The sequence below is a fragment of the Semicossyphus pulcher genome, unplaced genomic scaffold (assembly GCF_022749685.1).
Source record: "Semicossyphus pulcher isolate SPU_LCO1_2020_fin unplaced genomic scaffold, fSemPul1.0.p SCAF_12, whole genome shotgun sequence".
In the NCBI taxonomy this organism is placed as follows: domain Eukaryota; kingdom Metazoa; phylum Chordata; class Actinopteri; order Labriformes; family Labridae; genus Semicossyphus; species Semicossyphus pulcher.
The window spans coordinates 24,112,429-24,182,810 of record NW_027211626.1 but is presented as its reverse complement, the minus strand read 5'-3'; the positions used below and the strand labels follow the sequence as shown (position 1 = coordinate 24,182,810).

At 39.9% G+C, this 70,382-nt stretch overlaps 5 protein-coding genes across 7 annotated transcripts in view; all 5 read left to right on the top strand.

Moving 5' to 3' along the window:
• Positions 1-15,012: 15,012 nt before the first annotated feature.
• On the top strand, positions 15,013-19,606 carry tlx1 (T cell leukemia homeobox 1). Its single transcript, XM_069659209.1, has 3 exons — positions 15,013-15,457; positions 17,666-17,903; positions 19,396-19,606. Exons 1-3 carry the CDS (start codon positions 15,013-15,015, stop codon positions 19,604-19,606), a joined length of 894 nt encoding a protein of 297 aa, XP_069515310.1.
• Positions 19,607-24,393: 4,787 nt separating this feature from the next.
• On the top strand, positions 24,394-27,120 carry sdhaf4 (succinate dehydrogenase complex assembly factor 4). The gene is made up of 3 exons (XM_069659184.1): positions 24,394-24,564; positions 24,886-24,999; positions 26,577-27,120. The coding sequence occupies exons 1-3, from the start codon at positions 24,486-24,488 to the stop codon at positions 26,684-26,686; spliced, it is 303 nt and encodes a 100-aa protein (XP_069515285.1). The 5' UTR covers positions 24,394-24,485; the 3' UTR covers positions 26,687-27,120.
• A 1,099-nt stretch (positions 27,121-28,219) lies between these two features.
• Positions 28,220-40,905, top strand: cep68 (centrosomal protein 68). 3 transcript variants are annotated; one of them, XM_069658863.1, is made up of 10 exons: positions 28,220-28,300; positions 31,982-32,044; positions 32,998-33,117; positions 33,216-33,509; positions 33,684-34,760; positions 37,245-37,446; positions 37,655-37,851; positions 38,045-38,167; positions 39,452-39,548; positions 39,650-40,905. In XM_069658863.1, exons 4-10 carry the CDS (start codon positions 33,249-33,251, stop codon positions 39,808-39,810), a joined length of 2,118 nt encoding a protein of 705 aa, XP_069514964.1. In that variant the 5' UTR covers positions 28,220-28,300; positions 31,982-32,044; positions 32,998-33,117; positions 33,216-33,248; the 3' UTR covers positions 39,811-40,905. The 3 variants fall into 3 exon arrangements, with proteins under 3 accessions (XP_069514964.1, XP_069514965.1, XP_069514963.1); XM_069658864.1 differs by lacking the exon at positions 31,982-32,044 and having other exon boundaries at positions 37,658-37,851; XM_069658862.1 differs by lacking the exon at positions 31,982-32,044.
• Positions 40,906-43,368: 2,463 nt separating this feature from the next.
• LOC138588261 (ras-related protein ORAB-1-like) lies at positions 43,369-55,151 on the top strand. Its single transcript, XM_069658257.1, has 6 exons — positions 43,369-43,789; positions 48,865-48,937; positions 49,223-49,318; positions 49,781-49,876; positions 50,370-50,501; positions 53,923-55,151. The coding sequence occupies exons 1-6, from the start codon at positions 43,776-43,778 to the stop codon at positions 54,121-54,123; spliced, it is 612 nt and encodes a 203-aa protein (XP_069514358.1). The 5' UTR covers positions 43,369-43,775; the 3' UTR covers positions 54,124-55,151.
• A 4,729-nt stretch (positions 55,152-59,880) lies between these two features.
• Positions 59,881-70,382, top strand: part of hells (helicase, lymphoid specific) — an 11,696-nt gene continuing 1,194 nt past the window's right edge. The window contains exons 1-22 of the mRNA XM_069658557.1: positions 59,881-60,149; positions 60,577-60,674; positions 61,001-61,119; positions 61,492-61,614; positions 61,715-61,756; positions 61,842-61,875; positions 62,005-62,063; positions 62,152-62,193; positions 62,321-62,548; positions 63,305-63,487; positions 63,620-63,763; positions 64,222-64,418; positions 65,506-65,599; positions 65,828-65,989; positions 66,469-66,611; positions 66,743-66,887; positions 67,131-67,214; positions 67,837-67,956; positions 68,241-68,357; positions 68,484-68,643; positions 69,177-69,273; positions 69,387-69,463. Of these exons, the coding sequence (XP_069514658.1) occupies positions 60,142-60,149; positions 60,577-60,674; positions 61,001-61,119; positions 61,492-61,614; positions 61,715-61,756; positions 61,842-61,875; positions 62,005-62,063; positions 62,152-62,193; positions 62,321-62,548; positions 63,305-63,487; positions 63,620-63,763; positions 64,222-64,418; positions 65,506-65,599; positions 65,828-65,989; positions 66,469-66,611; positions 66,743-66,887; positions 67,131-67,214; positions 67,837-67,956; positions 68,241-68,357; positions 68,484-68,643; positions 69,177-69,273; positions 69,387-69,463 (2,476 nt within the window). The 5' untranslated portion in view covers positions 59,881-60,141. The remainder of the gene's footprint in view (positions 60,150-60,576; positions 60,675-61,000; positions 61,120-61,491; positions 61,615-61,714; positions 61,757-61,841; positions 61,876-62,004; positions 62,064-62,151; positions 62,194-62,320; positions 62,549-63,304; positions 63,488-63,619; positions 63,764-64,221; positions 64,419-65,505; positions 65,600-65,827; positions 65,990-66,468; positions 66,612-66,742; positions 66,888-67,130; positions 67,215-67,836; positions 67,957-68,240; positions 68,358-68,483; positions 68,644-69,176; positions 69,274-69,386; positions 69,464-70,382) is intronic.

Here is a 70,382-nt window from a genome sequence, read left to right as displayed (position 1 = left end):
AAATCGCCAAAGAATTTCTACATTTCATTCTTTCCAAACATGTAAATTAATAATTGTTCACTCATAATGAGGTCTGTCCTGATGCTTTAAAGCTCTACCTGTAACCATTCTGTAAAGGAAGGCTGCAGGACAATGTCTAAACCTGGGTTTTATAAAGAAGCTAATCGTTCCTTTTGTTTGTAAAGTATTAAATCAGAACTTTCGTACAAATAATGTTGGTTTGTGGTATTCAGTTGTAAAAAAAAAAATTCTTGTAAATGTAAAACTGTGTAGAACTTCTTTCTGTGTTGGACCAAGGACATGCGTCTTTACTTCAGAATACAATTGAAGCTACAGGCACCCTAATACCTGAAGCACATGACTTACACAAACAATCCTCCACGTCCATTATTTCTTTATCTTCATTTTGTGTGAAACATGTGAGTTTTAGTGAAATGGTTGTGCAGTTTTTGGATGTGTTGTTTGTTGAAGTTGGCAACTTTATTTTGATAAATGTGTGAGCAAGAGAAGAACATGATTTCATTTTGGGAAAGTTGTGTCGCTGGAACTATCTGTTGACGCACAACAGTATATTCATCCACTCGATACTTTTGATGATGAAGACCTTAGTCCACAGAGGGAGCGGCTCAGTAACTCTATCTGGCTGCTGGATGGCACTGTTGTGTCTAACGCTCGTCTGTTTACTGGTTTGTTGCTCCTCTCGTGTCCTCCGTGGCCTCTGATCCTGCCTGACCTCGGATCTGTTGTTTTAGTTCAGGACAGTCCATTAAGCCAATTAGAGCTGACCTTTGACATCTGGAGAATGAGAGAGTGGGACAGAGGGAAAAAATATATTCATACACGCCACACACACACACACACACGCACATGCACTTTCAACTCTCACCTTCTAATCTGTTTGTGTGTTTCTTCTTCTGTCTCTGCTTTGAAACACTCACCACTTTACTTGTTGAGACTTCATTTTGCTGTCTAAATCACTGACACACACACACACACACACACACACACACACACAAACGCAGAGAGAGAGAGAGAGAGAGAGAGAGAAATACGTACACACAAAGACTTTGGATGAAAACTTGCCAGTATGCATAAAGTTAAGCGTGGTTCATTGTCACATGCTGCTCACAAATACAACGGATGAACTATAACCACAGAAACCACAAACGTCCGCACACAGGACAATGGAAAACACATACACTGCTGCACTTGAGTTCGTCAGGTTGATTGCAACTTAGTGAAGTGAAAGAGTGGGTTTTGGCCAGACTCAGGCAGATCTGCAAAATTGTTTTAAAGAGGAGAGGAGAGGCAGAGAACGACAGAGGATATACATGGTGAAGAATGAACGTAAAAGAGAAGACGTGAAGGTGGAAAGCTAATAGTTGGATAATTAAGATGTAATTCAGCAATGCAACGAAGGTTAGAGGAGGAGATAAAGAGAGTGAGCAGGAGGAGGAGGAGAAGGAGCACCCCATGTGTCAGGAGCTGCAGCTCAGTCGTCCTCCCTGAGTGAGGCTGCAGAGACGCCACACCTCCATCTGATCCGAGCACGTCATTAAGGCAGCAGCACACACCCCTGGGGCTACACAGGCACCAGCCAGTCTGTTTTTCCAAGTGTGCGTATGAGTGTGTGTGCATCTGTGTAAGTGTGTGTATGTGTGTTTGTGCATTATTGTTGCCATTTCAACTTCAGTTTTCTTCATTTTCCCTGTTTAGATGTAATTGTTTAAAATAATTTGACCTTTAGATCATTGATTATCTGAATCATTTTTTCTTTTACTTTTTCTCACTTTTTGAATATTGCAACGAATATTGTAACATGTCTGTAAATTACAAGCATTCAAATACAAACATTACTACAAACACACGTTTTTGTTTACCAGCCTTGTCTTGGAAACTTTTGTTTTCCTCTGTTCTAATGTGCTCTCTACTTATATTTGGTGTTTGCAGAAAAAAAGGCCATTGTTAGATAAATATCAATCTCGGATCCCATCGGCTATAGTCTTACGACGATATAGCCTCTGGGCACAACGGTGAACATGCCGGGGCATGTAGCCGGCGGTTAGCGATAAACGACTTCCTTTTCCACGTGCTGCATCGTTTACAGAATGAATAAATTAAAAAAAGAAATGAACCCTTTTACTTGTGATTGACTTTAATTAACGGGTCTTGCCTTGGCTGAAATTTCAACCTCATGATGCAGATTAGTAAAAAGTAAAGATGAAGCCTTGTCAGGTCTGTCCTCAAGAGGAGAAGAAAACTACTTTTAAAATGCTCGCTTGTTGAACGGAGGTCGGATCGATAATTTCTGATGCGTTCGAGGAAGTCAGGAAATCTGAACGGCTTTCGTGACACCGCGTCATGGGAATTTATTTCAAGTTGAAGTTTAGATCTAGAACGGATTGTTAGCTGTTAGCATGCAGGTGTCTGTTTAAAGAGATTAATGAGAAGCTAAAACCTCGTCAGATAGCCGCTGATGGGAGCCGGGATGTCATTAAGGCGCATTACGTTCCGCTTGCTTTTGCTCTCAACACAAACTGTTTTTCCTGCATACGCCTGCTGATATGTGATCGGTCAATACGGAAACCAGAACACACGTCCCTGCCTACAGATTCTACTTTTCTATGTAGAATCTGTAAATAGAGATTAGATGCCGAGCAACAGTGTTTCCAAAATGTACAACACTAAAGACATCATTATGGATGTATTCTTGTGCCACTAATATGACTATTCAATTAACTTCAAATGAAGTTGTAGCACCATTTGAATGCACAAACTTATTAATGTCTTACTTGACTTTGATGGTCCATGTTGGCTATGATCTGCTAAATTCCTGCTGAGTCATGAATGTGACATCGTTTTGTCCACTGGAACATCAACAGGACGATCTGGGTGGGTGCGCTATTAAAAGGTACTGGCTCTGGTATCACATTTTATATATTATCTTGTTATTCCAAAAGTTCTATCACTAAACTGGCATTCTATTGGTGAAGGGATTTTGACAGATATGTTGCACAAAAAATAGTGCAGAAATCGATGAGCAGACGTTAGAAGAGCGTACGGCGGCAGCATGAGAAGGAGGAGACGGGCTGAAGCTGTAGTGCAGGAACTCAAGAACGTATCTAAAGAAAGCAAATGCAAGCAGGGAGCATTTAAGTTAAAGGGCAGGGTTTTGTGAGAAAGCATTCAAATCTTTACGTGAAACCAGTAAGTCATGCTCTTAAATTGAAAAATCACACTCTTAACTAAAGATAAGAATAGAGCCCAGTAGTTAATCATCAGTTTGGTGTATGTCACTTCACTGTCAGCAGGACTTGCAGCAGCTGAACATGTACGCCAGTGGAGACAAGGCTTGAGCAGTCAGAGGGAGAGCGACTCAAGTTCGAGTCCAGCAGGATGATCCCATCTGTCCTGCGGAGGCAACGTCTCCCAGCTGCCCGCGCAGAGTGAATGGATGAGAAGTGGAACCCGAAATAATCACCTCTCATCCCATCCAACCCGACACAGACGGCAGGAAGCACACACTCGACCCGGCAGAGCCTCAGAACAGGACGGAGACACCCACAATGCACTGGGAGGGTGGTGGGGCCTCAGGGTGCTGACAGGGGCTACCGTTCCACCGGACACAGTCCACCTGTTGGGCTTGTGTGTGTGAGTGTGTGTCTGCATGTGTGTAAGGTATAAATCCAAAGACTAGCTTTCTTGAGTGATTCCTGTTGCTTTAAGCGCACACACTTCCTAAACCAGTGAAACCAGTTTGTGTTTTTAAGACTACATTAAAAGATATTAAACTCAGCATCTTGTTGCTCATTATCTTTGTGTGAGCACCAAAGTGTAAAGTTACCTGTCCATGTCCTCATTTTAACAAATTATTTATTCATTTATTTAATTTTAAGATTTTTTTGTTTGCCTTTGGCTAATATTTGATTGGACAGCAGAAGATTGACAGAAAACATGGGGACAAGAGAGCAGCAGGGTAAACCTGCACCAAAGGGCCTTTGAAGCCTGGGGCCGGGGTGTCAAGACTTTGCCCCTTTACACGGGGCGCCTGCTCTACTGACTGAGCTAAACCACCTCTCCTCTAGCACGCATCAAATTGTAAATGTTTCAATACTAGGAAGATGTGACTGGAAGGATTCATATTATTATTTTTGGGTTCTGGCATATTTTAAATCTGCTCTAATATTAAGTTAATTCCAAATATTTTTGGAACCTATGACTGAAAAATGATAGGAAGATATTAAACATGTAGTCAGACGACTAGAGGTTGGAAACAATGCTCCATGATAGACAAACTTAATCAGAACTCATTTTAATATTTACAACCTTTTTTGGTTTTATTTGTCAAAAGTGTGACATAAAACATGAAAAGACAAGAAAAAACTTTTCATGCTTGGATAGCAGGCAGCTAACTTACTAACACTCCACAGCTTTATATTTTATAGCTGCTCATTTTGTGGCACCAGTATACTACAGTTTATTCATCAGGTGTGAAAGGATAAAGTCAGTGATTGTCTCTCATTTTCATCACATCCAGTTTGTTGACTTAAGTGAACGTATGTTAACAACAATTACGAAAATCCAACCGCTCGCTGAAGATGGTCCACAATAATGAGACATTTTCCTCCTGGAATTTTGCAAAAAAAAAAAAATGTCTACAGAGGCCAGCTGTGAGGATTTTTTATGTATTGATTTAATCTTTATTTTACCAGGAACATTTCTACTGAGTCCTGGCCAAGACAGCAGCATAAAAAAAAGTTAGTCAGTTAAAAAAGACGTAAAGAACAAACAAAAGATTACAAACAGAATTTACAGAAAACTATAAATTAGCAACAATCAGCAATAAGATGTATAATCCTTAATCTGTTTATATAATAATGAAATATTCTAGAATTAGAGTCTTTTATTAAAAACAGAATTTGTGGGATGATTTTTTTTCTGATTTCCCTTTTCAGTCAGAACCAATGGGATTGGAGATGAGGGCCACAGACATGGTGGGGAAGTCAAAAAGCATTGAGAGACACAGTAAGATAAGATTTCTGACAAGAAGAAAAGTATTAATTAACAGGAAAAAAATAGCTTTTTGGAGTAATGTGAGGGCTTAGCATGAAGGCTAAGGCCCAACATTTCCCTATCGAAGCATGTAAGCAGGAAAATGTGTTCAGTCTCTTTGAAAAAATCGAACTGAATTTCTGATTCAAGCAGTATGTAGATGTTGTAGGTCAGCAAACTGTAGGTAGAAAAAGTGTTTCTATTTTATATTTCTGTTATATTACTGTATAATAGTTTAGTAGGCCTATCATTTTCACATACATATTAAGTTTAGTATTATTTCCTTATGTGTAGTGCAATCTTGTTATAATTACTGTGGATTGGTGTGGTCTGTCTGTCTGTCTGTCTGTCTGTCTGTCTGTCTGTTGGCGGTGTTCTTGTAGCTCACCTGGCAGAGCGTGTCCCATTAATGCTGAGTCCTTATCCTTTGATTCTGACCTAGGTCCTTTGCTGCATGTCCTCCTCTCTCTCTCTCTCTCTCTCTCTCTCTCTCTCTCTCTCTCTCTCCCATCTTTCCTCATCCTCTTTCACTGCCACAAAATGGCAAAAAGTAATCTTTTAAAACGTCAGCACTGTAGATATGAATGATGAATCAATGAGACATGGTGACACATTAGAGAGATGATTAGCCATGCACTTTGCAGAACATTTTACATTGCACATGATTATACTTAAAAACACAACACGTGTAGTATTGTCCTGCGTCATCCTGGTGGCATCTGCACACAGTCACTTAAGACTGCTGGTTCCATCGTACGGCCGTGTGATAGATTGTGTTTGGTCTGAAGGGGGACGTTTCACACACACAGTGATGGACTGTAGTATCACAGCTCTGGTGTTGTGTCTATGACTTCAGCTCTCAGGACACATGTTGCCCTGATTTGTTGCCACAACTTGAACAGGGTTGACGGATTGAGAGCTGATAATAATGATGCCTGATTGAACCTGCCAGTTTTTACATTTTGGACCATTTCTAATGCATTTACACACTTTAAGTATTCACTGGAAGCCCTCCAACTGGAATGATTTTACAGTTTGGAGAGGCAGTATCAGTTATGGTGCCCTTCCCAGTGACTTGATACCCTAACACATTTTAAAGTGAATTAAATGTTTTATAATAAAAGAACAGAATCCAGTCTTCATCAGTGAAATCTGAGTGTTTGAAATAAATGCCCTTTTGAGAAACATGAAACTGTTCCCACCACTGATGCATTACATTGTGAGGACTGAGGTCATAATGTCATAGTCCTAATTTGACCAATCATTGTCACTGTAATAGAAAGGGTCACAGCAGAGTACAAATAGACACAAACAGCAACGAAAGATAAGTGAAATGTTTTGTGCTCCTATTTTTGAGTTGTGAAATGATTACGGTATTTATATAGAAACATCATACTCCTATTATGTGTACTTTGTTTTAATCGAGGGTGTGTGTATTGAAATAGTGTAAATTTTAATTAGAGCTGGTCATGGTGTACTAAGCTATAAGTTAATTATGAAGCTGTTCACCATCGTGTAACAAGTTAACTTTTCTTAAATGGCTGGCTTCCTGTGATACTTTTGAGTAAATCTCATCTGTATTGTCACCAATGACTGTATGTATAGATGGCCGACACGTCTCCATCTGCTCCCATTGTACGAAAGTGATGCGAGAATAGCCCCCGTGATAGGCGCTGTCATCTTGCGATGGTGACGTCATTTGGAGCCAGAGTTTGCACAGTAGAGATCGGCAGGTGGAGCAGCTGAGCCACTTCCACGTAACGAAAACACACACTTAACTTACCGGAAAAAACGCAAGGATCCCGCTCGCCGGCGTGTTTAACAGCAGAACAGCTTCTCTGTGTTGGTCTGAGGTTAACGTTCACAGGTATGCAAACTTCAATGACTGTAGTGATTGTTTTAGTTACGTCTCCTCTCACCGTTCGTCCTCCACTCTGCTAATCCAGAACAGGTCGACTGCAGGAGCTTTATTGGTCAACAGAGCTGTCAATCATCCTTTTTACAGCATCAAATAACTAATAAAAAATAAACTTGGACATAAACCAGCATGATAAGAACTAACTATAATGACAGAAACCATGTTTGAGAAAAATTGATCGGGCGTGTATTTTGATTTTATAGTTTGACTCATGTCCCACCTGTTGGAGGAGGCGGGCTTTATGACCTATACTGCAGCCAGTCAGCTCGAAATATTTTGGCTTCACTTTTAGGGAGCTGTCATGTCGTCCATGTTTTAATACAGTCTATGATTGTCACAGGCAACATTAAGTTGTAGGTACAACAGTGAAAAAATACTCTGAGTAGCTGACCGATGATCTGGGAAAACTGTAAAATTGAAAGGAGTGAAAATAATTGGCGAATGAAAACAGCATTCATGTCAGAGAAGAGAGTATGAAATGACCCCAATGTTAAACTGATGGAAATAGTGCTGTGGGGTTGTTCCCAATCAAGGTCAGAGCAGCATCATAACTCCCCTTTAAGGTCTCTATGAACTCTCTCAAAGCTTATTGTGGAGTATCCATATCAAGCTTTCAGTCAGTTTGACTGATCGATCCCAACATGGATCGTCCTCTGTGGAAATTCACACAGTAACCCACGTCAGAGATCAGAGAGAGAGAAGTTTCTTCATCATCATCTTAAAGTTTGAATTTCCGCTCTGAGAGCACAGGCCAAGAAGCGAGCATTCCCAGTTTCATCCTCATTCCTCCACAAAGAGCCAACAATTCCTCCCATCAGCCACTCGGCTCATTCTATTGAAGAGGTCAACAACACTGAACCTGAGTGACAGGAGGCCTTATATGGGAGAAGTATGGGAAGCTGTGGGTCAGTGGGTCTTTAACTGTGAGCCATGCGGATTCTGCATTTTCAAGAAATCAAAGTTTGAAAAATAAAACTTTAAAATGTGAAAAAATTAATTAAAAAATGTCCCCAAGACTGTAAAGAAATGTGACAGGATCGTTAAAGTCGAGCTGAAACGGCTTTTCGAGAGTATCTAGCTTCCGTATCGTGACGTATTTCCGAGTGAACAGGACGTGCAGGCGGGACATATCATTAGAGGGATTTGATTTGATCGTTGAGAAGTGGGCGTAGACAGACGTTCTCCACAGCGCAGTAGCTAGCTTAGTGACCGAGCGTTCTTGGTGCTCTGCGGCTAAATGTTGCAGATTGATTTGATGAAATTGTTTGGTGCTAACTTACGTGAGCACGCGTGAAATTTAGTTTTACCGGAATTAAAAACGATCGGAGTTTGATATAAGAATAAGACGAAATGGATTTTCTGTATTTTTTGGCCTATATTGTCAAATAGATGCACAATGTTACCGGGGATGTGATCTAAAAGGATTAAAATGACATTTTTCATTTCACCTCGACTTTAAGCTTTAAAACGTTTTTTACCAGGTCAGTGTTTATTGTGTAACACTTTCTTACTGGTGAGGCCTGCTTTCTCTTGGACTCACTCTTTTCCTTTCACTCTCTCTTCATGCTGACTGGCCTTCATCAATCACCTGAAAATGGGATTTTCTGGAAGTCCTTGACATTCAGATGATAAGTGCTCTGATAGGGAGCTGTCAATCACACCGCAGGAAGGAAAACAGCAGCCCTCTGCCTCAGCCGGGACTCACCAGTATTTTCCACATGAGATGGGGGACTAAATTATAAAATAAACAAAGTTTGTGGGTAAATTCAGGAGTTCCAAGTTAAAACACAAGTCCAGTTTGAGTAACAGATTATTGTCTTTATAAAAGATGAAGAGGCATTTCTAGACATATGACAAATTTATAGTGAAACAGAAGAGGCAGGCAGGACAAAACATTTGGAAGAATCTGATTTGAACGTTGAAAAGTTAGCACCCAAAGACAAAACAATATTTAGGGGCTTTTGTTTTTTTAACTCAGGTGTTTGAAAATCTTATTTTTAACATCCCATCATGGGCTGCTGGGCCTCATCTCAAAGTTGATTTGGTTTCATCAACAGGCTTCACTGAACTTAAGTTGTTAGAGTACTTTCAATGCATCAGTCAATTTATATCATAAAAGCAGATCAGTTTTTATAACATTAGCTACAAATGGAGTCATGTGAAACGTTACTGAAGCTCAAAAGCAAGAACAAACGTTTCTGAAAGTACACTAATTTCAACAAAGCTTTTACACACAACCACTATTAATTATATTTAAGCAAATATTGAGTTTTATTTCGTGTCAGTTGTGTATATAAAAAAACATCAGTCAGCGATACAAATGACTGGATTTGATAAAAGAATACAAAGAAATTGATGTTTTGTTTTTTGGCATACACTGTTAAACAGATGCACAGTACGACCGGGGATGTGATAAAAGCATTTTTCTTTTCTTTTCAACTTTAGAGGTTTATCAGAACCCAAAACATCGCATTTAATATTACTCTGACTTTAAAACTTTAGAAACGACTTCATCACTTGTCTTTATGGTCACTTAAACAGTGTGAATAGGGCTTCAACTAATATACATTACAGAGAATCTGCACTTGAGCATGTTTGAAGGGCCAATGCAGTGTTTGCATTATGTTGCATTGTGTTGGCAGCAAAAAAAAAGTATTGTTTTTTTACTGGAGCCCTTTGTCTTGGTACCCCTGCTTCATCAGTTGACTGGTTCCACTCAAAGAGTGAGAGGGCTGCATGTTTCATGCAGGACGACTGCACGTCTGAATCCAGCCTTGAAGATTGGCTGGATTATGACAGCACAGCCTGTTACTCAGAATCCTGAGCTGTTACAACGGGCAACAAACTTCACCAGGTGTTGGCAGACATGTTAATGTGTGAACCTACTGCCGTGCCCTTTACACTTGTTAATCTGTCGTATAGTCTTTTTCTTCTTCGATTTTCTGTTTGTTTCTGTTTCTGCTTATGTTATTCACCCAGGTATTGTTCTGTTAAACCACAAACATGACATGTAAAATGCATCACTTCCTGTTCACCAGGACAGACCAACAAATACAAACTGTGAACTGTTGTAGTTGTTCTGTTCTTCAAGCTTTAGAGGATATTCCTTTATCTGTTAAGGATACTTTCACTCATCGGTGACCAGGAAATGAATGGTAACCCCCCCAAGAGCATCTATTCCCACATGTTCAGAGCATTTGAAAGTGCTGGAGACAAAATATGGAGTCTTTTCCTTCTCACATTTCTCACTAATGTGACACCAAAGCAGGGGGAAGTTTGACGTATGCACACTGATGGCGTCCAACACACAACCAAAACAACCTGTTTCCCTGACTATATGTGTCTATATAAGTGTGCAACATGGCCAGGTATGTGTGTGTGTGCTTCATCCTGAGGGGAAGCAGGGATGCTGTGAGGCTCATGGAGTCGGCACTGTGTTACTAAGCAAACAGGATGATCACTCACTTATCTCTGCGTCTCAGAACCTCAAACTGTTATTTCAGACCCAACGGAGAGAGACTGTATCAACTTCTGTCAGTCTCAAAATCCAGCAGCATCCAACCCTCACACAGATACACATCAGTCAGGATTGTGATGCGTTCAGGTCAGTAGGAAAGATTGATGCCCTTAGCTGATGTTGTTAAGACTGGAAACTTTGCCATGCCACACCTAGCTTGGACAACACAGGAGGCTGGGTCTGCATCTACACGTGGGGCTGGGAGATGGTGGACATGGTGGTGTGGATAAGGACATGGTGCCATAACAGGAGGAGGGCTGAGTCTGCCACAGAAGGTGAGATGTGGTGTCATCAGTTTAGTCTTTATGATATTTAGAGGTTTAAATTAAATTAATTCAAGGATTCAGATTCTATAAAAACCACACAAGACATTTATTTCATACGTCAGTGACTTTGATTATTGTACTTTTCTGGACAGTGAAAGTTACCACATGCTATAATGGAAACAGCCCTCCTCACACATATTGTTTTTTTATGTCAAATAAAGTGAAAGTGACGACCGAGTCTCCTGACCCTAGTGTGGCCAGTAGTTTTGGAAAGCTCGTCTTGCATTGAGAGAAGAAGCTGATGGAGTCGGCGCCAGAAAAGTTAAGGTCAAGGGTCAAGGACTCTGCAGGTTCTTGACCCTTGACTGCAAGTTATTTTTGCTTTTAGTCATTTTAAACTGTTCTACATTATTTATGCATGCAATTCACCTTTTTAATGTTGAAGTGATATTTATCAAACCTTTCATTTTAGATGTCTAGATTGTTGGAAACTTGTCTGGTACCAACTTGAGTGTAGATGCTGTAATATGTTGACATAATTCCATCTTATCTACCTACCTACAGATATCACTGGCATCATGAGCATTTTCTATTGCTTTCCTACAAATAAGCAAACTTAAATGATAGCAGTGAAAGATCAGAAAATGATCCTATTAGACAGTTTTGTAACTGAGTGATTAGTAACCACCTCCGCATTAAATTGTTTCCGGGTCCAAGCCGCTACAACGTCTCCTATTTACAGTATACCTCAGTGCTGTTTTCCTCGTTGTTTTAAGCAAGGAAAACTAACTTGATTGTTGCTAACGTTTTGTCACGGACATGCACCGTCATGATCGCCATTGCAGCCACCACCCTCAAAACAATCAACGTTAGGCTGCCAACCGCTAGCTACAGCACCGGTAGCTAGCAGGATTACAAACTCATCATAGCAAAAACACATGGTAGGCTATAATTCGAGTGTGTTTTGAATGAGCTTTAAATGAAAATAAATTGAAATAGTGTTGGAATAACTTGTTTACACGTTTTATTAATAAATACAGAAAACCTTTTTCCCTCTGGAATTCCCCCAAACACAGACTGCGATTTATATTCTGGTGCGACTTACATTCCAGATTAAACGGTAAATGTGATGTAAAGTCAGTCTCTGTAAACATGTCCTGAATAGGGATCAGAGCAGTGCAGACCAAAGCTCTGCTTTGTACTTAAAACATGTTAATTTCTGCTGTAAAGTGATTTTTTAAATTTAATTGGAGTCTATGGGGATTGAGTTGCTTTAGGTGGGAACAGCCTCACATGGCCATTTGAGGAACTGCAGTTTTTTGCATTTTTGTTTTGGCTTCACCTGCAGCCGCAGAGGGTGGTCACACCAGAGCATGGGGTGTATGCCCAGACCGAGTCTGTGCTTAGGTTAGGCTTTGATTTGGGTGAGAGAAAGATTCAGACCTTGTTTAAATGTTCATTTACAAAACGTCTCAGGGCCCTGCTGACTTTTCCTGAAGCCTATTAAACTTAACCGCAAAAAAATGTATAGAAATCTGTCACTGCATAAGAACATAGTAAGACTGCCTTTCGCACAAAACAAATGAATCACTTGTTAGGTCAAATTTGTCCTCATTATGTTAATAGCTAATATTATTTGGTCAGCATTATGTTTCCCTCAAATATTTTGCTGTTAGTTATTAAAAAGATAATTTAAGGCTGACAGGGCTGCTCTACAGGGCCCTTGTTAAAGAGGGGTTTAGTAGGGGTTAAATAGGGGTTAAATTTAAAATATTTTTTACAGCACCTAAAAGCCTTCTAATGGTTGAGTTACTTTAACATAAACGTTGCCTGTGTGCTTCTTCAGATATTAGACCGACAGGTTAAAATACCATCACAACAGGGCTGCATGTCTGACAGGGGTCCTGTCATTTTTGATGGACGGTGCAGCCTCAGCGTCTGCATGATTCTGCACGCGGAGTTTATGCTTCTTAAAGGAGCGAGAAATCGATAAGTGTCTCCATCTGAAGTGAGGAGATAATTTTTCTCCTAATCCCCAACAGGACATTCGAGCTGCTGAAATGAAAATGGTCGCTCGATAATTGAGTTTGAAAAGACGCCACGACCAGTGTTAGTCAGGCGCGTTAGGCCTGTGTGACGCTCTCTGACTACAGCACATATTTATACTGCTTTAATTAATTACACACTCACACAGTCAGTTTCCTCACTCAGATTTCCTGGCGTGGAAATCAGAAACGGTCGTTACACGAAATGCTGCAGAAATGTTAATACAAAACAATTAAGCGTTAACTGTTTGGGAAATTATTTATCCCACTGCGGTTTGTTTTTAGAGAAATGTTTTCTGAATGTGTTTGCCATGTTAAAATAAATAAAACAGCATAATTTATTCTTCGTGCTGTTCATATTTAACCCACTTGGGTGGATTACCTGCTAATCAGGAGCTACCTGTCTTTAAACGCAGCCTGTATTCGCGGTCAGTGCTGCGCTGCCTTGCTCCACCACAATTCATCTCAGTAATTTGGCCGCCTCTCTCTGTCCCTTTAATGTTCATTATTGGTCCCCATTTAAACAAAGTGGTGCACCTAAACGAGCGGATAGGCTACCACATGCATTAAAACTTGACGTCGGTCAGTTGGCCAATGAGAGTCGTCCAAAGCAAATCAAATATTAATACTTTAATGACCCGAGTGCAGTAATTACGTCCCTGTGGCTTTAAGAGGAGAGAAAATCAATGAGCCACACGGTTTAGTTTTTCATTTAATTGTTTTGGAGTGTGTGTGTGTGTGTGTGTGTGTGTGTGTGTGTGTGTGTGTATGTTCAGCACGGGCAGAATATCATTAATAGAAAATGCGCTCGTTATTTATGATGTACGATTAAACTAAGTTACTTTCATTTGTTATGATACAATGAAAATCCCTCTAATTTAAACTCGCCGCATGTAAAGGCATCATTGCCTGCTTCATCCACGTTGTTAATGAATGTAGCCTAAAGCTGAATATTATTTGTATTATTAAAATTTTGCTTTTCACTCTGGGGTTTTGGTTTTCAGTCCTGAAAAGATGCGATGAAAAAATAATGTAGCTTAACTAAATATTCCAGCAGCACGCGCAGCTCGGTTGTGTTCCCACGGTAACAAATGAAAACGCATCAGTGTTTGCAGCACTGTCATCACTCTGAACATGAATTAGTAATGGCGCCAGCTTCATAAATGAGCGTCCTTCATTAAACATCAATCATTTTTCAGTGATTTATATTCAGTATCATTTGAACCCATTAAGCAATTTTATTAAGGTTCCAAAATTCTGCAGCATTTGACCAAAACAGGCGAAGTTGTATAAATCGCCTTATTGATTTGAAAGGATAAACTTTATGGAGCCGGAATAATTGAATCATTGGTATTTATTTGCCTGAGCTAAATGATATATTTTATCCTATATGTGTAACGTCTACTCGCCAAACTGTTGCCTTTTAGAAGCTTTACATGAGCTAAATTACGGGCTTTAAGACAACGGGCACTCGGATGTCTCACGGTCATTTTTTCATGGTTTCCGTGTTCCGCAATTAAACATAATCCCCATCCTTTTAAAATATTAACAAGTATTATACAGAAAAATTATAGTTTACTGTGGAAAAAACCGAGAAAGACAACGTGCAAATTCTTTTAGAGGTTTATGTTGCCACATTAGGGGAAAAATAGGCAAGGCTACTACAATAATAATTTAAAAAACATTTATCACGAGTTAGAATGATCATCAGCTGTATGGAAGACTAAAGAAGCATGAACGGTGACAAAAAAAATTACAATGTGTGTGAGAGAGGGAAAGAGACAGAGACAGGGAGAGAGAGGGGGGGGGGACAAAGAGAGAGAGAGAGAGCGAGAAGCAGAAGATCACCCTTGTATAGTTGTGTTATTGATCTTGTCCAGCTGTTAATCAGAGCGTTATGAAGTGTGCCATAAAGCCTCCGTAGAGCTCACACCGTCTTTAGCCAATCGAGTTTCGTGCCCTAAAATTGCTTCTTAATCTCGCGCTGTCTATTTGGCAGTTTGATTGATGTCCTCGTGCAGCATAGGGGGGTGGGAACAGGCCTACAGTCCAGCCTCGCTCTCCGGCACGCTCACACAGACTGACGCACACACGTGCGGCCGCACTAGATAACGACCGGAGCTCCAGCAGGAGAAGCCCAGACGGAAGAGTCCAGGGAGCGGCGCGTGGAGCAACCTGCGTTCCTCGCGCCGGAGCGCAGGGCTCGTGGAGGCCATGGATCACATAGGGATACTGGGGGCGCACTTGCAGCATCACACGCAGGTGGAACCCATCAGCTTCGGCATTGATCAGATCCTCAGCAATGTGGAGCAGAGCTGCATGCTGGGCGTGAGGATGCACGAGCCGGACTACGGGCACGCGGCCTATAACGGCAGCGGTATGAATGGCGGCGGCTTCACGTGCGGTAACACCGGATATAACGGCACCGGCAGCTCGTGCGGGGTGGCCTCCCTCGGCGGGGCTTATCACATGAACATGGGTTTGAATGCGAACGGGACTAACATAAATCCCGCCGGGGTCATCCGCGTGCCCGCACACAGACCTCTGAGCTGCGGGAACTCCTCCGGGCCGCCGGGCAGCGCGAGCATCAACAACCTGAACGCGCTCACGTTCCCCTGGATGGAGAGCAACCGCCGCTACACCAAAGACAGGTTCACAGGTAGGTAAAGTAGGCTACATAATATAAAATGTAGGCCGACTAAAATTGGATTTAATAACCATAACCTATATAATAGGCTATGTTTTAATATTATATCATAAGTATATATATTATTCAAACATATATATTCAAAAACTAAATGGTGACTGCAGCTTGTTGTTTTAAATCATATCGGCAGGTGCTCAACAAACGAAATAAAAATAGTGGATATTGCTTAAAGAAAACATCCGCTGACAAAATGTGAAACGATTATTCAGTCAGTAAAAATAAGAGGTACAAGGATGACTCATTGGATCATGCAGTAATGTTGTCAACTTTTTTGGGCTTTTTATCTTGATGTTTGTGCATGTGTGTATACGGGGAAAATACCGTGTTCAATGTCGAAATCAAACGGGGACTTAAAGCTATCGGCAGCCGAGTCACAGTGCAAAATTTGTTATATTTGAGAAGTTACGATGAAAAATTAAAAAGCAAAGTAAAAAACAACAACAAAATAATGTTCTAAGCTTTTTTATTGGTAACAGTTTTTAATATAAAGGAGAATTATAAACTTAAAGCATAAATAAACTCAAACTTGTCAGCTGTCAGATTCAGGGTTCATTTCTTTGTCGTTTTGGGTTGAACAAATCAAAGTAAGTTGCTGTATTTTAAGGCATAAACATTTTATATTAACACATATTAGAATAGAATTAACATTTAAATAAAACAACATATTGTTTCTTATGTAAGCCCATGTACTGAATAATAACACTACATACACATTTTGTACAGGTTGTGCAATATCAGCATAATACTTTTAGAAATACTTTAAATGATAGTACAAAAAGGAGAACTGTATGTGCTATTGAGGGAATCAGGGAGGAGTCCTCCAGCCTTAAGACGCTGCTCTGTGGTCTGGGAGTCACGCAGCCTCTGACACTTGTATCTAATATGAGCATCAGGGTGAACAGGCTAACTGTTCCTTTGGATGTCTGCTGATGATCAGTTATTGGTCTCCTGGGTGATTTAAATGAACTCCCTCAGAGCCCTCCTGTCCTGAGCTGTGTTCATCCCATGTTTGTTTACAGTCAGGATGCTTTCTATTGTTGCTGTGTAAAAATTAAAAAGAACTACTATAGTGGTATTAAAGCATTAAAGTGGGTCAATACTGTATCTATGTCGTAGTTCAAATTGATTAATAATGAAAAAAAGATTCAAGTTCAATTTGATTTGATGAGCTGCAGACCATAAAGACACCATGTGAGTGTAAAAGTTCTCTTTGTTCTCGTTCTGTGAGCAGTAATACACTTCTGTAATATGGTAATATATCAGGGACTGAAGGACTGCCTGTTGGGTGTTATCATCATCATTAATAATAATGTATTGCGTGTACAAGCAGTCTCACAAGTTGTAGTTCATTCCCGTCATTTGACCGACACGTGGAGTTTATTGTGTCTGCCAATAAAGTGATGTGTCTCCTCTGAAGCTGTTCCTGCTGCGGTCTTCCTCTCTGTCATTCTTTACCTGCTTTGCTCTGAGCCGTCAGTCACTGTAAACTCTTCAGGCAAAATGCCCTGCATTACATTCGCTATGATGTCAACTAAAGCCTTCATATTCAACATATCCCTGTCCACTGATATGCTCAATGTAAGCACAATAATAACTGAAGACTGGCTGACTTTTGTCACTATACTGTTGTGTGATTTCATCCACATTTAACATGTGAAAAAAGTTCTGAAAAAGTTTTTGACCGGCCGTTAAAATCTAAAATATAAATAATAAGGAAGACTCTAAATACACATATAAATATACAATTTCATAAATTGAACAACAAAGCAGATTAGTTCTCTTGAAGTATCCAAAAGGTGCTTTGGTTGTGACATTAGAATGGGCCTAATTAAAATTAAGTAGAAAACACACACACACACACACACACACACACACACACACTGATGCTTATTTGTCTGCTCTCATACACTGTTGTTTACATGACAAGCACAGGTATAAACAGTTATTCCCCATATATTAAAACAGTATTTATTTACGTTTGACTTAAATATAAGTGAGAGATGAAATATGCGCTCTCTCCTGCTCTGTCAGCACTGTCTCGCTTATTTCCTGTCCTGTTGCCTGGCTGCTTTGACTGTTCCTGTCCTGACTTTACTGTCCTTCCTTTCCTCTCTTCCTGTCCTCCTGCCCTCCTGTCCTCTTCCCTCCCGCCCTGTGCAGTGTCCCTCTCACCCCTCACTGTGACACGTCGCGTAGGTCATCCGTACCAGAACCGGACGCCTCCTAAGAAGAAGAAGCCTCGGACGTCGTTCACGCGGCTGCAGATCTGTGAGCTGGAGAAACGTTTCCACCGGCAGAAGTACCTCGCGTCCGCTGAGCGCGCCGCCCTCGCCAAAGCCCTGAAGATGACCGACGCCCAGGTCAAAACGTGGTTCCAGAACAGGCGCACCAAGTGGAGGTGAAATGATGATTAATATGGCAACTGGTTTCTCTGTTTCCCCCCTTTAACAGTGCAGCATTATCTCAACAGAGACGGTACATCTTTGGAGGGTTTTTTTTACTTTCAAAAGGTTACCGTGCTTTACGGAGGACTCTGGACCCATTTGATTCCTAGGGTCTGTCAGGGGGCCTCCGGTACTTTGTAAGAGGTTCCAAGAGATCTTCAGACATAAACTGAAAATAATTGGTCAATTTTTTATTAAATGATTATTAATGTTAATTAATATTAATATGTAATTATCTCCCTCCAACCTCTGTACTTATTTTCTCGTGTGCCGTTATCTGAGGTTAAATGCACTTTTTACACTATATCATAACAAAGTTGCCAGTTAAGTAACATCTTAAAAACACTGCAGACTGATTAAACTGTAAAAACTAAACACTGCATGTTCTTAACCCTTAAAATGGACCGTGTGGATTTGTCGACAGTATGAGAAGGATTCTAATCACCAACATGCAACATAAAAAGCTTCATTTAAACTGAACAATGTTGTTATAATATATGAAACTGGAGTGAAGTGTCATTTGGAGATTTACAGCCTCAAAAAGCTCCTTTTACATTTTTCTGTGAGATAGGAGTAAAACGCTGTGGCTGGTTTTAAAAGAAAAGGGGAGACTTCATCCTTTCTTTCTTTCTTTCTCTAAACAATTTTTAATATTATTTAATACATATTATTTAAAAAGAACCGTGGTTAAAAAGAAAAGGTAAAATGCCCCCATTTTTTTTCTGATGTGCGTAATACAAATACAAATCCCTTCAATAGGCATGTACTGTATATCCGGTTGTGATGTAAATCTGCCCTTCAATACTATATGGAAATATATTTTTGTAGATTAGAGGTACTAAACATATCGTCTTAAAGAGACTGCCTTTTAAATGTACTTTTAAAAATACTTTTTTGATTCCTTGTAGTTTTAAAATGATTAGGGCCTATTAAGAAATATAAACAAACCAGGGCAACGTGCGCAAAGTTCCGGAAACAAAATAAAAATGGGCTCGGCCTCTAATTTGCGCATTAAAACTGCATTTAGCGGGATTTTTATTATTTTGCCGGAAAATTTCCATATTTACAAACTACTAACGTGACAAACAGAAGGGCAGAAAATGTTTGGTTTTTTTCACGTTTTAAAAAACAAAGATATTATTGAGGTTTGCCACACTCCTCTATTGTCCCAATAATATCCATTCATAGAAGAATTCTGAAACAGGGCTTCGATTTTTGTGTTGACAGTATTTAAATAAAGATATCGATTTCGTAATTTAAAAAAGTGAAAAACGCTGAAATCGTTTTATTCTGTGCGATGAGGAAACGTAATGAAATGAAAAGTGGCCTAGTAAAATAGAAGTAGGCTTATATAAAGAGAATTTATATATTAATGATGTAGTGACTGTTGTAGGCCTGCAGCGTGCTACTACATGTGTAAGCGGTGTTTTGTTGCCGCTGTTACAGGCGGCAGACGGCGGAGGAGCGCGAGGCGGAGCGGCAGCAGGCCAACCGGATCCTCATGCAGCTGCAGCAGGAGGCCTTCCAGAAGACCATCAACCAGCCGGTCACTCCGGACCCGCTGTGTCTGCAGAACAGCTCCCTGTTCGCCCTGCAGAACCTGCAGCCCTGGACCGAGAACACCGCCAAGATCAGCAGCGTGTCGGCCTGCGAGTAGAGCCAAAACACGGCCTCCTGCTGGGTATCTGCACCGGTACCGACTGACCGCTGGAGGTCAGAGACAGAGACACGGACTTTACTCACCTGAGGAGCTCTGTGATGAGAAGACCCGGTGCAGGACACAGTTTTTTCGATCTTGGCCAGCAGGTCGTCTGCCTGTTCTTATTATCACCTAAACTCTGTCAGAGAGACGCTGGAGCTGCAGCTAACAGTAAACATGCTTCTGGGCTCCCTCAGCACTGCCCCCATGTAATGGGGGTCCACAGTCTTATCAGAGGTCTGGACTGAATCCCTGCTTCAGCCCTGCAGAGACCAGACTGACATGTTGGAAATATTTCTGGGGCATCATGATGAACATTGTGCTCTATAATAAGTAGCAGCACAGACTGATAGTGAGCTGTTGTATCATAGTTTGCCTGTAAAGGACTTAATGTTTCATAAACATATTTTCATATTTGATGTTGGACAAAAAAGATATGTGTGTACATTTCTGCATCAATGTCTGTCTGTGTTTATTTGTCCTATAAACAGACTTTTTACTCAACTAATAATGTAAAATATCAGCACTTGTTTTAGCACCTTTATATGAACTCAGACGTATAAACGGACACATTATACAAAATGTAAAAATGAATGGGACTCCATATGATGATTTACAGGAACACAATAAGATTATTTGACCACTAAAATAAAGATAATATTTTATTGCACTTTGCGGCTGCATTAAGCAATGACCACTTCTGACCACAGTTTATGACATTTCATATTTCTTGGACTCTTATTTTTGTAACGCCTTACAAACTGTATTTTCCTATTCCTCTGTGTGAAGTGTGTAAGCAGCTCAGACCCCTGAGATCCAACAAGCTGACCAATCACAAACAGCAGAAATTGCTCTATTTGTTGATACAACATTTATTATCTGTTCTTTCCTTGTCTGCCTGAATGTTTGTGTGTGTGAGAAAGAGAGAGAGAGCGAAAGAGAGAAGAGGAGGCTGATGCAGCAGATACACGTGGAAGGCTGTTTGATCACAAGCAGAGACAGAAAGAGGGAGATGTGCAGTGTGTGTGTGTGTGTGTGTGTGTGTGTGTGTGTGTGTGCTTCCAAACAGCCTCACCATCTTTTTCTATTCATACTGATGACAATAAAATATTTGGACACATGTTTATGTATCTCTCTCATATTTTAACTCAACTCACATGTTGTATGATGATGCAGGATGTTGAGGTCCTGTCTTTTAATGAGTCCTTGTACCTTTAATTATTATAATAAGAGTATTTACCCCCTGTTCCTGAATCTAATTTTGATGAGCACACAATCAACCTGGAGTAGTAAGTATTCCAGCAGAGAATTATTTGAAGAATACAAAGAGAAAGGGACGGTGTAATAAGAGCACAGCGGGTAATTATTTCGCTCTGGGACATATTTGCAGGTTAAAACAGGGGATTATATATATCTTCTATCTTGTTCCAGTCCAGCCATGAACAAAATCAGAATGTAAATGTGAATATATGAAGAAAAAATAGAAAACCCCAATTGTATAGAATATTTAATTTAACAATGTAAGAAAATAAAAAAAAATGAAGATATATTTTATTTCTTAAATACTGACCCATCCTAAAATCATGTATGCAACATTTTTGTGTTTCAAGTGGTCATCCCATTAATCAAAAAATGTTCTCCGGTGCACAGTGGTCTGAACAAGTACAAACAGATTATTAACAGATTATTCTAAGAGAGTTTGCTCTCACTATATAAATCCAGAAACCCTGCATGAAGCGTGCGCACGAAGTGTGGAGCCTCGAAGAAAATCAAAAGCCCTGAATCTCATTTAAGATTGTGACATTGTTCAGGTTTAATTTGGTTATATTTTTTACTGATTTTCAAATTAGTTTCAAAATAGTTGAAAACATGCAGACATGTTTAGTTTGATGCATAGGATCCAAAGGCTTTTGGATATGCATCAGAGGCTGCAGTGAATGCTGAGCCAGCTGTTTCACAGTGTGTGTGTGTGTGTGTGTCTGTGTGTGTGTGTGTGTGTGCGTGACGTGACATTCTCCAGGGCTGCCTTCTAAAAGGTTGAAGAGGAATGTAAAGGAGAATTTCATCATCCACTTGGAAATATCTGCACTGAGTCGCAGGAGTCGAGCTGCACTGAAGCCTCCTGGAATTCCTCTCACACATACGACAGGATTTTACCCCGGGGAGGAAAAGTCATGGCGGAAAAGTGGTCAACAGAGCTGACAAAGATAAAGCAGGTTAAGAAACATTGGCACTGTTCTTTGGGCCTTGGTGTATATTTAAATGACAATAAGGATGTGGGCACCCAAACATTGTGTAGAATATTTGTAGTGAGAATTGTGTAATAAAATAATTTTACCAGCTTTTTCCAAGCCTACAGCTGCATATTGCATTCCCTTGTATCACAGAAGAACTGGAGTTATATGCAGCTCTTGTATAACCCTGAAAAATCTAAGTGCTTCAGTATTTTAATTTGTCTCATAGACGCTAAGAACACAAGAAGTTACTCGGTCTCTGTATCGTGATAGCAGTGTGACGTGCCCTCTGCACTCAGCTACAAAAAGCAGGCTGTGAAAGATTCATTCAATGCATTTTTAAATGCATAAAGAATAAAGAATAAAATATGCCTTTCTCCACCACAGTACTGTACATGTCAGATCATTCCAGCCCCACTTAAATGCTGACGTTCACTCAGGGCTGCAGCTACCTCTGAGGTCAGTGAGGTCATGTCTTTTGGGGATATGAGGTTGTTGTAGCAACTGGTTACAAGGTAGGCTATAGCTTTCAGCTTCAGTGGAAATCAGGTGCATTGAACAGTCTTGCCACATTACATTTCTGTATTCTTACAAACTAATGAGATACTTGTTTATAAGATGGCTTGGGAGGAGTTGTTAGGTATTTTTTACATTTCCACCTCATTCCAGCATGTATGCTAAGCTAGGCTAACCACGTCTTGATTTCAGCTCAGTACTGACACATATAAGGGATTGATAACAATTTGAATATCTTATATATCAAGTTTTTTTTCACAAATTAAGATTTCCAGTCACTGCTAATGATAGCTGTTTGGAATGGTGAGAACCAAATAGTGCAATGGCAAAGCTTGTTGGTTTGTAACTTAACCAGGACACAAAATTAACTCTTTTATTATCCGTAAATTACTTAATTGTTTTTAAAGGAGAAAATGCCTTAATTTATCTATTGCAGTAGGGTCTGTTATTAAAAAAAAAAAAAGAAACCTCTTCTTACTGGTACAACATCAAGTATTTAAGATCAACAGCCGGGACATGCCACTTTTCTTCATTATAAGCTATTTAAAGGTGCTATGTAACTTTCAGAAAATCCTCACTCCTAGTGACACGGTCAGCCGCTGAGGGAACTGCAGTCAACCTTTCTTGTACGCGCTAGCGTGGACACTCGCACGCATGAACGAGCATCTGGGGGTTTTGCCGAAGACACACGAAACTGAGCATGCTCAGTCTCGTAATTCACCGCCTCAGTTTACTTTTCACTGACGAGACGGGTTTGTTGACCGGCATCATGTTGTCAAATTCAACACTGTTTGTCATAATACCTAAGTTAGTATCATATGAGCTGGTAAAGTTACTTGTCAAGCTAAACTGACAACACTGACGTACACACTCGGATAGTGTTTTGGTTGTCACAACGTTAGCGAGCATGCTAAGGATAGCCAACTAGCTCTAAAATAACTACACTGCATGACTCCAGCATTGTGATTCGTAACCAAACGGCAAATTACGCCGGCGAACCAGCAAATCATCACAAGCATCAGCCAACATGAGCCAGGCAGGGCAGGGTGGCTGGAGAGAGCTGGGATGAAACACTTGTGCTGTGAGAGAAAAGACTCTGCACCCAGTGTTGCCAACTCCTCAGTAAGGAAGCTATTGGCTGTCGTAAAAGTTGCTAGAAGTCACTAAATGACGTCATCGCCTAATTTGCATAATTGGACATTAGCATGTAATTGTAATGGACGCTGTAGGAGAGAGGAATAATGTAGTGAGAGAGACAGAAAGTGAGTAAATAAACGTCCTAAATATGTTAAGAACTATACATGAACTTTCATGAACGCTGCACGCAGGCTTTGTTTCTTTGACAACAATAAGTTGTGGGTCTGTTTTGATCCCCAAAAGAAATCGAAGGTATCCATGATTCGCATGCCCTGCCGATGTTGACTAGTTTTGGTGACCCTGTTTGGTCAGAAGATCTTCAATAGATAAAACTTATTTTTGTTTTTTATTCTTGTTTATACTTTGTGTTGGTGTTGTTGTGGTTGCCAGCCGTTTATTGGCATTATCCATCTCCATTTCACAGCCTGCGTTGTCTGGTGTTGCACACTGTTGACTGTAGTGGCGGTCTGGCAGAGAATGAGCTCTCGGCAGAGGTACTCACGAACGCGCAGAAACGTCACATCCTCTTGTTTCGCAGGAAAACTGTCCCAAGTGCTTAACATAAAAATCAGCCCACAGGTTGTTAGGGGCAATAGAGGAAGTTGGGGAAGGTCTCAATTTATCCGTTCCTCTACCATCCCTTTACACTTTGGCAATAAAAAAGTATATTTGATTGATGAATACATGTAAGATCTTACACATAGCCCCTTTAATGAAATGGTCACAACAATGTAGTAAAACGCCTCAAATTAGATTTCCAGTACTTTGTCTCCCCCTACTGGCGTCAAATAAACATTGCATTGGCATTGACAGTTTCCGTCGCTCGATGATGATGACAATGACGTAAGTAAAGCTCGACAAACAATAACATGATTGTGTAAGTGTCCAAGAGTACGAGCACAGTTGAAAGAATTTTGTTGACTTTCTTTGTTCTCTTATCGACTCCAGAAATGTTCCTTCTGCAGTTTTGCGCTTCAACCAGCCGACTTGTACTTTTTAATAGTCGAGCTCTGGAACCTGCAATAACAGGTCAGTTTGAGTGCCTCGGTATTAGCTTTCCTCGTGAACTCCCTTTGGGTTTCTTATCACCCAACACTATTCAATAACCCGGTGTCTTTATGGTTTAGTGACAGCACTTTACTGTCAGTAAATGTCCTGTTTTAGTACATCTTAGATTATGATAAAGCACGAATTTAAAGATTTGTTATAAACTTTGTCAGTCATCTTAGTAAGACAAGGTTAAATCAGCGCAGGAGGACCAACATGTTAGCTGACCTCGGACAGCTGAAATGCCTCCGTTTTTATTCTGACGTCCTCATTGTCTCGTGGTTTCCGGTGTGTCTTGTGCAGGCTGTTCACGAGCAGCCAGCGGAGCGGTGAAGGACAAGGAGCCGCTGAAGAAAGCTAAAACCCCGCAGGGTCGGTTCGACAGCCCCGAGGAGAAGCAAAAAGATGTTCTGCAAAGTGAGTATGAGCCAGCTGGCATTTTCACAAGCTGCAATAATTGTCAAACAGGAAAATTTGCAAAGGGGGACAAATGTGTAATCTGCTTGTTTCACAATCACCTGGAAAACTTCTGCTTGAGTTAAGCGAGAATTAAATTCTGCCATACAATGGCAAATATTGAGGCTGGAAAAGTCTTTGAAGCAGCCTTCAGAAGGTAATTAAACACTGACACTAAGAATAACTATTAGGGTAGCACATTATATCTGTGGTAGAATAGCTGAAAAAAAATCCGTTCTTATTGCTCCATTACTTTAGCTTCATTAATGATATTCCTGAGCATTATTTGCAGTTTTTTGACTGTGAGTTAATACTTAAACAATCTCGGAAACCATCGGCTTTCATCTGATGACGATAAAGCCACTGGGAGTGATGGCCAACTTTTTGGGGCTTGCGATGAGACCAGTGCTTAGCGAGGACTCCTGGCTCAGACTTTACTTTCTGTCCACTGCGTCGTTTACAGTCCAACTAACAGGTTTAGAAGTGAGAATGGATTTGGAGTTGAGGGACGGCCCCTTTTGCCCCGCACACTAACTGTTTTTCGTGCATGCAACCAAAACCTGCAGATACGTGGTTGGTCAACACTCCTGAAACTACAAACGCACTACAAACATAATTCAGAACACTTCCGATAACAAAATCTGATCCTGCTCCTACAGATTCTACCTTTTATGCATTTTTATGCAGAATGTGTTAATAAAGATGAAGACTATAATCATGACCCTTTTAGCAATATATGAAACAAAAAGGAGACCAGAAAATAAATGTAATGTAATATCAGTGCCCCGTGATAAAAATGTAGTCATGTGTATTTGCTTACCTATGTTTATCAATAATCTAGTCAGATGTATTTATTTATATTGTATTTAAGCTCCAATAAATGAATCTATTGCTTGAACAAGCTGTTTGTCTTCTGACATCACCTCTGGTCAATTTCAGTGCCAAAATGCCAACGTGTAAAAACTGAATGACACCAAAGTCAATAGCCAAGAAATGCTAATTTCTCACTCCATGTGCACATTCAGTGCTATCCATGAGCGCAAGAGAAAATCTATACATTATTTAATATGTATACGCTGTTCTACTTGTTATTTTGGCTGCTGTAGCAGTATAAAACTATTGATAAGAGACAGTGGGATTACTATCTCACTGGGCAAGGACTTTTTAAAATCAGCGATGACACAAACATCAGCAAGTCATATAGTAAAAGATGCTCAGATGTTTATACAACATTGCAGACCTCAGAGGGATCAATATTTGGAATATCAAACGAGAGCTTGGTGACGTTTATCACTTCACACGTGTGGGGAAATAGGACGATTTGTCAAATCTGCAGAAAAGTTGCAATAATTGGCCAAAATTTTAAGGTTCAGAAAAAGTTGCAGCAATTGGTTGAATTTGTGCAAATTTGCAGGAACGCAATTTTGTAACTTCCTGGAGGGACTGACTGTGTATACTATCAACTGTTTGTTTTGGAAGATATCGTCCTGTCTAAAGCACTGTCCCTCGAACTGAACAGTTTTCTTGTTGTCTTCCAGGGTTCCCTGATGATGTAAACCCTGTCACCAAAGAGAAGGGGGGTCCTCGGGGTCCAGAGCCCACTCGCTATGGAGACTGGGAGAGAAAGGGCCGCTGTGTCGACTTCTAGTTCATTATCATTATTATATAAGTAGAATTATTTAAACATTGACTGTTTTTGCTGTTCACTCAAGTTCAGGGTTTGTGATCAGAAGGAGAGAATAAGGCAAAGAAACAAGCTGTGTTTCTGACAGTGACCGTGTTAATACCTAAGGGAACAAAATCAGTTATAAGTATATATTTTGGCAGAAGTAGCTAGTTTTACACAATCGACCTAAAGTGTATCCTGGCTGTTATTAGTGTGCTTTTTGTTGTGGTAAAAAAAAGAAAAGTAATCAGTATCACTGAAATATGTGAAGCTCCAAGACATGTTTTGCACATTGATTGTGTTTGGTCGCATGTGAGAGTGAGACATGGTTGTGAGTGCTGGTCCTGCCCTGTAAATTCGCTGTGTTCTGTCAACAAGTATGAATGCTAAGATCATTAAAAGGAGAGATCATTCTATGTACACCCTCTCTGTGTTGATCAATTAATTTTTTTGTCATTTTAGTAACTTTTTAATAGTAGGCCATCTTTTCTAGGTGTCCTGCAAAAAGGAGATTTTCAATTCAACAGACCTCTTATTTATATAAAGAAATAAATAACTATATAAATCTTTCAGACTGAAGGAAAAGTGTACCTTCATCAATCTTACTATCCCAGATAAGTTACAACCAGTAGTTGTACAACAGCAGTCATTGAAGTAAGTGAAGAATGACCAAAATATCTTCGTACCAATCTTTGCATTTATGCAGCATTTGATTTTTGATCATAGATAATGCTTCAATGTGTGTCTAGTCATTATAAATGATAAATTATAAATATGTCAGTGCAATTTAGCTGGTTGTTCACATGTTTAAATGTTTATCTTGTTTGGTCTATAAAAAAGAAACATATCCTTTATTGATAGATAACACTTAAGTGATTTGTTATAATATATATATATATATATATATATTTGTGAATTCTGTTATTCTATGATCATTATTATTGTAGTAGCAGCGGCAGTGTTGGTAGTGCTAGCATATGTACAAGTTCTCACTACGAGATGCATTATTTTTGTTTAGGGAATTTATATGATCTAGTATATGCAGTTCGTATTTTGTCCGCTAATGGGGAGTATAGAGCCACATCAGCCTGCTCCAAATTGAACTCAGTTGTTATGTTACCTTCACTTGCTGTTAGCAAAATTGTAATCTTGAATTTTTTATCTCAAAAAAAGTCTAAATATGGGTGGCGCGCATTTATTTCTGAAATTGTCAACTGTTTGAATTTGTGAAGTATAACGTCTGTATCCTTGAAATCTAGTGGGTCACGCTGTACATGTTTACATACATCCTATTTATAACTAACTTTTATTTTGTTATACAATGACGAGAAGGCGTTAACAAAGCGGCAAGCAAGTAGGAGAATATAAATCGACGGGTTCAAAAGTCTGTGCATTTGTGACAGGGACCTTTTGTGCATAAGCAATGTTCCTCTAAGAGTTTTCCTTATTGAGTTCGCACAGGACAGCGGCATAACAAGATTTGAGTAGTAGCACGTGAAGGCACCACCGTTGGAGGAAGGATCCTACTGCAACAAAGCTACTGAAGAGCGCTTCAACAACTGGAAGCTCCTAGCTTAAATTATCCTAACAAATCTGGTAAGAATCTTTAATTTGCAATGTGTTGACACTGACAGGGTTGTAGAACCTGTTGAGGAGTGTGTCAGTAAGACGGCATTGATAGATCTTCGAAAAGTGAAAACTGGTCTGACTTCCGCTGGGAAAAAAACACAATAGTGGGCGGAGGAAGAAGTGTCGAATACTTTAAAATATGATTTTCAGAAAAGGAAGCACTTCTGGGTTGATCATAAAGATGCCGAATATGCGAGAAGATCCCGGGGAATTGGGAGAGATGCGAAGTTGTCCTCTATTATGCTTATCATTTTATCGATAAGCAATGCCATCCAATTGCAGGATTTCAAAATGAGTTTCATATATGTTGCACATTTTCGATATAAATGTTATTACAAGCCAGCAATAACTCATCACCTTGGCTTGTACAATTACCTAGTTAGCTGTGGATTTAAGTTTTATTCAGTGTCTTGCATGTTATCTTTATTTGTAGATTTTGTTTTTCAAGTGAGCACTTTAAAAGACTTAAATAAAAAGGGGTGTTAGCACGTGTAGTCAGAGAACCTTACAAGGCCAGCTTTGTAGACTACTATGGCCCCTGGCTTTGTATAGGTCAATTGTGTTTGGTGTCAGTGCTTGTTGCCATGGTTTCCCCAACAGTCCCACTCTGAGCACTGACCCCTGTGTTTGACATACTGTACATTCAAGTTTCACCAAATGAGCAAAGGCTAAAAGTTACTTCAGCTGAGACACTGCAGCATCACTTCTGTTTTTCAAAATGAAATGAGTCCTCTATGAATCTAATGGGGCTCTTACTTCATAGTTAACACTAAACGTCACTGTATATACCAAAGCCTATATGCCAAACTATAAATGCATTACACTCTAAAGATAATTCTGTTACACATTTTCTCATCTGACAACACCTGCAACCTTTAATCTGTGTGTAAGCAATGAAACATGAGCTTCCACTGTGCTTTTACATAATTGAGCCACGATGGAAAATGTTATTTTCTGCTGAGGGAGCAGGTTGGCTGTGTTTGTAACACACTGATGGATAGGTCTGCTGTTGCAAGGATAGCCTGTCATAGCTCTGACTCAGGCCTTCAGCCACCATTCAGCACAATAAGTTTGTTTCCTCTTTTAATTTTCTGGGAAATCAAACCTCAGGAGTTGAATTATTCAGTAAAAGGAATAGAAGAACAGCAAAGGACCCTTCTGCTGGGAAATTAGACTAACACTTTTTTTTGGAGGCCTGCAATTATCTAAGAAGTCCAAGTTTTTCCTAAGTAGTTTGGTATTTTAAGCTAACCATGAACAGACCATATGAAGAGGAGTAAAAATGAATGAAACTTAAGTTCAAGCAAAGGTTTTTCACAGCAAATATTTAACACGTACCAGTACAGGTGTAACTAATAACATCCAGTGTGTTTCCTGCTGTGATAAGTCAAATGTCTGCTTTGGAAAAGGCCTGTGAATCTGAGACAGCAGTGTTCAGAAGGGAGGGACGAGAGAGGAAAGTATCTGAACCTCTGGCTGTATGTCAACAAGTGTCGAGCTGAAAATTTGATAAAACAATAATCAGAAGTGCACTGGTTACCATGATAATCAAAATACAATTAGGCTAGTTGATTAAGTTTTAAAATTCATTTAAGCTATAAGGGTTAAGTTAAGTTGCAATTTGCTAGATGTACTAAGGTTGCAATTCCTTAGTACATCTAGTAAATGTTCAACACATTTAGCCTGTGAAATGCAAAAGGGGAATATGACTAGGTACTATATTTTTGTTGGATGGATAATCACATTCCTTAAAGAAAGAGCTAAATATCTTACATACTAATGCTGCTGAGGTCACTTCTTCTTCTTTAGAGACATACACTGCAGCCATTGTTGTAGTTGTGCACGTGGGTTTGTAAGAGCAAATGGTTTCACTGTGTACAAAATTTATGTCAGCGGGCATTCCAGTTCAACCGGGAAGCAAGTTTAGTCCTGGGACTTTGCATTAGACTGTAAACAAGAAGCAGACGACACCACCATTTTGTCACCCACTGGTTTGTGGACTGCAGCTTTTAAAGCATTTTGGATGACACCATCTTGCTTTTCGGAACCAGCAGTGATATGGATGAGAGTGGAGCTGTAGAGGTGGTTGGCTACAGCTAATTAATTAAAGCTATACAGTCATTTCCCAAGGCTAATTCATTAGCTGGCTAAACTAATCTAAACTATAGCGCCCTATGTAGTGAGATTCTATTTGTGCTTGTAGCTGACGGGAGTAAGCAGCAATTTAGCAAACCGGGTCCCTAAAAGCAACAGCAAGCCATGTGTCCAATATGTGCATGAAAAAAATCCCGAAAAGGCACCAACACTACAAAGATAGACCCGAGGTTAAATTCACAAGACCCCCTGCAGTTGTCATGAATATATAAATAAGCTAAAGAGACCAAAACAATTCTTTGTACCAACATATAAATATTATTGATTCTGCACTAAAGTTAGGCATTTTAATATGGCCTTAATCTCTATTTATGATATGTGGATGTCCGGGACAGCAAGTGTTCTGGTTTCCGTTTGTAGTACACATGTAGTCTGAGTAATATTCACCAATCACGTATCAGCAGGCTGCGGCGTATGCAGGAAAAACAGTCCGTGTGGAGAGCAACAGCAGGTGGAACGTAACATGCCTTTATGACATCCCGGCTCCCATCAGCAGCTATCTGACGATGATTTAGCTTCTTATTAATCTCTATAAACAGACATCTGCATGCTAACAGCTAACAACATATTCTAGAACTAAAATTCAACTCGAGATAAATTTCCCTTCGCTGTCACGAAAGCCGTTCAGTATTCAGATTTCCCGACTTCCTCGAACGATCAGAAATGATCGCTCTGACCTCCGTTCAACAAACGAGCATTAAGTAGTTTTCTTCTCCTCTTGAGGACAGACCTGACAAATCTGCATCATGATGTTAAAATTTTGGCAAAGGTAAGACCCGTTAGTTAAAGTCAATCACAAGAAAAACAGGTTATTTTTCTGTAAACAATGCAGCACGCGAGAAAAGGAAGTTGTTTATTGCTAACCGTCAGCTCCATGCCCTGGCATGTTCACACGTGTCCCCAGAGGCTATATCGTCGTCAGGCGATAGTCGATGGGATCCGAGATTGATATGGACCTAATGGGGGATTGACTTGCTAGTCAATCTTGCTAGTTTTTTTGGCCCTTTGGCGTTGACCTCGTTTTTCAGCCTTGGAGGTTGCACCAGGGATCTTTGTGCTGTTGTAGTCTTTGATTGACATTTCCCACATTAGTCTAGCATCACCACCCCTCAAGGTTGTCTCCATGGAAACCAGACACACCATCAGAATTGAGGACAGTGTGAGAGGTTCACTCATCAACCCGCATCCTGAAACAAGAGAAAAGGAAAATAATGTAGTGATCTAACACACTAGTGTAATTTTTAAACCAACAAAATGTAACATGTTTGAATGGATCAGTGGGTCTTATTCTTAGTTTTTTTAAAACACATTTTATAGATGCAACAGGAAAGATATATTTTGTGATACAACGCTCTTGTCTGATCTTGTCTGGAGGTAGCAACCTCAGAGACATATTCCTAACTTAAAGAAATGAAACTATAGGTATCATAAGCCTCCTGTTGGCTGCCTCTCGATGTCTCTCTCCTAAATCTCTGTGTCTTTGTGTGTCTTCAGTGCCGGCTGGAGGCTGGTAGAACAAGGCCGGTGCTAGGGCCAGAGTGAACTGAAGGAGTCACGGTAGGGAGAGAGAAAGGACTTAGTTTGAATGTTTCTTTGGTGTGTAGCAGACCATCCAGTCATTGCTGTGAAAAGTGACTTTCTTATGTTAGTAACTTATATTTATGATAGTTGTCGACGTTGTGTGTCCACAGCTCAGACTGAACTGCTGCTGTGTTAGCCAACCCATTGGAATGAAAGTTTTCTTCCTGGTTGGTCCGCTGAGCACAAGCAGGTCTGAGCATGCAGTCTTAATGAGATCGGTCAGGTGAGGAGTGAGCATATCGTTTCACTGGACCCAAGTGGATGCTTATCAGGCCTATGCTTAGTGATCCCACAACAATAGGTAGAGACAGTCCACTCGCTAAGCAACTGAAAGTGTGTATGTGCTTTTAAGATCTGTCTGTTTATTTGGAACATGTTTACTAGGCATTATTAATTGCATTATTAATTTAAAGCTTTTATCTCTAGTTTGTCTGTTGTCATCGGTGTCCCTGGGATATTTTTACTGAGTCAGATATTTTCACAGAAGTTGATATAGACCAAAATCAGAGTAAAAAGACTGAATCTTGGTCTTGCATCCATCCTGTGAAGTCCAAATGAAGTGCCTGCAGTAGAGGTCGAAATATCAGGTTGTTGGGTCTGGTTTGGGATGTTTTTGTTGTTTAAAATCCCAAATGTTTTTAATGATTGTTTAGCGTATATAATCCCACACATTTGTCCAGAAAAAAATGTCCAGGACTATTAGTGACATCCTCAAGAAGGCTTGTTTTTTTAACCAACAAATCAAAAGATGATTTATAATACATCTCATTAGATTTTTTTAGAGAGAAATATGAGTGAAATCATATGTGCCGTGTCGTGTTGTTTAAGGTCAGATATGTTCAGCATTTTCTGCTTCTTTTATTCCTAAGTTTACTGCAAATGTGTTACTGTGTGTTCATATACTGTACTTGTTTCCTGTGTCTTTACAGAGGTTCGATGTGCCGCATCTCAGCAACAGGATGACTGTTGTCGAGAAGACACTGGACGAATACCCTGCAAGAACCCAGCTGCTCTTTCAAGGAGCATAAATGAAACTGAAAACATAACAAGTAATTATAGATAACATTTGAATTACAGAATAAACAACACATAAGCCCTGTTTCATAAACTGGAAATTACAATATTTTTACGTCTCTTTATTTGACAGGACCTTGTTGACCCTCCTATATTTCATTGTCCAATGGAATGCAGCCAGCAGTGGAAGATGCACCTCCCAGAGTTTAAACACAGCATAGGATGCCCGAGTCCAACTACAAAAGAACATGAAAGTGGCAATACAGAGAGAGAAAAGGACAGATTAGGTCAACACAAAAGTGTTACTATGGCACCCACCTCCAGGTACCTGACAGACAGACAGTATGTGACGAGAAAGCCTCTGTTTGTGGCAGAGCAACATACATCCATCTTAAAGAAGACTCATCCACAGAAGCACAGAGAGAAGGTGAGGAGGGTCCCTCGCACTCTAATAACACTCTTCTGTCATGTTCTAAATGGCTATTACAAAACTTGAATATGACAGAAAAGTACAGTATACACAGACAGAAAACACCAGCAGTGTGTCCTGATTTAAATATTGAATATCCTGATTTAATTCTGTTCTTTTCCTCCCTTGCAGGAGAAACAGTTCAGTGTTAGCAGAGGAGAAGAACATCAGCAACACACCGACATGAACTTCTTGACGAGAACAAAAGAGAAGCTGACCTCTGAGAGCTTCAGAGTTTCTCACAGTGACATTTTAACTCCCTCAGTTTCCAGAGAAGACATCAGTTCTCCCCCCATGGGTGTCTCGGAGCTCAGATCCAGGCTGTTCCATGAAGAGCCCACTTTTGGATCGTCTTTCCCTGGCAGCAGGTCGACACAGCAGAGCCTCTCAAGCTCCTTTCTGGAGGTCCAGAGACTGAACCCTCCTCTCAGGCCACAACTGACCTCCACTGTCCTGCATCCTACCTACACCCCTCTCTCATGGAAATCCAGGCGAGACCAGGCTCAGCTCAGGCTGGGGGGGAGGGAGGCTGGAAGGGGCAGAGAGACTAAACGACCCTCATCTAGAGAAAATTCAACAGAACAACCAATGTCTCCCTATCAGGAGAACTACTGGTCCTGTGCCATCCCTAAAGCTTTGCCTCCCTCTCCAGACAGGCACTCTGCAGGCTGGGACCCAAACAGGGAGTACCAGGCCCTGCTGGACTACACTTATCCTCTGAGACCCGGACAAGTGGTCAGTGAGTGGGATACCTCCGAGCTTCATGGAGACTCTCTCCTCCAAACAGACTCCAACCTTCAGGACTCAGGGATTGAGCTGGACCGCCTTTGTAGCTCCTCCACCCTGTCAGGGCTAGGCACAAGGCAGACAAGAGGAAGAGGTAGTGTGGGTCATATGTCACCTGACCTTCAGCGGTACACCAAATCCTCAGATGATCTGCGCTCCGGTACCCTTCTCCCTCTAAGAGACCCGGTGGGTTTGTCTTTGGAAAGTCTGGACTCGAGTAAGAACACAGGTGGAACGAATTGTTACAAGAGGGATGTTCACCGTCATCAACAGCACTATGCACTCTCCTCCTCCACCTCCTCCTCTGCTTTTAGACGCACCACCAGTGTTCTCCCACGCTCCAGGTGTGCATGTGGGGAGGTTGACGAGGAGTTCTGGCCTCTTCCAGATCAGCTGGAGGAGCTGCAGCTGCTGTCCAGACAGGTCAGTGATGGGGACACACTATTTACACAAATCATTCACACTTTTATTACTTACCATATTCCAAAGAATTCAATTTTAGATTGCATTCATTGTGGTCTGAAAATCCTCCTGCAGAGACTTTACTGGTTAAAGTAGTGTTTTACTTCAAGTGAAACATGCATTACCTTCAATTACATAATAAATGCATGATACTGCAATTATGAGAATGGTTTATTATAAGAATTGGTAGATTCAGTAAATCCTTGTCTGCTCTATTATCAAGAAATGTTTAGGCCACAAGTACAATGTTGCGAAGTGTGATAAGGATCGTGTGGATTTGTTTCATGAATTGAAACATTTACCATTTATCTGTGTTGACCAACAGTTGACCAAACTGCTGTACAATCAAAAACAACCTAAACCAGAAATAGAGAGATGACTCTCATACTGAGCTAAAAGCCAAGGAACAATAATGTGTCTTGAAAAAGGGTTTAAAAACAGGCAGTGAAGAGACCAGCTGAACATGCAGAGTCTAGGTGTTCCAGAGTTTGCAAAGGTGCGTTCTCCTCTATGCTTTGACCTTCAACTAAACTTCAACTTAGGAGAGCCAAAATTGTTAATGACTTCACCACATATGCGGACGTGTATATGAAGCGGACAGCATTTCTTCCGTATGACGACGACATCACTGTCTAATTCTTTAGAAGATGCAACGTCTCTGCTGCTGCAGGATAGCTCGTGAGTTTCCGTCACAGAGGAACACTCACTCAGATGACTTCTAGTGAATAGGCTAACACAACCAACCTCTACTAAGTTAACCATCAGTAGTCTGCAAGCACCAGTTAGCAATTTATCAACCACAGAACATAGATTAGAAATTAGATTAGATTAGATTAGAATTAAAAAATCTTGAAATCAATCCGAAGTGCACAGGGAGCCAAAGCGTTCATGGATGATCCGCAGCATGATCCTGCGAACATGACAGGGAGGACTGGTTAACACCAACATGGAGGACATTGCAGAAGTGAAGAAGGATTTCATCACTTTGTTTTTCTCTTTCACTGGTATGAAATCATTGCCCATGGGTGGATGTTGCCATAGTCATGAATATTAACTGATGAACATTGCCATACTGCAAAGTAATTCCCACACATAACAGTAACATAATATTGATAATACTCTGCCAGTTGATTTTCATAGTACAGTAAAATGAATCAAAAACGCTCGGATGAATGGAGGGTAAATATTTTTTAAAACCTAGCAATGGCCTTGAAACATGGCGGACAGTGAAGTCAGATGTTAGAGGATTTTATGAATTTTATTTGCTCTTTTTACTCTAATAAAGTAATGTGAATTCCGTTTTGTAATCTTTCATTTCTCTTTAGTATTTCTTATCTTAAGTATTAAGAGAGCTGAGTGGACTGGTTTTAGTGGAACAGAAAGCTGTCCATGTTGTGTGTCTTGGTGATGTTTTATTCTGCTGTTGATGCTATAAGACAGGTAAATGGACTGTACTTACATCGCACTTTTCTAGTCTCAAAGCGCGTTCACACACTGATGGCAGAGGCTGCTACATATAGTGCCCAACTGTCAATCAGTCATCACCGTCACACACCCTTGGCTATGCCACCAGGGGCAATTTGGGGTTCAGTGTCTTGCCCAAGGACACATCGACATGTAGAGAGAGGGAGCTGGGGATCGAAACCAACCTTCCGACTGATAGATGACTGACTCTACCACTGAGCCACAGCCGCCCTAGGAAGTGTCAAGTTGTCAATACGTAGCTTAGTAATGCTCGTTGTCCATAACTAACTCAATATTATGTATTGTCTGCTATTTTTTAACCTACTGAGTTATGTCCTCCTCTTAGTGAAATGATATAGAGGCTACACTATATCTATATATATATATATATATATATATATATATATATACACAGGCAGGTGGTAGTGTAATCAGTCATCGTTTGTATGCACAGGTGGCAAAGTGGCACCTATTGAAAAAGAATGGATCTTTTGTTTGGGCATGGTGTTGACATGTTCACTTTACTTAGTAGGCCTTTCATATCAAACAAGTCATTCAGTTGAGAAAAATATTATTTTTTTCTTTCCATCCCTGCTTCAATGCAGACGAATATTACTTCAACTGATTTACTAATTTTGTAAGCAGAAGGATGTCAGTGTGGAAAGGCTTATTAACATGTTCCGGAGCTGCATGGAAGTTGAGGAATCTTAGGATGCATCTTCAAAATACAGTAACATGGACAGCTACAAACATGCCTTCTCAATGCTGTTGGCTGAACAGATGATGCCACCTCTGAAACACAACTATCATCTTAAAGGCTGTAAAGGCTCCTCTGCATTTTAAACAAAACTCAGAAGTTAAAAACAAAGATGGAGGAACAGACGGAAATAGTGGATGATTTTTTTTTTTCTGCTTATATGTCTTCAGTTGTTTCTGTGTTCCCTCAGATAGAGACTGAAAGTGTTTGTTCCCTATGTGCAGGTGAGAGAGGTGACAGCACAGCTGAGCCAGCCTGTCACAGCCAGCTGGGAGTCTCTGGAGCCAGGCACCACCTCCATCATGTCCTCCATCACCCTGCCTGAGAGACAGGGGGCTGAAGACAAGGAGCTGAAGGGCAACAATGGAGACACAGATGAAGGAAAAGATGAGACTGACAGAGAGGAGACGAGTGCTGCTCTGACAGGTCGCCTATTTATTATATCTAAGTATTAAATGGCTGCTCATATGATGGGCCTAGTTGCTCTTAAAGGGTCAATTATGCTTGCATTTTAATGTTAGAATGATTCCACCTTGTTTCACAAGTGGTAAGGTGTGGGGATTTAGTCTAAAATACATACAGCACTAAAGGAAAGAAAATTCTTAAAACCCAAATCCAAAAATCTGTCTATCAGCAGCTGATCATCGGGACTCTGAGGCAGTGAGGAGGAGTTCTAGAGCCTCAGTGGAGCCTGATGGAGGGGGACTGAGTCGGTCCAGCCTCAGGGAGGTGGAGACTCTGGTTGAGCAGCTTTCTGGCCTCACCCTATCCGGGAACCAGAGGAACCAGGAGGACCAGAGGCAAAGGGACTCCCTGCTGCAGCACATCAAGGTAAACAAACAATCTGAGCTGCCTTGTACGAGTCTGGCTGTGAACCAAATTGCAATGATCCTAAAACATGATGCAATGAAACCACTGGCTGACCAGTGTTTTGACTGTATTTACAATGGCTACTACAGCCATAGTATATCGTAACATGGCTCTCAGTCACGGCAGCCCTGAATGCTGAATGTGTATGTTCCAGGTCTTCTGTTCACACCTAGAGCAGCTCATCCAGCGGCTGTATGCAGTGTCAGAGAAGATGGAGCTGCTGGCTGCGCCCACTGTGGACATTGACAGTGTGAAGTCATCTCTGGCTGAGTATCAGGTGAGGGCTGAGCCTGTACAATGACGCACCTGTGAATCTGTTTCTTCTACACTGGCTGTGTGCAGAGGTGTGAATGTTCAAAGGTTTGTGAGCAAGCATCCGTTCAGCTTTTACCATTTCAGTTTTCTCTCTAAAAAAGAACTTACATCAGAATTCGTCAATTTGCAGTTGAATATCTAAAGAAAAATATGTTAATAAAGATTATGTTTTCCCTTTTTGTATGTTATCCAGACAGATGATAGACAGACCTGGGACTTTTTTTTCATTTGTGTTCATTTCATGCCACGCTAAAACAAAGCCAGGTGGTGCTGTCGGATTTATGCAATGACTAAATCAGGTTTTCTTCATAGCTGTAGAGGACATAAGCCTTGATGGAGTGATGGTAAAACTTTCACAGGGTTTCCCTTTTTTTCTGTCAGTGGGTTTGTTTAAAAACTGCCTCAGTTATTGTCAGTCAGTTGTACAGTGCAGATGGTAGAATAATGGAATTGATTCATTATATTTTAAAAACAGGTCAGAAACTGATACGTTTTATATGTAATTGCCTTGACTTTCAGGCTAAAATAACGACTATAAAAATGAATATAACTTAGAAGAAGACAATTTGCAGCAGGTTGCTTACATAATTTGGTAGCTTGTTGTAGCATTAACTTTTGGTTTGTGTCGATTTTGGCGCCCCCTGTGGACAAAGCTGTACCTCGTTTCTCTTTGCTGATTTTGCCCTGTACATGCTTCTTTCACATCCTTCTTTCTTTAACAGTCATATGTATCACTCACTTTTTCCCATCAACCATCAAAAAACTCCTAGATATTATATCAATGCATGAAATTATAAAATGAAAGCTTTGTAATGGTCGTTAGCTGTAGTTTTGCTGCAAACAGTATCTACAATTACCCTGAGTAGCGAGTTGTGTGTTCACATGAGAGGGATGTCTCACCTTTTTATATATTATTTACAGTTTGAGTGGTTTCAATAACATTTTGTATTCTATGTGCACACTCATGTTCAACTATGCCTGCCTGAAACCACAGTTGAATTGATCAGTTGCACAGCAAAGTTGTTATACAGGTTGTACAAACCTGGAATCTTTAGGCAGATAGAGTCATTGTGCAGGGAACAACTTCCATTACACCAATGTTTCCTTTTGTATGTGATGAGTCAAATGTCATTTATATTACAATGGCAAAGTGTTACTCAGAAAGTCTAACCCTACAAGTACACTCTTTACTCATGTCATGTACAGTCTTTTGTGCTGACAGTGTAATGTGTGATTCTTCTGTCAGAGTTTTCAGAGAGAAGTGAGCAGCCATCAGCCCCTGGTCTCCTGTGTTCTGCACACTGGAAAGCTTCTCCTCAGCTGCATCAACACCACGTCTCCATGTGAGTCTGTAACATGCAACCTTATGAACAAAATCATAACTTCAACATTTTCTCATCATTTTACCACCAAGTCATTTTGTATTCTTTCTCATCTTCTCTAGTTTTAAGAGACACACTGCTGTTGATCGAGAGGCAGTCTGGTGCTCTGGAGAGCCACACTGAACACTTTTTCTCCTCCATCCTGTCTGCCATGGACAGTCTGACACAACCCAGTATGGTCAAGCTGGGCAGAGAGGAGGACCCCAGTCCTGCGGGGGTCTAGGGGTCCACGTAGTCAACTGCAGGGAAGCATCTGTGTTCATGCATATGATTATTTTCACTTATTTATTTCATTGTTTTCTTATTTTTTCCAACGTGTCTCTGTTCTAATATAATGCTTCCCTTTATGTTCGACAAAGAAACATGTTAGCATCATATGTATCAGTGATGTTTTTTATTGTAACAGAGAAAAGAAGGTCCAGAGATTTCAGCGGTTCATGAAGGAAACATTCAGGAGCCAGTTTAGTGTTTAAATGAACCGATAACATGAATCATAAAAGTCCTCCGCCAACTCTGACTGAAGGATTATGGGACTATTCCTTTTATGCTTTAATGTTCCACTGCTTTATCTACTCATATTTACCACCGTTACATTTCTTAAAGACCGTTGAACACCTTTTCTGTCTAATGTAATGTCTGTGTTAAAATCAGAACCTGAATCTTGGCTAGGCCTTAAAAAATATCTATTTTTTACTTTTCCATATTTTCACTGTGTTTATCGTCACACTTTGCATTTTAGACTTTCTATCATATACTCGAGTAAACGGTGTGTGCCAACTAAACCTATAATGTAATCAGGGTCCACAGAGCAGCAGCAGGAGCTCTGATTGGCCAGCTGGTTCATGTTGCCTGGAGCTAATGGTGGCTCTGAGCTCAACAGGAAGAGATACATATCAAAGCTTTTTTAACATCCATTTTATGTGGGAATTAATAATTGATAGATTTTATTGTGGTTTTGTGAGTTTCCATGTACTGAACTCGACTGTACCGAAGGATTGGTTAATTGAACTGCGATCTATAATGTTCGGATTTTTTCACATTTTCTTATCAGCTAGTTTAAAACCTGATCACATGGTCAGGACAGATGGTCAACCATAACACAGCCTTAAAACACATTTTTCATTTTTAGTTTGTTCTCTTGGATGTCAGTTGTTGTATCAATTCATTTACAAACATATTTTTTATCTTCTCTCCAGTCAGATTATTTTGGTTGTATTGGTCTGTTTGGAGATATACTCTTGTGTCTCTGAGTCCTTTTATTACTTGGGTGAACTTACTATTTCAAAAAACTTTTCACTGAACTGTAAGTCACTGAATAAAGCACATTGTTTCAAACTGTGTCGTACATTTTGTCTGCTGTTTGGTTACACGTTTAGGGTAACAGATAAGATTCTATTTCAGCTAATTTCCTATTATTTGATGCCTATTTCTTTAATTCGAAGGAGTCCCAGCTCGGGCGCAGGTGCTTGCATGTTCTCTACATGCATGGGTGGGTTCCCTCCAGGTACTCTGGTTTCCTCTCACATTCCAAAGACAAGCTTAAGTCAAGTGGTGACTCTAAGTTGCCTGAACGACTCTGTCAGTCCTGTGATTGACTGGAAATTGAACTTCTTAGGCCTAGATAGAAATGCAATGCCTGTGTGGAAACAAAGTGTTCCTCTAAGCCACAAGGAAAAAGATGCTTTTCCTGGAGGACTGAATGTTTTTTCAAATTTAGGCAGAAAGACTTGTTTCTTGCTGCTATTTCTTAGGTAAAGATTTACAGAATATATTTGCTAATCTCTTGATTTTTGCTTTTCTTGATTTGTATTTCTAAAAACCATGTGAAGAAATAAGTACCAGAATAAAAACTGGGAAGATCGAGCAGGGGGAATTGCTCAGTGGTCTAGTTTGACCTGCATCCAGTCTCAGGTGTTCTATAAAGGACTGGATTCTAGTTGATAACTACCTAACTGCCCCCAAGCTCTGCCAAGGCTTGCTGTGTTAGAAATACAAGGCATTCTAATAAGAGAAGTACAGAAGAGACAGATGAACTTATTCTTTTTTCATAATGTGTCAGAAGGTCGATGGGTACTGAATGACCTCCACAGTTACATTACAGCATTTTGTCTACAGACTGCTCAGCTTCTTTTGTACCACTAACCACAGCTCTGGTCTGTCTGCCTCTTTCCCACTCGTAGAGAGAAAAACCAGTGTAAAGCAGGGGAGAACCTTTTGTTACCCAGTCCTACAGTGCAGGATGCTGAACTCTTTCAGTCTGCAGAAGATCCGTGTAAGAGCTGTAGAGACAAAGCTGGCAGATATGAGATCAGTAGATCATTCTACTTCCTGATTAAACAGTTACAGGAGGTGATCGATGCATTTCCTGTTGTTTACGGAGAGGTGTTAAAGGCCAAGTTGTGGAAGATCAGTCATTCATTCAGTCCAACAGTCCATTAATGTGTATCTTTGCCACAATTTAGGAGCAGGTTGAAAAAAAGTGGACCCCTTATTAATTGTACACCAGAGTGACTTCTCTCAGTTGTCAAAGAAAGCCCTTTATGCTGCCACTGAGCAGGTTTTCGGCAGAGGGCTGGAAGCTGTTGTTCAGGAGTTGAGGCTACTCACTGTAACTACTGTTTTGACACCAAGTTGATCCCCCAGAGGCAACTGGAGATTACTGGATAAACCTCCCACGGAGAAACAAAGAGCTGATATCTGATCAACAGTGGTGCCCTGGGCCATGACCACAAACAGACATACAGATCACTGAGCAGGAAGTTCCTCTGTGTTCTGTCAGGCTGAGGACCCTTATCTTTAGGCTGGTCCAGGTTGACACTGCTACACAGCACATAAGAGTCAGTCTGGTTATGATGTTATAGGTCAGGGCAAAGTGAGCATCTGGCTCACTGAGAGGAACAAACAAAAAGGACAGGGTACTCAGATGACAAAATGTTGTCAAATGTGAAGATTTTAGTTTCTGTATGTAAAGTTTGTGGTTTCATTATTCTTTTGTTTCTTTTGTTTATTTCTGGAATTATATCTCATGGTCAGCCAAAAATTAACAGCAATCCGACAATAAATATACATACATAACATAAATAGCTGTGCATAATTTGCCACTTTTTTTAATAGGTTAAACAACAATCGTTTATTAAAGGAGCAAAGACATCATAAAAGATTCCTCTGTAAAAAATAAATTCTAAAGTTTAATTGGAAAATAAATGCAACAGCTTTTTATTGAGTGACTCATGTTATTAAACCTACCTGTGTACAGGTGCTGACATGAGCTACCAGTTGCCCTATTCACACCTACAGTGATGACACAACTATGACTCATAATAGGAACCTGAACTCTCATGACAGAAGTTTCTGTATCAATTAAGTGATTTGTTTTTGATGCATTTTCGTTTTATTGCTATGTCATATTATATTTAAAATGTTCCAAAACAGTATTTGTTTTACACTCATACAAACATTAGGGACTACGGGTACAGAAATAAATAAATCTGGGATGTTATCATCAGTATAGCAGACTGTACAGTAGGAATTTTTAGGAAACTACTGAGGGCATGATGGATGTAGGATTTATCAAGCTCGTAGGATGTAATTGGGACGTGGCCGGAAGTTGTACTTTAAACATTGGAAATAAAAGCCTCACTGTTGAGCATGAGCTAATTGTACCAAATATACTCGGTAGAGATTTATGTTGAAGAATATGTCCGGAAGTTAGCTATTGTGCGTGGTATGACACGGAGCACTGGCTGACTCCTTTTTGCCACGTTTCACTAAATGACGTAATGCCTCCCTGACAGTTCGCTGTTGCAGTAACGACAGACATTCAACGTAAGGAAGAGAAAGGGTCCGGTTAGCTGAAGAATTATCCAATACCTCCGTTTTTTTCGCTGTAGGTTTACGACAATTGCAGGAATTAATCATCTCCATTAGAAAGGCACGGCATACTGAAAATTAAGTAACGTATTTTGTGCTATTCCCGACCTGCCTAACCAGCTGGCTAATGTTAGCCGTTTCCTGGTTGGAGTTGCAGCCATTTTGGATTTTTACCGAGAAACAAACAGCCGGCCGTAGCTTTGGGAGCAGTGTAAGCTAGCCACCGCTTCCTTCTTCACATCTAAACAGCGCGGTTGATCTACATACCGGGGAAAGAGACGTTTCACGAGAGGGGATACACTAAACAACGAGTCAACAATGAATCCTGAATAGTGAGTATCATTCTTACAAACGATGTGTTGCATTATGTCCAGATAGCTATGCTTAGCCATGAGCTAACAAGTAGTTAGCGTTGGCAAACAACTTGAGCTAATGCTGCGTTCCAGACAACTGGGAACTCCAGAACTTCCCAGTAGAAATTTCCGACTTCCGATGGTGAAAGTCGGAGTAGATGAATCTGCTCCGAGTTCATAAGTAGGAACTCCGACTTTGAATGGTGTTCAATGGCATTTTTTGTAGTTGGAGGTCGAAAAATGCTGTGTTCAGACCTCACAGTTCGGAAGTCGGAGATTTCTACTGGGAAGTTCTCGATTCCCAGTTGTCTGGAACGCAGCATTAGCACTTGAGCTAAGTTAGCGGCTAACATCAGCTGACATTAGCCATAATGTCCATCTGAGTCGGCGAAAACGTGGACATTTGATAGGAAAATCTGTCGTATGTTGGTGTGAAACACTGAAGAGTCTATTGCCATTTGACAAACGATGAAGTTTTGCAAACACTCCTTTTAACATTGTTAGCCAGCTGTTGGGCCAGAGACAGTACCTGAGCTGTAGTGACTGGTTCGCTGCGTTTAACGCTGACATGTAAATAATCGCAGGACAAAGGTGCCTTGTTGAATTTTGTCTGGTAACAGAAACACCAGCCTTTGTGTTTTACAGGTAAAGACGCAATTATCAGCAAAACAACCAGAATTAATGTCAGCTAGAGTTAATTAAAATATGAAAATCCCAATGATTATATGTCAATGGGTCCCCATAGGAGGTGTTTGAAAACATCTCTAATCTTGTCGATGATTAACTTAATGCCTAGATCTGATAGGCTTACATTATTTATTCACTCGCCACCATTGACATAAAGATAGACATGGTGGCAACCATCCGTTGTTTAGGTGATTAGTTTTACGCTTTACCTGGTATTTAGCATGACTCAGGATTCAGTCATATGGTCTAGTAGGGGTAAGACAGCCTCTTAGTCATGTGTAGGTCACATGCCACAGGACAAGCCCTCGTTTTCACCACAGCAGCGTTGAGCAATCCTTCACTTAAAGCTCTCTCCCCCTCCCTTTTCATTCTTAAATGTTTTCAGTGGCAAGCTGTTTAAAAAAACTACATTTCTGAAATATTAATCATTTAGATCTTGTCATTACTGGGATATTCGATCACCATTCTTCAGACTACTTCATCTTGTATTAATGATTCACCTCTTTGGTATCACTAGATACACCTTGGAAATGTCTATGATCTGCTTGCTCAATAAGAGTCTGTGTCAAAAGAGGAAAGTGGAGACATTTAATATGGTTAACAGTATAACAGTGTGAGCATACCCTCACCGCTAGGCCTAGTTGAAATGCAACAAGCAATTATGGGCCTGCAGGAATTTCTAAATGACACTGCTTAAAACTTATCAATGGAATTTTTTGATCTTTTCTGCTAAAGTGAATACCACTAGGAAATGGACCAGAGTTAAAGGGTGATGGTAATTGAGAATTTCAGGTTTAAGGCCAGAGACACATTGATTAAGATAACTCAAAAGTTGGCTCTTTACCCAATTCGCGTAACTTGTGTTTTTTAGTCAACAGTTTAGCAGTGATTGGTAAGACTTGTATAGAGACAGCCATTGTCCACTGTCACAGGCTTAATGAAGAGGGAATGAATGGAATGTATTACAATGAGAAAGACAGGAACTGGGATGGCCCTGGGAGGCAGGATAATGGTAAGACTGCCAGGCTCTGGCGATGTGTGAGAATTAAATTGTACAATACTTCTTTCATTCTATTGGTGCTGGCGATGTAATATCAGTATGTTAACTGCTAATTTATTCTATTACAATACTTTGACTGTTCGTTTTGACTTATCACAGAATCCGATATCAGCACTTCTTTGCTGGGATTTATTTGTTATTTCAGGGCTCCAGACTGTGAACAAAATGGTTGAATTCTTGATCATTTTCAAAGGTATGCAAGTGAAAATGTGTGCCAGTTGCCCAATCCACCAACACAGGCACATTTTCCAAAATGTGCTAAATACAGTTCTACCGTGTTCCAAAAATGAAGCGTCTACCAGATTATTTAAAAAAGCAAAATGTAGAGGAACAGGCTGGTGGAGAGGTAGTGCCAGTGAGAGATGAATACACCATTGATGATGAAAGTGCCTGCAGGTAAAGCCTGGATCCGGTCTGCACACCTTCTGACAGTTATCCTAGCCTGCAGAGATGCATTATCTGCCGCCCTATTAAATGTTTCTGTGCATGCTGGAAGTTGTTATTTAACAAGGAAAGCTACTATGGCTTTGCTCTTTAGGCCAACATTGTTGTTTGTTTTATCAGCTGGCTTTTATGTGGTTACTGCGGCTGGCTGACAGATTAGCAGACTCAGTAATCTCTCAGTGAAGGAGAATGAAATGGTCATCAAGTTCACCACTGCTTATAACATAGCAAAAAGGACTTCCTGTTCACAAAATTCAATACATCACACTGATGAATAAGAACAGGTTGAATGTGAAAAAAACTACTTATGAGAGATGTTCTCTCACTGTTCTCCTTTTACTTTACTAATTCCAATTGAATTTGCAAGGCGGTCGTAACCGAGTGCTCATCCGATACCAGTGTGAGACTTAAAGCTGTATATTACTAGCCCTGTATGAATGCTTCATGATTGCTATAATTTTTGTATCGCCTGACTAGGGTAAAACTGTTTGTAAAACAAGAAGAGGAGACCTATGCAGATTCAGCTCCCGTTAAAAACCTTGGGAACAATGATGACAGAGGAATGCCTTTCTTAAATCAGGCAAAGCACCTATAAACAAGCTGAGCTAACGTTAGTGGCAGCTTGGCTTACAATCCTGCTGCTCCAAAACACTAGTTACCTGTGGCAGTCATAAGACATCCATGTTGGTAGTACAGCAGCGCTTGCTGTGCAGACTACTGTGTTGGGGCAGCAAAGAAGATTTGATTTTGAGTGGAACTTGAGTTGAATTTTTTGTCATTTAAGGGTTCAAATTGCTACTTGGATTGGTGTACTCATACCAGATCCAGCATTTAAGGTTCAGACATGTTTATGATACTGGTATTGGCACTGAAACAACGCATATGATATTAGACAACCCCAGGAATGACTGGCGACAAAATTGCCTCTGTAATGCAAATTAAGGTCGCTATGCATATAAAGATCATGATTGATAAGTATCCCAGGCCAGTGATGCCATGTTAAAAGATCAACTGAGAGATTATGTAGCACCAGAGCTACCCTCGAAAAACGTAGTCTGGACCAATGTACCAGGACAAAAGCATTCTCCTCAAACCAGGACGTTGCACATATTCTTTAACTACACCTCAAGAAGTCCATGTATATTCTCAGAGTTTCACACCTGTGAATCTTAACATACAGGATACTTCATTGTCAGAGAAGTGCAGTTCCAGGACACTGGCTCTCTACTTAGTGTGTATGAGTGTGGTGCTGCAGAGGATCAGAGGGAGAAAAAGAACAGAAGAAGGCTGAAGACTAGCAGGTTGACAAACCAAATATTAGACAGGCGAAGCTGGTTGTTTTAAGTTTGTTTAACTGCACAAACAAATATTGCTGTGTGAGTGTGTGTTTAAAGTGAAGGATTACCATTATATTGCTTAATTTTATATGGGTGTAATTGTAAGTGGTGCAGGATGAAGTTTAGACTTGTATGCCGGCTGCAGGCTGTCTGGATCCACTTTTTAGCAAGACAGAGTTAAGGTTGAGTCATTTGGCTCGATAATCTTAATGTAACAGAAGAGTGCCCTACCCTAAGTATGCAAGTTTTTCCATACAGGCCTCAACAATTTTCTTTGGCAATCGAAATTGAGCATTTGTCAATAACAGCACATAGAAGACTGCAGACTACTTAATTCAAGAGCTGAAAATACATTTTCTCTTAATCTTAAGAACTTACTAAGATGACACGCATCCTCCTGTTTGGAAGACTAGTCAGGTTTGGCTCTGTAATTTTCATTTCAATGGCAATGATATTGAACACTAAAATTATTGTGCCAAATACTTACAGTATAATGAAAGTGGCAGTAGCTAGTGCTTTCTTGCTGTCTTAACAAAAGCTGTAGTTTGGTTGTGTTCAGGGCTGGGCAATATGACAATATATATGGTTAAACAATATGAAACTGTCTATCGTATGTGTTTTCTATATCGTCTCTATTGTGATGTCACAAATACAGCAGCTGATGTGCTTTACGGCAATGTTTTGTTTATGGACATTAACGTGCAGAAAAGACTCTCAGTGAAGCTCAGTGCTTTTTTGTTAAATTACCAGAAAACATGATATATATCGTGAAATATATATCACGATATTATCATATCTTGATATGAAAAATTCTATATCGTGATATAGGATTTTGGCCATATCCCCCAGCCCTATATCAGTATTTATAACTCCACCCTGGTACTGGTGTGTCTCTGTCGTTGGAAAGTACCTACTTGGAAGCAGGGACTTTTTTAGAGGAAGAATCTCTTTCCCAGGAACAAAAATTGGAACTGGGTTCCTATTGTTTAAATCCAGGTGAATCTCCCGCTCAAGTGTCAACTATTTAGCTATTAGCTTAGTAAACATGAATTGGACTAAACTGAGATCTGTAGTAGGGAGGTACAACTTGTGACTAAGAAAAGTCTGCTTCTCTACTTGCTTTTCCCTGGACCTTTCAGCTAGCTTGTCCAATCACATGATCCGCCTGCTTCCTACACTTCCTTCTGACAAAATGCCTGAGCTCAGCAGAGTTCACTGTCCTGACTGTTTCCTTTCCTGGTAATATACAGGCTTCAGTCTCTCTGCCAGATGATGTAAGACAGTAATGCTGATGAGCATATTTCAATCTAAATGTCAATTCCAATAAATCAAAGTATGTCTTACAAATAAGAAGGCCCTTCACTGCTATGAAAAAGTAGTGTGAGATCTTTATTGGCACTTATGTGTTGCCTGGTCTTTACTGTGGCAGCCATGTATGTAGTTAAATGGGTAATCTGTAACTTTCTCACTTGGTTAACAATTTATGAATATCCTCTAACCAGAGTTTTTTCACTCTTCCCTCACAGTGACTATTTATTCAAGCTGCTCCTGATTGGTGACTCTGGTGTTGGAAAGTCTTGCCTTCTTCTCCGATTTGCTGTAAGTTTCCAAAAAGTAGCACATACGGGCTCTTTCTATTAACTACATTTCCCCCCATAAGCTGAATTCAGTCCTAAAATGTTTTATGTTGTGATTTCGCTCAGACTCTTGTGAGCTGTTTTATTGCTGTTACAGTGTAACATCCTCCAGTTTACTGATTGTTAAAGCTTAGCCACTACTTTCTAGAGCTAGTAGTGACCCATGGTACTGATTGTGTGTATGCATATCCTGAAGCAGGAAATGACCAGGATGTGTGAACCTCTAATCCTCTCTTCCTCTCCGCAGGATGACACATACACAGAAAGTTACATTAGCACTATTGGTGTGGACTTCAAAATACGGACCATAGAACTAGATGGAAAGACCATTAAACTTCAGATTGTAAGTAACCTACTGCTTCCGTTAAGCTTCAGGTGGGAGTTTCATATCAGTAATCTTGGCTTACTCTAAAGTCGTTTCTGTGTGTGTTCATGGTGGTGAAGAAATATGTTAAACACTGTTGCTCATTGATGTGTTTACAATAATTTGTGGACAAAAATCTAGCCTGAGGGAACAAATGATACTATAAATCTCAGGCTTTGATACACACACACACTTTTTTTCATGGTAGATTATAATCCATGGAGGTTTGCCTCTATGCATAGGAAAATAAGTGTGTAAAGAGCAGATGCCGGTAAATGAGATGAACTATGAATTGCCTTTTAACTTGTTGTTATCATAGCTTTAAGGGGCAAACCTAATGAAGCAAGGATACCTTTTAGACTTGATTGCAAGAATACTTTTTCTATAAGGGAGCACTAAATATTTAATATTTAACTTAATACTATCTTTTTCCTTTGACAGTGGGATACAGCGGGTCAGGAGAGGTTTCGTACAATCACATCCAGCTACTACAGAGGTGCTCATGGTATCATTGTAGTGTACGATGTCACAGACCAGGCAAGTATCCGGAACCATTTTCAAACCTATTAAACTCATAGTTTTATTCATTTTTATACTAGCAGATTAGATTTTACCTCAGGAAGAAGGAACCTACCAACTACCTACTACTTAAGTGAACGCATACTGCTGACAAAACATGGTATAAATGTAATGCAAGTTCCTCATGTAGGATTGCTGGTGTTGCATAATGCTGCAGAAGTTACAAATCGCTGCAGCCACACTATCCTCTGTATGTTCAAATAGAGATATGATATAGTATGCCCCAGTTGTCTTATCAACATGAAGGAACTTTGAAACAGTAAAACTTTAACTGTAACGTAATGCAGCAGTGTGTCTTACTTGCTCTCTTATATTTTATTCTGTACTTGCAGTGTGTTAAACTTACTCCCTGTCGCAAAAGCGCTTAAAACCAGTGCAAACTTATTTGGGAAAAAAAAAAAAAAGTAGCAGATGTAGCTCGGTTCTAATGTTTATCTGTTTCCTTTGCCAGGAGTCCTTCAACAATGTCAAGCAGTGGCTTCAGGAAATTGACCGCTATGCCAGTGAAAATGTCAACAAGCTATTGGTTGGGAACAAATGTGACCTGACGACAAAAAAGGTGGTGGATTACACAACAGCAAAGGTAAAGAACACAAATATTTTATTAGCGCAAACAAATGTTTTCTTGCTTATTGTTGTTTATGTTCTGGACTGTCCCTATTCTCTACCGTGTTCTTCCTGCTAGCAGGTATTCTGTGTCTTTGAATTTACACGACATGTAATAGACTAGAGTGAGGTATTGAAAGATGTCCTATATTGACGGCCTAAGCTGGGTTGCCCTTGAAAAAAATATGAGAATCTAAAATTAGTCTGGTGGGGGCCTACTAGGCCATACCTAGGCGAGACCTACAGCCCAGAGCCGCAACAAGGTCGTACCTACAGCATATATGACTATACTATAGCAGAAGGTAATAGCAAAGATCTAAGAGATTGCTGCTTAGTTTTAAACATGTATATCTTGCATTCATTATCAACAAAGACAGAAATCTTTCCACCTCAGTGTTCACCTAAGGCCTTTGCGTGCTGCAAATGAACCAGTTGTTACAACTTGTCGTCAAGGTCTAAAAGCAACATTTCAAGTGTTTCAACCTCTCCTGAATGGCCGCATTCTTTTGAAAGCAGCATGAGGAGCCTGTTTTCATGGGCCCCATTAATCCTCCAGCCAGAAATGTATGGTGTTACAATCACACACTAGGATATTTTGCAAGGAATTTAATAAAAAGGCTTGAGAAAGAAGTTGATGAACCGCCCACTTTCTCACAAACGTACCAATAACAGCACAAAGTGGGCGTGTTGGTCTGCTTCAGAAATGGTCAGATATTGTCAAATGCAGTTCCTATCAGACAATGATATTTGGATGCTATTTAGTGTTCGAACAAGCACTTGTTTGAACTGTACTGACACATTAAAAAACCCACACACATGAACTGATACACATTCAGACATGTATACACATTTAAACAGCACACCTCAGCTTACTACTCTACTAAGTTATTATTATTATTATCATCATTAATAATATTATTTGACTCCTCCTTTTGTCCTGCGTGTTCATATTGAAAGACGTTTTCTTTATGACATGCTTTGAGCGATTACTTTTGGTTTTAGTTTTTTGTAGAGAAAGTTCAGTAACCTTGTTTAAAAATCCTCAAAAATCCTATGTTTTCTGCACAGTGACCATCAGTTGGCTCCAAACCAGAGCTTGGCAGTATCGCCTAAAATCATGACCAACTGTAACATTTACCTCTGTAATGATTAATTTTTCATTTCTTGTTAAATACACCTGTGATTAAGATTATCCATCCCCACAGTGGAGCCCTTAACAATTACTTTTATTAAAAAGAAATCATACGTTCTGACATAACATTGATCATTCTGTCATTTAGAAAACTAGTTGCTAATATTATAATATAATATATAATTTGAGTCACACTTTTATGTGCTGTTATTTCTTTCGGTTAGCATACAGACTGGTCAGGAAGGAACATGCGAAGTCCTTTTACTGCTTCAGGGTGAAGTTTTAGCTAACTTTACTGTTATAACAGCTATGTCCAGCCACAAAACTCAAATCTGATTAATTCTCAGGAAGCTTTGACTTATACTGTCTGATCAACTGTACCTATAAGACCCAGCTGAGCATTCATAGTACCCATAATGGTTAAATACCAACAAGACTTTGCTAAAACAGCCACCACACCAGGCAACCCTAAGCTGCAGACACACCGCCTCTCTGTGCCTCTCTGCTAGATGCACCAACATTAAGCTTATTTAATTTCTTTATGGTAACATCAACAATTACTATGAAGCCCCGACGTTACATGGCCGGGGTAAAGGGGTCTGCAGACGAAACCTCTCAGGAGGAGACACAGGCCAAAGAGGCGAAGGTCATAAAAACGTTTTAATGAAAAATGGAAAAAAGACATCAATGAAGATTCCAGGGAGTGGTTAGTTTGTAAGGAGACAAGCCAGACAATGTTATGTACAGCATGTTCAGCAACATGCTTTGGGTGCCAAAAAAGCAAACTAATAGTTTAATTGTGGGAACTAAAGACCTAAAACTGGAAGCTCGTGCTGGGCGGCATGACTAAAAATCTGTATCACAGTATTTTTTCATATTCTGGCGGTTTCACAGTATATCGTGTTACATACTTTTTTTCATCTCTGGGTCTTTTACATAGGTGTATAGTAGGGGTGGGGATATGATTCTTGCTCTTTTTTCTCTATTGTTAATGTAAGGGAACACATCAATGTGTTTTCATGTACATATAAACAATGAAAAATTATTATTTGGGACTTTAAAGTCTATTCTCTATTTTACAAAACAAAAATACCTCCTACTTTACCACACTTGGTTCAGCAACTACAAGTAGACTTGTGGGCTGCAACGGGTTAATGGTCATCTACCGTTTCTAGCGTGACCAGCCCCGTGAGGGGAACTTTTGGAAACAAAACTCGGGTATCCTACTTCCTGTCACCAAACGCTCAACCTCATGCCATGTGTACGCAAGCAGATGAAGCCGCTAAAAGTAAACACTCCAAAGCACCTCTGCTCTGTGAACGAGGTTCCGCTTATAACCGGGACACATTCACTGAAAAGCCGACTCGCGTAACTGTACGTCTGACTCAGTCGTCCCGCCGACATTTTATATGACAGCTGCAGCATTGCGCACATTTACAGGCAAGTGACGCACACACTCTGCATGCAGAGCGTCAGGTCTTGGTGTGCTCTGTGGAAGAGATGCGCTGTGATATCAGACAGACTTTTCCTGTAGATAAGTAATGGAAAACCAAAACGTTTGTGTTTCTTCTGGTATTGGTGGTATTGCAAAATCCATGTCGTGGCAGAACGTGACACCGGTGACGGTGTAAAACCGGTATACTACCCACCCCTACTGGAAGCCATAAAAGTCCACAAGTCGTCTAAATGCCACAAAAACAAATTGGCTTGTAGATTTTGGAATCCACCAGCCATAGTAGCTGCACTTCCTTACTGAGTGCAACAAATAGTTTAGTACAGTATAAGAGTCCAATATTAGAGTCAGTATCCGAAACCTTTTATCTAAGTGACTTGCAGAGAGTTTTGTTCCCACCGGAAGAGAGAGATGAGTGCAGTAGAATGGAGGCAATGCCTTGGGATCCTCTGCCTCCAATGTTGTTTTTTAACTACACTTCATGCCCCTGTTATTTAACCTGTCCTTAAAGATGAAATAATAACAGGTTGCAGCCATGTTTGCATGTCAATATATAGTATATCATTTACTATGATGGATAAATGGCTAATGCTCATAAGCGTTACTTGGTTTTTTCCTGTATCATGTAGCATGAGTCACAGTGGCTTTGTTTACCAACATTTTCTCCTCTGAACACACCCCTGCTCTGCCTTTATTGTGCTGTTAAGTTATTATTTTGTCAATATTTTTTTGCTTGTTTCATAAAAAAGAAAAGAGTCAAGAAACTCACAGATGTCTAAACTTCTGAGCTCTGTCCCTCTTCATCGTTTGTAGGAGTTTGCAGACTCCCTGGGCATCCCGTTTTTGGAAACCAGCGCCAAGAACGCCACCAATGTGGAGCAGGCCTTCATGACCATGGCTGCTGAAATCAAGAAGAGGATGGGCCCTGGGGCCACAGCCGGAGGAGGGGAGAAGCCCAATGTGAAGTTGACCCCCGGCACTACTGTCAAGCCTTCATCAGGAGGATGCTGCTGAGAGAGAAACCACTTCCACTTTGACCCCCAAGCCCTCTTACTCAACAGGCCAATCAGCCTGGCCGCTATCCCCCTCAAATTCCACTGTGTCTCAGCAAAGCCCCACCACAACCAAACAGGACAGGGAAGACATGATTCACGACATGTCTGTGTGACAACAAGATGAAGTTGCCTGTATTTGTACTGTACATAATATAGCCGCACTACCAAAAACAAATAAAGCATCCTTCTTGTCATACTGTCCTGTTATTGATGACAAATTATACAGATAGTGATCATTCGACCCCGCCCCTGACAGCCCGTCACCCCCCAATCTAAGACCTCTCAGAAACGACTCTTTTATTTGGCCCTCTTAATGCAGGTCCATGAGAACTCTGTGCGTGTGTGTGTGTTTGTGTGAATGTGTGTGTTTCTCTGCATTCCTACAGTGGGGTTGGTAAATGACTCGGTTTCATTAAGGTTTCTGTTTGTATGGGCCTTTTCTGTTTCTCTTTTCCTTCAGTGATTATTTTGCTGTTTGTATCAGAATGTGTCTGTCAGTCTGTCCCATTTGAAGGTGTATTTTTTTTTTTCCTCTCCAACCTGTGCACAGCAGTGTCTCACAGTCCAGCATCTAAAGTCAAGTGCAACAGTATATGTACATAGACATTATGTATATATTATGTCATCTGATTTGCCAGTTCTTTAGTGTTCAATAAGTCATTGGGATAGTCCTGACTGTTTATCTTTGCATTAAATTTGTGGCTGAAGACAACTGTAAGTTTGTTGCTCAACATGTAACACTTCAACTGAAAATAAATATTGTACTACCAGACTGTATGAAATGGGAGGACCTGTCTGCGATTCTTGGTGAGACGTGTAGAAAACCTGTTGGAATTATTTATTCTGCATTCATTTGGCAGATCTTCTGCCAGTTAAAATAGGGTCTGTTTGCAAATTGCTGTGTAATCTCAGTTCAGAATTGCATATATACAATACAATGTTCTCTTGTTTTCATAATAAAAGCAACTGAATTCAGTTTGAAAGGAACTCATACACCAGTGTTTGCTGTATGGATTAGAATGTTAGAACAGTGCTCCATTGTCCAGCTGTAAGTGAAGGTCCAGGCACAACACAATAGCCACATGTGTGGATGGGACAAACTCATTAGCAATTTAACCACCAAACTGTTAGTGTGGCCCAGTTTTTACTGAACACATAACTTCAAACATAACTGACTGACAGAACTGCTTCAGTCACTGGCACATCCGTTAATGGCAGGCAGCATCTGAGCCAGCATTTTTCCGTCTAATGGTTGCATGGGACACGTCACTGAAGAGAAGAGCACTAACCTCCATCCTTTGAGTTCCCAGAAACCTGTAAAACAAGTGTGGCTTACCCAAGATTTAACTGTGTAACACAAGTAATTCTGGCATTTGGGCTGCTATTAGTCAGAATGAGAATTCCAGCCTTTAATGACAATGCCAACAAGAGAAGATGCTTCTTGCTTTACAATATCTGAGGCAGTGGTATAATTTATAGGAGTGCTATTAGATTGTCAAAAACGACAGAGAGATTAAGAGTAAGAATATGTTTTTTAATTTGAAAGGGAATGGCTGTGTTAAAGGCAGAGAAGCTGTGGCAGAAGGGACCAAACTTTGGCTCAAACATGCCTTTTCCCTCTGAATGTCCTGTAGAGTGAATAATGGGTTGTCCTGGGTAACGTGCTATAGTGCATGCAATGCGAGCGATGGCAGAAAGGGCAGTTGTGAGAAGGGGGATTATATACAGTCAATGCTCCAGGTTTGGAACCAAGCCCTTGGCCTGCCTTAAATGATACATGCCCTATAAGATGAGCTAACCCGGCATCAGTGGTGTGTAGGTGACAACCAGTTTATTAGCCAGTTTGGGTCCAAGATACAACAGACAACTTTCTCGTCTGTGTCACCAATTGTTACTTTGTCTCATTACCAATGAGCTAATAGTTGTTGTTACACACTGAATGAAATCATAGATCATCATGAAGTACTTAAATTATGTTGTGATTAGAAAGTGTTGTTATTAGGGTTAGAGGGTGTAGTAAGAGGGGCTGAGGACACAGCCTTGAGTAACTCCGGTTCACAGAGGTGGTTGGAGATAAGCGGTTGGGGTCTGCTTATCCAGTGGATAAGAATTGGAGTGGTGTTGAGATGCAGGAGCATTTTTATCATCTGTCGATGCTGATCGTGTTGATACTGAAGCTGAAGTAGATGAAGAGAATTCTGACAAAGTTGTCAGTTGGTGTAGGATTGAAGGGGCATGCTTCAGCACCCTTAGTTCCCCCTCTTGTTGTTGTCAGTGAACTGCTGGTGGTCTCTCTGTACACTGACAGCTGGCATTGTAGCTTTCATAAGTTTTTCAAGGCATAAGATAAGATAATCCATTATTGATCCCCATGGGCAGGGGGGGAATTCGGGTGTTGCAGCAGTACAAAGACAAAATCGCAGTATAAATATAAGAATAGATTAAAATAAAAATACAAATACAAAAAAAACAAGGTCTATACAACTGTTATACTAGTTGGAGTAAGTGACAAGATAAAGTGACAAGTTAAAGTGACAGTAATGGGATAAAGTGACATGGTATGCAGGATGATAAAAGTATAAGTAATATAACAGTAAAAATACAATTATAGTATAATATAGTAAGCTATAGTGTAATAAAATATAGTATACAGTATGGTATGGTAACAATATTGTAATAATGTACATTATGAACATTTACATATAGAATACTACAATGTAATACACTATATATTTCATGATTAATGCAATACTACCCAAATGGGATGGCAGTTCTGATGAAGATTTCTTTGTTTCTGGTACGATAGTGGATGGTTTCAAGAGGGTGGACTGTGGATGTCCTGTGAGTTTCATAAAACAGTCAATGCAGAGCTTCAGGGTTCAGGTGTTGCTGAGATGCATTCGATTTGCCTTGCCTGGTTTGCAGCAGTCGGGTATCACAGAACATCCTTCCTGAGTTAAGGGTGTCAAAAACGACAAAGGAAGTGTTAAGGTCTTGAGCAAAAGTGACAGTTGCACAGACATGAGCACTAGAAGGAGGGGGGGAGTAAAGATAATATTAAAAAGAAGGAAAGGACAGACAGAAAGAAGAGATCACAAGAAGAGGGGAACAGAGGACAAATGAAAGCAAAATAGAGTAAAAGACAGAAGGTAAAATATGTGAAAAGAAGAAAGGCAAGAAGGTAAAACTGGATAGAGAAGAGGCTAAGAAATAAAAGTAAAAGCTCATGGGAAACAAAAAAGAGGAGTGCATAGTGTATCATGTTTTAAAATATGTGGCCTGCCTGTAGTAAATCATATTTAAAATATCATCTGAGACCCTTATGGACCTCTGCTGGCAACAAGTGGAAACTGCAACAGTAGCTTCAACTCGGTGTAAAGCTCCAATGGCTGATCCATTTAATCACTAGCACAGAGTGAACAGTATAAAAAATCTTAGTCCTTGGTCAAGCAGTCAAAGAACTAATCAATAAAACATTACATTTATCGTAATGCTGTGACAATTTAGTTAAGGTTTTTAACATTTTACCCACTCTTCTTTTTGTGTGTATTGCATCAAATCTACATTAAATACTTTGTTAGCATGGACACAATTCACATAAACTGATATTAAAGACAAGGTCATAACATTAGCTTTCAATCTTTTATGTTAAACCACATATACATACAGTAATTTAGGAAAAATATGTAACAATATTCTTGTTAGTATCACTAACTTCCCGAAACATTGGACTAAATACCTTTTGAATGTCACAGTTCAGTACATACACAAACTGAAAGTTGTGAGTAATTAAGGTTTCCAAAAAGAGAAGCCTCTGACTATTTTGAAGTTAAGCTTAATGTCTCATTTATAAACACAGATCATTTATAAGAAAACTCACTCCAACTAAAAGGAAAAAAGGTCAGCACCATATCACACATGGGAAACACAGGTGCAGAAAATATATCCTGGCACAAGCAGTGTCAAGACCAAAAAAAAAATTTGATTGACGGCTAGGCTTTAATGAGTCAGTGTTTTCACCCACTTTTAATACGATTATTATTAATTTAAGTTTATTGAAGTCCCTGCCATATATATTTATTCAATATATGTTTTTTTTTTCTTTGTTGGTTTTTATTATTTAGTTACCATAACTTATTTTCTTTAGAATTTTACTTTCTTACTAATCTTGAAACACATGAAAATAATTAATTACATCCCTGTATCTATAGGTTTAATTCCAAAAGATGTTCTTATAGGAAGGTATTTTCAAATTTTTTTGTAGTTACTACAAGTTTTAATTTCAACTTTTAATTGGTGGTTACTCCACCACTGTCTTTTGGTCGTCCACTTTCAAGCAATGAAAGTATTTAGTGTTGTTGATGCATGCATTGCTTATTCATTGCATCATTGCTAAGCCTGATCTTTAATCTGTTAACTACTTGTTAAATAAACATACAGGCCTTACAAAAAGTAGTCCACCTTGTAATTTATGTTTAGAATCATTATATACTGCTCAGTTTAAAAACTAAATACTTTGATACTACAATCCTAGACCAGTGTTTCTCAACTGGTCTCGCCTCAGGACCCACACACAGCGTCACTATATATTATTATATATACTATATACTATACTGAACTTACTACTTACCTCCATATTATACTGCACTATATTATTATTATTATTATTATTATTATTACTACTACTGTTATATAGTATATTATATTTTATTATATTTTATTATATTGTATTCTATATATTCTATACATATAGGTTCATATCATACTGTACATTCTGTACCGTACAACACCATATTACATCTCATATTCTGTCTTTGCTGCTGTAATATAATGTATATTACGTTTTTATAATACATAATTATTGATAATATACTAATATGATATAGTATATTATATCATACTACACTATATTAGATTATACGATTAGACTATATAATTGCAATTTTACCTTCCTATTACCTTCATATTACACCATACATGTCCCATACCATGTCAAGTTAGATTGTCACTTTTGTATACCAATTGAATATACCTCTTATTTTATTTTATATACCTATTCTTATTCTTATTTCTATTCTATTTCTATTTGCTTTCTTGCTACTTTGTCATTGTGCTGTTGCAACACCCGATACTCCCCTCTGGGGATTAATAAAGAATGATCTTATCTTGTACTCAAATACAGATAAACCTATACAACCTTTATTCGCGGGAAATATCAACTTAGGCGTGGCACATGTTACGCCTCAAAGGGGGATCTGTATTGTACACTTTCTTTTTCATCAGTACATTAAATCTGATGTAGTTTCTAAGAAGTTTTTGTCATAGCTGTTTAAATATTTGTACTTGTTAGAACATCCTGCTGCCCGTATTTTTTTTTTCTAAGATGCAGCAATATCTATACCCTAATCATTCATCACCCTATTTTCTATGCTATGGTTTCGTCCTAACTGGCGCGAAATGAAATAGCCCCGCCCATAATAAAATGCCGTGCTGCATCAAGTTATTCAAATTCATGGTAGAAAATGGCGGAAGTAAGCGGGTTTGCCTTCAAAGTAAATGATAATCGCAACCTCTCAAGACACTTCCTTAGTGAAACGTTGCTTAAGCCGCTTTATTTTGAAATGTACTGGCCGGATGCGCAGTGCCCGTTTTTAGCTATTCACCTTCGTTTCAAACACACGCTGTGCTCGCTGGAGAGTGCGAGTGTCGAATTCAAACCACTACCAGCCTCATTGCAGACATATACACAGTTTTAGAGAAAGTGTTTATTTTTCTTCAAAATTTTTCTGGGATATTTGCGGTCCTGCACCGTCAATACTGTAGCATTAGCACTGGCCAGACATCTTGGCCAACTACTTCATAGAACTGTATGACTATTTGAATAACCTGCTTGTGTAGCTTCAACTCGCGACAAAAACGACTTTTGTTCAGCAAGAAAGACCTCTTCTAATAGCACTAACTTTTGTTTTTGGCAACAATGAGCTGGTAAGTTTAAATAACCTTGCCTTAATTGTTTCTTGATATGTCTCAACTCATTGCAATGTTAATGTTAAGCGATTTATCATTACATTAGTCAACACCGTTCTAAACTTAACCTCCTTTACTTTATATTAAAGGTTGGAACAGTAAGGATATGTAGGATGGATTAATGTGCTTATTTTCATTTCATGTACTTAGTCTTTATTTCCGTGCCCCTCGTTAGTATCATTAATAACAGCAGAATGTGTTTCAAATTCTAATCTTAAAGTTGAAAGCATTTACCGTTACTTACAGCTAAGTGAATGCTTTACAGGCGAAAAAATTGGTATCTTTAAAGTTTTTGACATGTGAATGGAGTTAATCCCGCCCCCTGTAAACCAGCAAGAAAAATTAACCCTCTGTATATCGTTTGTGTTCTTCCGCTTTCTGACAGCATAAAGGAAGAATCTCGGAGTGCTTCCCCTCACTGCCCCAAACCAGACGAATCCCAGGAGCCTCTGGGCACATCCATGGAGACTGGAGCTGCAGAGGGTCAGTCACAAAGGACTATGACCCCCAGGGGCCCCAATGGAGCTTTCTGGGGGATTATCATGAGCCTAATCCTAGTTTAATTAATGACATGTCACTCTAATGTCTTTTATGGTTGAGATAATGAGGCAACATCATAGTTTATCACATTAATCTTCTTATTTACATCATTAATACATTTCCAGCAAGAACAATGTGTCATGTCATATCCAATCACAACTTTGAAGCAGTGTGAAACTTGCTATAGGTGAAATAATAATGAACATATAAGGCTTGCCCTACTTCATATGATGTGCTGCATCAGCTTGACTGTCGTTGTTTCGTTACAGAGGTCAGTGTGAAAACTGAGAATATGTCGTCTGAAGTGGTCATCACAAAGGAAATGGAGGAAGAAGAGAAGCAGGCGATGAAGGAAGGGGAGAAGAAAGAAAAGGAGATGATTGAAAAGGTGTGTTGCTGTCAGTTCCTCAGGTTGTGTGCCCCCTCCCTCCCTTTTTAAAGCTGATTTTGTAAAATTAGATCATTTCTAGGGCTGGTTATGGAGTCATCCATAGCACTGAATATCAAAAAATTGCAGGTACCCCAAACTGACAACGAATGTCAGCTCATAATCTTGTTATTCTTTGATTAAATAGTTCCTGGTTAAATTAATAAAAAGTATCAATTTATTTTTCCGCGACTTCCAAGACTTTAAAGTGTTTGTGTTAAGACAAATTTGACATTGAAGACTCTCTAGTAACCAATATGTTAAAATAATATCCAGCCTTAACTTGTCTACTGTCTGTCTTTACTGATTTTTCTTTTTCCATGCTCACCTCAGGCCCGGGAGTCCTGGGAGAGGGATTCTCATGACATGCGGTTCAAGAGGCTGCAGCATTTGCTGCAGAAGAGCAACATCTACTCCAAATTCCTGCTGACGAAAATGGAGCAACAACAAAATGAGGTACATGTGTGGTCACGTCAGTCGGATCGGTGACTTCCTGCCCCGTGTTTGCATCATGTACAGGCTGAGTATCTTCTCACACCTCTGACTCTGTTTTCAGGAGAAAGTCAAGAAGGAGAAAGTTGAAAAAAAGGGCAAGAAGGTAAGGGAAGTTTTAGTGAAAAAATATTTTAGCATACCGTTCAAATACTTCTTACCTTATTAATATAAAAATACTTGTGTTTTAGATGCCAATCACAAACGGTGCAGAGCCTGAAAAAGGTAAAAAAATATTCTGGTATTTGATTTAGTTCTAAATATTTTATACGAGAAAGTTTGAAGTTGTTATAAAAGCTTCACATTCAATTCAATTCTTTGTAAGGTTTTTGACTGTATTCCCTGTTTGAATAGATAAAAAGAAAAGGAGAAGGGATGACGACTACAAAATAGCAGATGTCATGTCAAAAGAAGTAAGTTTTCATTTCACTTTCTGTCTGATCTAAAGATTTGGCATTCAATTATCTGCTCACATTGTTTCCTCTTGATTTTGTCTTCCAGGAAATAATGTCACAAGCTAAGAAAGCAAAAGTGGAGGAAGCGGTAAGTAGATAAGATGTTTTAATAATCCAGAGGGAGAAATGTCTGGAAATGATAAAACAGGTTTAAATTTGACTAACTTAAGGAATCACTCATGAACACATAAAACAACGCGTGTGTTTGATATCAGGATGACTCCCCAACTCAAAAGAAACTAGAGGCTGAAGACATCGAGAAGATGAGCGATTCCAACCAAGACATCAAGAACCGTCTGTCGGAGGCGGTGCGAGACAACGCCAAGCATCTCCTGCATCCTGATAGGAAGGTGAATGGCCAGCCGGTCCCCGCTCAGCAGCCGCAGGTCTTTACTGGAGGGGTGATGAGGTGGTACCAGATCGAAGGCATCGAGTGGCTGAGGGTGAGTAGGGCTATACCAAATGGTTTATTTTATTCATCAGTTGTTTGATTCCTTCCCTCACACTGCCAAGTACTTTAGTGAAGTTATTTGTCACTCAAAATATTTGAAACCTCAAATAGATTTGAAGAAATTTGAGTTTCAAAGTTCATTTTGACCTTGAGAACAGCAGTTCAACGATTGGTCCACTTAGTGCAAAGCTTTCGATCTTATCACATTATTATCCATTTGATGGAGTTTGTCTGATCTAAATTGTTTATTTATGTATATGACTTCAGAGCACATGAAAAGGTTGTTTTCAGCATAATGTTTCTGATGTCTTAAATCATTTGTGAAAATTTTTTAATTTAAAAAGATTATCATTGCAAAGTCATAAACAGGAGAGAAACCAATTTCAATCAGACTGCTCTTTAATTGAGCACATTCTCCCTACTGAATAGTTCTTTCAGAATGATGTTCAGTGCGTGCTAACTGCCACTACCTGTGTTTCCCATGACTGTTTTACTTCACCCAGTTACTTATTCAAATACAGCTTAAAAGTGTCTTAATTATTTCCCTCCTATTCTTTACAATGAAGAAAAGTGTCTGTTACAAGATTTACAATAGTTATTTGGCTATATGTGGTATTTAAAGTGATAAGAATAATAATTTAGGGTCAGTATATCCGGGTCACATTACACAAGCCCAATAAGTCTCCAACAGTAGGATCAAGTGTTTGCTGCAGAGTGTAAATGGCCTGTGTTGCCTCTGTGATGTCAGATGCTGTGGGAGAACGGCATCAATGGGATCCTGGCTGATGAGATGGGACTTGGTAAGACCATCCAGTGCATCGCTCACATTGCCATGATGATAGAAAAGAAAGTGATGGGCCCCTTCCTGGTGGTGGCTCCTCTCTCCACTCTGCCCAACTGGATCAACGAATTCAAGCGCTTCACACCTGAGGTACGAGGATGTATAACCGAGATAACTTCTTTTTGTCTGACTGGTCCCTGAAACACACATACAAACCTCACATCAGCGGTGTACGTTGCTGTCAGACCAATAACACCGAGTCTGACCATGTCATGTTCCCAGATGTCTGTGCTGCTATACCATGGCCCCCAGGCAGAGAGGGCCAAGCTGCTGAAGCAGATCCGCAGGCCTCAGGGGCCCCTCAACATGTGTCCCGTGGTCGTCACCTCCTTTGAGATCTCCATGATCGATCGGAAATTCCTACAGGTAAGATGCCAGCTCATCCTCCACCAAACAAACAGTTAAAACATGAAACATGCAGGCTCTCCAAGGTGAAGAATACTTACTGTTAACCAGATGTAAGATTCACTCTCTCTTTTATATTATTAATGTTATTTTCATTGACTCATTAGCTCCAAATACTTTGCCTTTTTTGGTTATTAATCTAATTTCAATAAAATTTGCCAAATCCTGCAGATGTGCTGTTTTTCTTTGTCACATCTGATGATCTGAATAGTTTTGCACTTTTGTTTGTCACCTATAGCAAGCAATTTGAACATATTGAGCTGTAGGAAATTACTGCAGGCCCCCATCACTATTTTCTATTTACTATTTTAGAGACAAAGAAAAAAATCTTCACATTAATCGACAGTTTCCCTTTTATTTTACTGATCAACACATGAGTGTTGTATATTAAGCCATATCATGTCTGTTTTCTGCTCCAGCGCTACCAGTGGAAGTACCTGATAGTGGACGAAGGCCACAGGATCAAAAACCTCAACTGTCGGCTGGTCCGGGAGCTGAAGATGCTTCCCACCGACAACAAGCTGCTGCTGACAGGCACGCCACTGCAGAACAACCTCGCTGAGCTCTGGTCCCTGCTCAACTTCCTCCTGCCAGAGGTCTTTGATGACCTCAAGAGGTATGAAGCCACAACAGTTTTATGTATTTTATTAAGTCCCTTTTTTTTGCTCCAACTTCTAAACAAAAAAACTAGAACATGATAATCATTGGAGGATGAATTATAACTTATTTCAGTGTATAACTGTAGCCACTAGCATTGGTGGGTTCAAAATTATTGAAAGTGTTGAAAATAGAAGAGAATTGTCTACCAAGGGGAAAAGTGGCCCATGTGCCAATCATTAAAATGCACATAACAAGATTGAGTTGTTAAATACACAAAATGTAAAAGACCTTAAAACAGATGGAGGCTCACTGTGTGAATAAAGGCTTCGACTGTGTCAGATGAAAGTTGTCTATCAATAGACGGTTCTCCTTGATAACTCTGCATCCAAATTCTCAGTGAGCGATTCACTGGATGGGGCCCAATTCTACCACTGTTATGACCATAGATTGAAGAAAAGTAATGGACATATTCACTGTGACCCATTGGTTAGTGGACCTCTGTTTTGAAGCCTTATATTTTGCAGTATTGCCATCGCCATCTTGTTTTTTTGGAGCCAAAAGAGACATTATTTGGCTGAGAGGATAGGTATAAATTCTTCCATATCCTGGTTTCACGGGTCACTGTGATAGCGACTTATCAGTCACAGGAAGCATAGTATTGCATCCCCCTGTTAATTGTCTATTTTACTCTAACGTAAATCATAGTCCCATTTAAACAAGTGATTGAGACACAAAAGAAAGATGTTTACGGAGATACTGAACCACGTTAAAAGTATGCTCATTTTCTGGAAGACTTGCATACTATCAGGCTTTTGTTGAAAGCAGTGGAGTCATCTCCTGCTGGTTACGTAAAGAAAATAAAGTGTACAGGAAGACACCGAGTGGGACAATATTTCAGTGGACCCAAGTTGCAGTTGAGTGACATGCCACAGTGTGATCAAACCATCTGATACGGCTCTCTCGGAACTTATGACAGAGAAAAAGATATATATACCACAACTGTAGAGTTCCTGTTTATACTGTTTGGTTTACTTGAGTTGCTAATTGGTTAGCTTTAAGTCGTTGCTCCGGTTGAACCTTTTGTTCACATGTTTGCTTTGTAGTTTTGAGTCGTGGTTTGACATCGACACCCTCGGCGAGGCTGAGAATGTGGTGGCTGCTGAGCGCGAGCAGAACATCCTGAGCATGTTGCACCAGGTCAGTACTCCACACTGTGCAAATCATAAGCCTGTTAGCCTCACTTTACATGCAAACATGTTTAAGTGTGTTAAATAACATGGCTTTTACAAAGTTTTAAAATCCTCTGTAATTCATTTAATTTATTAGTGCATAGTGGTTTAAAGCACCTTTGGTCTCATCACATTTTAATTGGTTTCTGAAGAGATAAGACAAAGTATATTTTCTAAAAGTTTTGTCTTGTTTCAGATCCTGACTCCGTTCCTGCTGAGGAGGCTAAAGTCAGATGTGACACTGGAGGTTCCTCCGAAGAAGGAGATCATTGTCTATGCTCCTCTGACAGCCAAGCAGGAGGCTTTTTATACTGCTGTGGTCAACAAAACCATCGGCAAGATGCTGGGCCAGGAAAAGGTAACGTGATATAGCATGTCCTAACGTGGGGGAAGGGTTTGGACTTTTCAATCACAGAGTGGAACTCCTACAGCTTCAGTGCCACTGTCCATCTATAATGTAGTTCTGTAGTTATACAGTTCACAACACGTTTGTCAATGTATTGTTTTGTGCTGAAATTAATAAGTTGATATTTGTTAATTGCAGATGTTTCAGTGTACGTTCTGTACAATTCTTGGTGTACGTTTTTTTTAAATCCAAGATTGATACCTTCTTAAAATGTTTTATCGGTTGTTCTCTAAAGTAAGTGCTTTATACGTAAATGTCTTTGTAAAGCCTTTTATATCTTAAGCAGTGCTCTAACTGTTGAAGCATCAGTTTCTCTAGTTTGACATGAGGAATGTATTTTGGTATGCTTTTTTGTTGGGGTTTTTTTTTAATGTAAAAATGTGCCAGTAAAGGTTTGGAGATTGACACTGCCTGTTTTTTTGTTTTTTTAGACGGAGGCTCCTGTAGCGTTAACATCAAGTGGCAGGCCGAAGCGTCGCAGTAGAAAGGTGGTGGACTACAAAGAAAGAGACGGAGAAACACCTTATGACTTGGAGAAATATCTGGAGAGGGTCCGTAAGGAGCAAGAGCAGAGGTCAGCACTGCGAACACAATTCTCAGCTGCCGATTAAAATTATTGCATTTAATTTAAATGTTTATGGGAAGGCCATTACTCAGCCTGTGAGTACTATTTTTTAACCTTTGTTGTCCTCTTTTCTCATCCAGCTCCTCTCCAGTGCTGGATGTCCAGAGCCCACTGGACGCCCAGATCAACCTAAAGCTGCAGAACATCCTCATGCTGCTGAAGAGGTGCTGTAACCACCCCTACCTGGTGGAGTACCCCCTGGACCCTGCCACGCAGGAGTTCAAGGTAATGCACGGTCACCTGTACTTTTTCTGTGAAGTAACATTGGAGGTGCTTTTTGGAGTGATGCCAACGTTTGAAAAGAACTTTAAAAATGATTTAATTTATTATCAAACTGAATAAAGGTAGATTAACAGGAATTGAGCTGATTAGCAGAAAGAAGTACAAATGGCACGATTCCCTGTTAATGTTTTCGTATCATTTGTTTACCTTTTCCACAAACTGAACGTCCTGCTGGCCTCCCTGCAGATTGATGAGCAGCTGGTGCAGAGCTCTGGGAAGTTTCTCATTCTGGACAGACTGCTGCCCGCACTGAAGACAAGGGGACATAAGGTGAAACAGGACGCTAGAGGAAAAATATGTAACTCACTGTACTGAAATATACTTGAAAGTTATTGTCAGACCTAACATTAAACAAAAACAAGACCAAAACATTTATTTAAAAATATCCAGATGCAAGGAAACTTTTGGCTCAAAACACTTCAATCAATTAATAGTGCCCATTCTGCTGTATGTTAGGGAGATAAAACCCACACACGTGTACAGTTTGACCGATGGGAAAAGTGTCCACTTAATTAAACATACAAGTGGACCCTTAAAACATTTGTTGGCTCATTTTATTATTAAAATTGCAACCTTACTCAATTTAGTGCTAATTGTCCTATTTTATGCAGTAAACAGATGCATTGTATTGTCACAGCACAGAGTAGCATTTCTTCAGCATTACAATACTAAATTTCATTGCTGTTTTGTCACTTATTTTACAGTCATACAAAAATATTTTCTTGTGATGTTGATATTGAACTTTGAAGCCATATTGAGATGGATAATATTTCAATTAATTGTGCTGCCACATTGATACGTGAACAGTCCTCTGCCCTTGCTGGTTGTTACCTTTTAACTTTGTCATGCCCGCATATCTCTGACTTGTGTGCGATTGGTTGTTTTGGTCCAGGTTCTGATCTTTAGTCAGATGACGTCCATCTTGGATCTTTTGATGGATTACTGCTACCTGCGGGGCTTCGAGTACAGCCGACTGGACGGTAGCATGTCGTACGCCGACAGAGACGAAAATGTAAGTTTTTAACACGTTCATGAAGACGGTGCAGATGTACTATAGTTCTGTATACTGTAAAGCATTCAGAGCAGGTTAAGGTGGAGATCTCTGATCATACTCTGCTCAATGGGAGAGATAACGCTCTGAGGCTCTTGTGTGGATCCAGAATAAGCAAGCAAGACTTCTGCTGCTTTCAGTAGACTTTTTATTGGTTTCTAATTCGTGCTGGGTACTTCTAACACCTAATTCATTAGAAGTACACATCCTGACTTCTACATAACCAGGCTCTTCTTCTCCTCCAGATGACAAAGTTCTCCAAAGATCCTGAGGTGTTCCTGTTTCTACTGAGCACCCGAGCAGGAGGACTCGGGATCAACCTGACAGCTGCTGACACTGTCATCATCTTTGACAGTGACTGGGTGGGTGCAGATTAAAAACACTTGTTAAGAAACTTGTTCCTAAAACACTATGACCATATTAAGTGTTACCTGTAAATCTATTGTATTAGTAAGTCAGTGTGTGGTGACGCTTCCTTCCCCTTTCAGAACCCTCAGGCAGACCTGCAGGCTCAGGATCGCTGTCACCGCATCGGGCAAACCAAACCTGTGGTGGTGTACCGCCTGGTCACAGCAAACAGCATCGACCAGAAGATCCTGGAAAGAGCCACTGCCAAGAGGAAGCTGGAGCAGATGGTCATCCACAAGAGTGAGTGGCTTCACTTCTATTTAGATATACAAGGCCCCTGCTCTATAAACTGCTCCGGTAGATTAGTATTATACGATCTTATCTCACACAACTTTTGAATTGGAAGCACTTGACCAAGTGTAGATGGAATAGGGCTGCATTGATTTTGTTGTTTTGTTTTTTGTCATAAATGATTATGCTGCTGATTATGTTTTTTAATAATAAAGAATCAAAAAATCATTGAAAAGATTTGGAAAATTGACAATCTCACAGTCGTCGTATTTCAACAGTTTTTTGTGTTTGAGGTCTCTTGATTCTGAAACAGTTGTACAGTTGTAACTCGCGGAAAAAGTGGGTACCCTCACACTGTAGAAGCTGGAAGCTCGAATCATCAATGTCAAATTATGTCTGTTTCTAATGATAAGTAACAGTTGATTAATCGGTCAAGTGACATTGACATTATTAATCGTAGATTTACTTTCTAACTGTTTTAGATTTTTTTTTTTTTTTATATATTTTGCAGATGTTTTTACATTTGTTGCTTTCCTCTACAGATAAGTTTAAAGGCGGGAAGGCAGATCTGAACCAAAGCAAAAGCTGCATTGATCTGGACGAGCTGATGGACCTGCTCAAAGCCAGAGGCACCGAGAAGTAAGGAGTCCTCCTCTACTCAAACACAATGATCAGAGGATGTAGGGAAGAACGTAAAGTTGGTGGGTCATTGCTTAGACTCAACATGTGGCTTTGCTTTTTGTCCTTTTCAGGGAGGTGAAAGCGTCAAGAGGGAAAGTGATAAGCGACAAGGACCTGGAGGTTTTGCTGGATCGCAGTGACTTGCTGGGTGAGGAGGCTCGTCGAATGAGGGATTGGGGGGGCAACATAGGCCAATAAATTCAGTCCCCACCAACAGCCAACAATAAAATCTGTGTAGACAATATTGATGAGAGACCAAGCCTTGTGTGAAACTGTAGAAGCACCTAAAATGTTATTTCTGTAACTCCTTAAGGACCCTTTGTATACAGAATCCAGATTCAGTCAGAAATACAGTGTCTCACTGTCTGCCAGAAAAAGAAGGTTAAAACATCCTCTTTGGCACAATACACTTAAAGAGCAACTTGCAGTTTAGAGACCACAGTGAATCAATATGTAGGAAGATGATTCAGAAATAATATTTTTAAAGAAATATATGATTTAATACTCTACAGTGTACTTTTTCTTATATTTCCGCATTGAAACAGACAACCAGATGTGACGTAACAGAAGAGAGTCCCGCCGATTGGCAGATTTAACATGAATAAATATGGATCTAAATCCCAGTCTTTACATGATGAAGATGTCAAGATGATGAAGATAAAAAAAAATTGTTAATTAATAAACATATGACGGACCACAGGCTTATAATTATGAGCCTGTTAGGCGTCAAAGAGACCAGGAACCAGGATGAGGAGGAATAACGGCCACAGGAGAGACATTGAGCTGTAGTGCAACGAGAACCAGTACATAAAGGGGCAGGTGTCGTGATGAATGACCGGCGTTAGCTAGCGATATCTAACAACTCATTTAGAAGACTCTTATGCCAAAGCGACGTACATCTGAGAGTTGATACAACACAAACCGCTTCAACTGTGATCGGACACTAGTGCCGACTGTGCCGACAGGGCTGTGCTGGCATCACAACATCACAAAAGATTAAATGTTTTTATCTTGTGTTTTAGATGCACAACTACACAGAAAGAAAAAAAAAAATCTAATGCTTAGTC

Excerpts from the sequence above, each read along its gene's own strand:
- tlx1 (XM_069659209.1), top strand. The coding sequence starts at position 15,013 with ATGGATCACATAGGGATACTGGGGGCGCACTTGCAGCATCACACGCAG. Across the intron at positions 15,458-17,665 it reads CACCAAAGACAGGTTCACAG|TGTCCCTCTCACCCCTCACT; the intron begins GTAGGTAAAGTA and ends CGCCCTGTGCAG. Across the intron at positions 17,904-19,395 it reads AACAGGCGCACCAAGTGGAG|GCGGCAGACGGCGGAGGAGC; the intron begins GTGAAATGATGA and ends CCGCTGTTACAG.
- sdhaf4 (XM_069659184.1), top strand. The coding sequence starts at position 24,486 with ATGTTCCTTCTGCAGTTTTGCGCTTCAACCAGCCGACTTGTACTTTTT. Across the intron at positions 24,565-24,885 it reads TCTGGAACCTGCAATAACAG|GCTGTTCACGAGCAGCCAGC; the intron begins GTCAGTTTGAGT and ends TGTCTTGTGCAG. Across the intron at positions 25,000-26,576 it reads GCAAAAAGATGTTCTGCAAA|GGTTCCCTGATGATGTAAAC; the intron begins GTGAGTATGAGC and ends GTTGTCTTCCAG.
- cep68 (XM_069658862.1), top strand. The coding sequence starts at position 33,249 with ATGGAATGCAGCCAGCAGTGGAAGATGCACCTCCCAGAGTTTAAACAC. Across the intron at positions 33,510-33,683 it reads CACAGAAGCACAGAGAGAAG|GAGAAACAGTTCAGTGTTAG; the intron begins GTGAGGAGGGTC and ends CCTCCCTTGCAG. Across the intron at positions 34,761-37,244 it reads TGCAGCTGCTGTCCAGACAG|GTGAGAGAGGTGACAGCACA; the intron begins GTCAGTGATGGG and ends CCCTATGTGCAG.
- LOC138588261 (XM_069658257.1), top strand. Across the intron at positions 48,938-49,222 it reads GCCTTCTTCTCCGATTTGCT|GATGACACATACACAGAAAG; the intron begins GTAAGTTTCCAA and ends TCCTCTCCGCAG. Across the intron at positions 49,877-50,369 it reads TGTACGATGTCACAGACCAG|GAGTCCTTCAACAATGTCAA; the intron begins GCAAGTATCCGG and ends TTCCTTTGCCAG.